Source organism: Sabethes cyaneus, chromosome 3 (assembly GCF_943734655.1).
Source record: "Sabethes cyaneus chromosome 3, idSabCyanKW18_F2, whole genome shotgun sequence".
Taxonomy (NCBI): Eukaryota; Metazoa; Arthropoda; class Insecta; order Diptera; family Culicidae; genus Sabethes; species Sabethes cyaneus.
The window spans coordinates 12920712-12992800 of record NC_071355.1 but is presented as its reverse complement, the minus strand read 5'-3'; the positions used below and the strand labels follow the sequence as shown (position 1 = coordinate 12992800).

The 72089-nt window shown below is 38.7% G+C and overlaps 6 protein-coding genes across 6 annotated transcripts; 1 reads left to right on the top strand and 5 right to left on the bottom strand.

Annotated features, from left to right (window-relative positions):
- Positions 1-9951: 9951 nt before the first annotated feature.
- On the bottom strand, positions 9952-10598 carry LOC128739285 (uncharacterized). The gene is made up of 3 exons (XM_053834764.1): positions 10536-10598; positions 10313-10468; positions 9952-10239 (listed from the first exon to the last, which is right to left on the bottom strand). Exons 1-3 carry the CDS (start codon positions 10596-10598, stop codon positions 9952-9954), a joined length of 507 nt encoding a protein of 168 aa, XP_053690739.1.
- A 30177-nt stretch (positions 10599-40775) lies between these two features.
- LOC128739284 (uncharacterized) lies at positions 40776-41435 on the bottom strand. The gene is made up of 3 exons (XM_053834762.1): positions 41361-41435; positions 41128-41283; positions 40776-41072 (listed from the first exon to the last, which is right to left on the bottom strand). Exons 1-3 carry the CDS (start codon positions 41433-41435, stop codon positions 40776-40778), a joined length of 528 nt encoding a protein of 175 aa, XP_053690737.1.
- Positions 41436-48481: 7046 nt separating this feature from the next.
- LOC128739282 (uncharacterized) lies at positions 48482-48917 on the top strand. Its single transcript, XM_053834761.1, has 2 exons — positions 48482-48565; positions 48621-48917. Exons 1-2 carry the CDS (start codon positions 48482-48484, stop codon positions 48915-48917), a joined length of 381 nt encoding a protein of 126 aa, XP_053690736.1.
- A 5514-nt stretch (positions 48918-54431) lies between these two features.
- On the bottom strand, positions 54432-54867 carry LOC128739281 (uncharacterized). The gene is made up of 2 exons (XM_053834760.1): positions 54784-54867; positions 54432-54728 (listed from the first exon to the last, which is right to left on the bottom strand). Exons 1-2 carry the CDS (start codon positions 54865-54867, stop codon positions 54432-54434), a joined length of 381 nt encoding a protein of 126 aa, XP_053690735.1.
- A 3594-nt stretch (positions 54868-58461) lies between these two features.
- On the bottom strand, positions 58462-58897 carry LOC128739280 (uncharacterized). The gene is made up of 2 exons (XM_053834759.1): positions 58814-58897; positions 58462-58758 (listed from the first exon to the last, which is right to left on the bottom strand). Exons 1-2 carry the CDS (start codon positions 58895-58897, stop codon positions 58462-58464), a joined length of 381 nt encoding a protein of 126 aa, XP_053690734.1.
- A 7435-nt stretch (positions 58898-66332) lies between these two features.
- Positions 66333-66769, bottom strand: LOC128739279 (uncharacterized). The gene is made up of 2 exons (XM_053834758.1): positions 66686-66769; positions 66333-66629 (listed from the first exon to the last, which is right to left on the bottom strand). The coding sequence occupies exons 1-2, from the start codon at positions 66767-66769 to the stop codon at positions 66333-66335; spliced, it is 381 nt and encodes a 126-aa protein (XP_053690733.1).
- Positions 66770-72089: the final 5320 nt, after the last annotated feature.

The following is a 72089-nucleotide window of genomic DNA, read 5'->3' as shown; positions in this document are numbered from 1 at the left end:
ATAAATTCGGTTTCAATTATTCAGTTTCAATTACTCTTACTTTTGAAGTCTCCTAAAGATGCCTGGTAGATATTATTTCTGAGTTCGATTTTTTCTACTGGCGATATTCTTGATTTGATCAACATACTAAATTGTCAATTTATTTGCGAAAGTCCAAAATATGGATATATCATACCAGGGAATCTTTATACCTATGCATCTAGAACAAAACGTGAAACGCGTTGCCTGTCTAAATGGCATTCGATGAATCCATCTCACGTTCCGTTGCGGAATTCCTCACGTTTCGCCGAGGAACATCTCAAGCAAAAAGATTTTATTCCTTTTTAACTACTCTCGTCGACTGTTGAAGCGGTCCACCGTGGGCAGCGTGGCATTGTAGTGGCTGTGCGCCCCGTAAAGTCAATTCTCACATGGGCAATTGTTGCTCCGACAGTGACTTTTACTCGTGCAGGTTCTCTGTGCATCATCCGCATCCCGAAGATCCGTTGTTGCAAAGTCGTAAAAGCACACGACTCCGGCCCGGGGACATTCTCCGCTGGCCGGGGCTCGCGTGTTACGAGGAGGGTGCTCAATTCCTGCGAACAAAACCGGTGGCACTAGTGTTGTTTTACGACCTTCTAACTACCGGTTTGCTTTCACTTAAGAACTTTACGCCCTTTCAATGGCTTTTTGGCGTGTGCATCGAAGCTGGAATCGACGAAACAGGCCGGCTAGTTTATGATGCTTGTTCAGACTGAAACCCGGTGGCAATTCGTCACGTCAGCTGGAAGATAAGTTCTAGTTCCATTTTTTTCCTTCTTATTGGCTACTCTCCGGAGAATTACTTGAGAAGTTCTAATTTGTTCATCTATTCTATTATCCGTGTGAACGACCGTGCTCTTAGGCTGTTCCTTCAATTATTTGGAATAAAAATTGGATCCCCCCAAAACAAAAATTTAGAATGAAAACAAAATCACCGGTGAATTTTCATTCACCGCACAGAAACAACACCAGCAAAACGATCAAAGTGAGCAATTTCCTCGCCGTGATTTTCCGCGAAGGTTGATTTAATTTCCCCATCACCTCCATCAGGAACCGCCCACATTAAAAAAAAAATCCCGGATGAATGACATCGCGCTGCAGTAATCGTCCTGACTGAAAAGGAAAGTCTCTTCCCCCACATGCCTGATATATAAGAATTTTTCCAGCATATTTTCAAAACATCAAAGATGAAACAGATTAAGCCCGGTTGATATCTCTAAGAAAATAAAGCAAAAAAAAGTTGAAAAGCAAAGAAATCGTTTCCATTCAGCTCCCTCGGGATCGGGACAGACCGCGGCGGCGGATGACGGCAGCGGCATTTTGCGCGATTATGCTTTGATGTGATTGAAAAGTGATGGACTCAAGCGGTGTCAACGAAACACACCGCGGGCGCCTACGGGCGGAAACCGAAATAAACAGAGCCCCAGAGTCACAGCGAGCGATAAGAAGAGGCCTTCGGTAGGATTTTCCCCGTTTTCCCCGGCGCGACAGGACGCTATTATTAACCGTTTAATTTCTGCGGCGATATCGGTTTGGTGTTATTTTTTTCTCTCCCCTGTACCTTCCTTCCTTGGCTTACGATGATGATCCGAACCGAAACCGAGGCAGACAGGCGGGGCCGGCAGGTTGTCAGGAAGCCAATTTGCGATTTTTCCGGTTTTGCGAGCCGAAGCGAAGGATGAGTCATAAAGCCAACGGAACGGAAGGCGGGATAAGTAATGATGATGCCAACCAACCAACCAACCAACCAACCAACCAACCAACCTACCTACATGGATGGCAGCCAGACAACCGCAGTGTCTATGGAGTTGCATGTCGGCGAATTGCTACATGTGGATGCCCCGAAAAATGGGGTTAATTTCCGTTCGGATAGATTTTTTTTTTGTTTTTGGGGAATGAAAAAGTTTGAACGATATTTTTTCCTGTTTGTTAAGTAAATTATGGCCCGTATGGAAAACTGCCGTCAATAAATAAAGTGCACACAGGTGCAAAGGCCGCAAATCGTCGGCTACTCTAGCTAATTTAATTAGTTGCTTCCTATTAAAATCTAGAACGAAGTGTTTTTACCCGCACATCACTTTTACATAAGAATAGTCCAAGACAGCCGAAAGTAATTTTCGTTGTCAACGAAGTTTTGACGATTTAATAATCAAAGTTTCTTACTTAGGAGTTTCATTTCATGAACAGAAAGAAAAATATCAATTCATTCTGCAATTATTTTTTGACAACCATAAAACATTTTGCAGGCTTTGCTAAACAATAAAAAAGTCAATCAATCAAAATCTAAACAAATTACCTTCGAGCGTGCGCTTTAGCTACTTGATTTTTCAATAAGAAAGAAGATGTCGTTGCAACCAAATCTTTTTTAGCAAAATTTAATAAATTTTATAACAGTAGTTTTTTACAATTGACGTAGAGGACGGTAAAAGTCACTCTTAACAGTCACTGGCGTGCTCAGGCTGGGACACGTGCCCCCTTTTATAATTTATTGTTAAATAAAATAATTTCTGTAACCCAGAAGTCCGCAGATGATAATTTGATCTACCACTGTTTTTGTGATTAATAAATTAATTCCGTAAAAATAGTTTTAGTTTCAAATTCAATTTCAAGTCCAATTATAGGTTCAATTTCAAGTCTAGTTTCAAGCCTAATTTAAACCTAATTCAAGTCTAATTTCATGCCCATATTCAACACTGACTTCTAGTCCAGTTAACTCCGAGGTACGATACTGGTCTAACATGTCAGTCACCGTATGTTCGATTCTTGGATGAGCATTGCTGCTAGAGTCAGTAGGATCATTGCACTAGTAATTGCACATTGTAATTGTCTTGTACTCCAATATCTGACTGCGAAGTCTATCAATATGGAAAGGTACAGTCTAGTGGTTTAAACCCAAGGATTTGCCTTTTCTAGTCCAATTTTGAGTCTGGTTTCAACTTAAATTTCCAATTGCAATTTGAATCCAATTTATATCCTATTTTAAATTCAATTTCTTCCAATCCAATTTAATCCCAATTTCCTTACTTTAAGCTTAATTTCAAGTCCAATTTCTACTTGGATTTTAAGCCCAACTTAAAAGACCCGAATAAGTGATTAAAGGGTCTATAATAAAACCAAAAAAAAGTCCAATTTCAAGTACAATTTCAAGCACGATTTCATGCCCAATTTTAAATATTTTCAAGTTCAACTTCAAGCCCGATTTGGAATCCTTGAAACTGGATTTTATTTAAAACCAATTTAGTTTCATTTTAAATTGAAGGTCCAATTTTTCGTTAAGTGATGGTGAAAAACTCCAAAGAAGAGTCGAAAAATTACATTCTGTCCCATGAAAAGCTTGGGATATGGTGAATGACCCTTTGGGTTAAAACCAGTCAAAAAAAAAAGGTTTGGGATATTTTTTTTTTGTTTCGCAATTTCTCATCTTGTAACGATAAAATTTTCTTGATAACACTTTTGATTGTTCCGGAGTTATAGCCGAAAAACTCGGTTTTCCGGACTGTCGCGACTAGACCCCTCGTATTTATACCGACTTACCTTAGCATAATTTTATCGCAACGGCTAGGCCGGTCTATCACAAATGGCCAACGAGATCAACAACGTCATCACCGACAACGACTATGATAAGGAGATTTGGCGGACAATGTTCGGCCATCATTGGCAGTTATAGGCAGTGAAAAGTTGCATATCAACTTATTACTAATTCTCGTAGCTAAAATTTGTACAATTTATTACCTAGAAACAACTTAAAATATTTATATTCGTTGCTGCGCCAGCATCTTTAACATTTGGCTAAAGCAATCAGTAAGTGCCATGTTATTATTAGCATCTTGTGATATTAACTAACGCTTTGTTCAGATAACCAAGTTGGGAACAAAAGACCCCACGTTTATGCTCATATACTTAATTGCACTTCGATGATAGGCATTAATTTCCATGCATTGTAACTAAGAGTAAGTAAAATTAATACTGAGCAACAGAGCATAATCTAACCTGAAATCAATTATTAGATTTGAGATACTGTGTCGAGGAAGTGAAACGATCCAAATCCATTCATAAAATTCAGCAAAATTGTAAGAAATAACCTCAATTAGTTAAACGATGATTACAATAAAATTTATATTTGCAGTGGGGCATTTCGTATTCGCCGGATATAGCAGATATATCATTTACAATATTCTCTTCTTTCTGGAGAAAGCGAACGAAAGCCTGCTTCCGGCTGCCAGTCGGTCCCCCACCAAGGAGGAAGGCGGACATGTCAAATACATAATCCTTTACTAAGTTCCCGCAGAAAGTGCTTCTTTGGCTGACGATCAGCGAGAACGCAATGACCAACACTGCTATTCTTTTCCACGGAGCTTGTGGTGAACGAAGAGCCTGCCGGATTTTGCCGTCTTCATCAAAAAGTATCACGGGTCATTTGGTAGAACCTGTCCTCGGTCCCTTGTACCAAGCGATCACTGGAGGGGATGGACCGGCTGAAGATAAACGTTGTACCAAAGACCACAAACCCTCCCAACGTCCCTCAGCTACGACCTATAGAAAATTTTTCAGCGAACCTCAAACGTAGGATCTATTCCATTTATTTCGTGGTCAAAATGAACAAAGCTACACACCAAGCCCACGAAAGAGCTGAACAACATCCATGTTTTCATCAGCTACTGCTAATGTTACGGGTAACTGCTGTAAGGCCGCCTGATAGGGCGTCGAATCATTCTAGTAGAAGGCTTAATAAACGTAGAATTTAAGCAAAATTGTTGCAAATGATTTATCTTTTGTAGTTATTTTCATCGCAATCCGAAATTAGTTAAAATTTTGAATGCATCAGTTAGAACTATGGTAAAGCAAAGCATTGGGCTTAAACGTCCTTTCTAAGACTTGACTCTTCTTTATCGACAGACTATTAGCGTACAGGACCGTTACGATGCTAGTGCAACAATCCTACTGACTCTATCTAGCAACACCATCTAGCCGAGATTCGAACATACGACTATATACTATATGTTATATGTTGTAAAATTGGGAAGATACTGTACTATCAATCATCGTCTATTGGCCATCAGCTAGGAATGATCAACACTCTTCCCGAGTAAACAAGGTAAGCATAGTCCTCTATGCTTCTTCAGCTTGTTTTCTAGAAAGAAACGTGGTTATCAAATTTTCCTTTACGTTTTGAACCAATCGTTCCCAGCTGCCGCCTATATGAGAAGCGAGTTGGGTTGATGCTCGAACTTGTCTCGGCCGTTACCAATGTAACCAAAAAAAAACCACCATATAAACCACCATGAACGCCACTGCATCTGACAGCTGTCGGCTATCAGAAAACGCGGTCATTGATGCCAAAACGAGTCTATAGCCACAGGGTTTTTGGAGGCAGAAATTTATTTTATGATGAGAGAAATTTTAGACTCTTCCATAAAACATTAGTCAATAACAAGACCAGTAACACTAGATGATTCATGGCGAAACGGTTGCAGGCCGCGACCCGCCGTCAGAAGCACCAGCCGTTGCGGGGGGGAGGGGATTAGCCCCCGTCTAAGTTTAATCATTTTCCTAGGTCTACTGACCGCTATTACTTTTCTTCAGTTGGGTCCGAACGAGCGACAGCGAGTAAGGAGAGGATCGCCCCTACAAAATGGTACTTTCCACGAAAAGATTTTCCGTGAAATGGTACATTCGGTGAAATGTTATACAATCACGGCGCTATTGCTATCTGCTTTATTTTATCTGGCTAAGCAATAAGGAGAGTTGTTTTCTACTTTACTGTGAGGAAAAATAGCATATTAAACTACCCATGCTTTCATAGTTAAGCAACCCAAATGAATCATCTAGGGTTGAACTCCTCAGAAACTTGCAAAACTCATGATTGTGACAAAGGTCATCCGAGATTCCCGATTTATGTACAACACAGTTCAAATTGTGGCAATACGAAGTTTGTGGGGTAAGCTAGTATCTCATAAACCTAACAGTACGCTGTTGGAGCAAACAGTTTGTTATGAAAATGCAAGTTAAAATTGTCTGTCTCTTGCTGCAACTGTAAACGAAAACGGCAAAGATCACGGGGGAATCGTGACAAAAACTGAACAAACGGGATAAAAGGGAAGAAAAACATGACAGAAAATGAAGAAAAACTGACATGAAAAACAGAAACACGAAAGAAAGTTATGACAGAATGGGAGGAAATCGGGCCGAAAAAAGAGAAAAATGTGGATTAGAAGAAAACGGTACCTGCCACCAGCTGCCATCACCCGGATATATTTTTGGTCCATATCGAAAGTTTCCAGTTCATCAATCATTCTTCGCATCAGACACTTCCTCACTTTCCCAAATAGTTTACGTCAGGGCCGCATATAGAAAAAACACACCCGGTAGTGGATTTAATCCGAGACTTGCCGTACGCCCGTCGGCAACGTATTGCTTTGCTTCTATCACACTGACCGACAGTGTATCTGCTCGGTGGTAGGAACAGAGAGGAATCCCACAAATAATATCCGGGATCTTTTTTTTTTTCATCGCACGTATCTTTTTCGGTCATGGAGATTTAATAATATTCATATTTTGTCCCAAAACTAGAAAAGAGAATGGAAATCCATCGAGAAACAACCGAGATATGGAAATGTTGCCAATAATGTCCTAGTTGTATGGCCATTTTAAAGTATGACCGAAATCATACCAATGTAGATGTCAAACTTCAAGAATTTAGGAATCTATTGATATGGTTTGCGTCATGTCCTAAAATGTCACTACTATCGATTACGAAGAAATGAACGTAACATGGTTGCTTCTCGACGAATTTCTGTTCTCTTTTAACCAATCGACTGGAAAAGAAGTCTAGTTTTGGAACAAAATGTGAATACTATTAAATTTCCATGACAGGAAAAGATACTAGCAACATACCCCGGGACAACCCGCAATATCTCCGGTGTCCACTAGCTACTGGGAATTTCAAAATATTTTGGTAAAATTAGTAAAACTTACGCGTCGAATGCAATAAATTTTACCGAATCGTTTAAGTGTGTAATTTTGGTCGTTTTGTTGTCGCGAGCAGCATATTTCCTGCCAATTCCAGAACTTCAGGAGCCAGATATTCCATCACGGCAGCGAGACGAGTGCTCTAGCTCCAACACGCTCAGCATACTTTCCTTTCCTCAGCAGCCGTAAGGCAAACAATGTTTCAAATATTTAAAAATATGCCAGGGATGTGACTCGAAAACTACCTGTCCGATCCGATGTGTCGCAAGCTAGCTGCTTGCCGATGTGTCACCAACGAAAGCCGCTGACCGACCGATGATGCGCAGTAAAAGGCATAGCAGCCAAAACCATATCGTTCACTCATCCGCCAGTCGATGGATTCTTCGGTTTGTTGGCGACTCGCTTGGTGAATTTGGATGTCTTCGTTGCCTTATCCGGGGAAGTAGCAACAGCTGAAGCTCAACAATTTTCGGTCGGATTCTATAGGGCGTAAATTAAATACAATCATAAGGAAGCTTAACCCATTGCTCATATCGTATATATTTCTGTCATCCGCGCTAGGGAAGCACTGACGAGGGAATGGAAAAGTATGAAAATAATTCAATTTTTCAATGACGCGCATTGAAAATCAATAGTTTTCTATATTTTCAATATTTTCCAAATCGTTTTTCCGATCAATTGGTGTAAATATCTTGGAAATCTATTGAAAATTGACTGAATTATAAGCCGAAGCGTGAAAACGCATTTCCACTTTGATGACGTCATTTCCAACAACCAATCACGAAGCGAGAATGCTGGTAAAACATAGGTTCATTATTTTCAATTTTTCAATAGTTCAACATCAAGAATCCATACTTTTCTTTATTTGGGCCAATTCTTAGAAGATTTTCCAATCGATTGGTGTAAGAATATTGAAAATCGATCGGGAAACCACTAAGCTATTAGCGTTCAAAAACCTGATCACTTTTCGAGAAAGATTTTTTGGAATTACCCCCTATATCAGCTACCTTCCTGAAAGTCGTAGTCCCACGTCAAATATAATGGCTCATCGTTTTCACTCAGCTTTTTTCAGATTTTCTACTTATTTTTTGTTCTAATTATTTTTATTATTATTATTTATCCATCTTAATTCCAACCGACCATAATGGTCTAAATAGAATATTGTTGCTGAGAAAAGCCACTTTGAGTAGGAATAACTATTCATCCTCAAAGCGGCATAAAAACCCAGCATCTTTTAACAGCACAAATTACAAAATATTTTTATAACTTATAAAAATAATTATAACGTAAATTACATAAACAAACTGTCAAAAATTAAAATCATGTCGACTATTGTAAGTAACAGCCATACGCCGGACTGGTTCATTCAGACCATAATTGGTACGCCGTGTTCCTACTCGTAGAAGCTCTTGGTGTCGTTGAGGTCGGAAAGGGCAATGCAACTGAAGCGAAGAAAGTATAGATGGACAGTCATACACTCCAGCTAGCTTTTCCGTCGTTGTTCCAGCGAAATTACACCGATCAACAAGCAAAGGTCCGCATAGGGTGGAAGATCGTCCGGATTTCTCCAATTAGCCTCCAGTTGCCGATTAGCTTTGTTGATTATCATATCATAGTGCTGTCGGAAAGTTAACTGATCATCTAGCTCGACGCCGAGATCAGTTACAGCATTACTACGAACCAGAAGCTAGCCGCAGATGTAGTAGTCATGAATCAGTGTTTGCTTTTTGCGAGAGAAACTAATAACTGAACATTTGGGGATGCTAATCGTCATATAGTTACAATCGCACCACTCCGCAAACATGTTGATCAGATCTTGCAATCTCAGGCAGTCCACTTGTGTACGAACGGTCGTGTAAATTTTAGTGTCGTCTGCATAAAACAATCGTGTGCAAGGTGGTAGCAGTCGGGATAAGTCATTTATAAACAACGAAAATAGTAAAGGTCCTAGAGTGCTACCCTGGGTACTCCTGAACCATTTCCGAACCAATCAGACAAACATGCACCTAATTTCACAGCCATTTTGCAGTTTTGTAGATAAGAGGCAAGCCATGTTACAAAAGTAGCTTGATAAAAGTAGCTCCCAGTTTATCAAGCTTAGCTAGTAGAATATCATGATCGACCCGATCAAATGCTGCTTTCAGGTCAGTGTAAACGGCGTTAACCTGATCTAGCTGGTCCATAGTCCGCAAGCACAAAGAAGTAAAATCGAGCAAATTTGTAGAAACCGATCTACCGGGAAAAAATCCATGCTGCGATGTGGATATATAGTTTTTCACGTGAAAGAAAAGATTGTAAACAATTGTTTCCAAAATCTTCGAGCAAGCACAAAGAGACGTAATTCCTCGATAGTTTTCCACGTTACGCTTATCACTTGAAAACTTGAAAACCGGAAACATGAAAGACAACTTCCAATGACTAGGAAATTGCTGGCTTTGCAGAGAGAGATTGAATATTGCAGCAATCGGTGATTTGAAGACATTGTTACATTTCTTCAGCAGTACAGCAGGAATACCATCCGGGCCAGGGCTGTAGGACTGTTTCAATTTACAAATAGCCACGGAAACATCATCTTCAGTCACCGTAAAAGTTGTGATCCCAATCTCATTGCTGGGTACCAACCTCAATGCTGTAGCGAAACTATTCCGTTTTTCTTCTTTGGCTTTAATTCATTCCTGTTTTCCATACGCCATAGAACTATTTTCCGTTTGAACTAATGTTAATTAGTCGAAAAGTGACTTTTGTAGCGACTCTAGCGACGCTGTACCAGTGATACACGGATCATATAATTAAGGTCTTCTGGATGACATCAACTCGCTGGGTGGCCAGTATAACCTTTGTTTGTGTAAAAGGGGTATGATAGAAAACTAACTCACTGAAATTTTTTACAAAAAAAAATATTCATAATTGAAAATTAAAGATAAAAATTTCCGTTATATTCCATTACCAAAATAACTAATTTTACTTAATAGTAACCCTAAATTTAAAAGCTATCACCCGGTGCCCGTCGGCGACAGCTGTCGCTTCCACGGAAATGGTGTAGGTATCCTTTAGTGCTACCAAGGGCAGATCAGTATCCTGTATCCTAAAGTTGTCCACCACGTACCGATTCTTCGGTAGTGGACAATAGTTACCGGGCGGAACGCCGGAAGCCTCTCGGAATCTCTTCATAAATACATATGGCGAGTTGAACAGATCGCAGAAAGGTTCACTTTTCGCATATATGAGCCTATCGAGAGAGTTTCTAACCTGGTAGGAAACCTAAAATAATTGCTGTTTTTTAAATAACAATTTGGTTTTCATGCGTATCAGACATACTGACCGTGTATTCGTTTCCAAAATTTTTAAGATACTCCACATCGCCGGTTACGACAAAATTATTTCGTGACATTCGAGTGAGGCGAATAGTCCCTAGTAAAATGGCTGTCTTGTCGTAATTGGACACGGGTTCAAAGGAATCGATTGTGACCTCATACAGCTTTCATGAAATAGAAAGCAGTAATTATAAGATTTGGTTTTCTGTGCAAAGAATCTGCTACACTTACTGCCCCTTTGACGGCAGAATTTTGTTCTAACAACTTAACCATCACCAGTAAAAGGAACAACATTTTTAACTGAGTGTATAGGATTAGTTTTGTAAATCTGCTTCTGACGACTGCTGTATTACGACTGAACGGGTTCTAACACATCAACTGCATGTCATGAAGCAATTCAAATTCACGAAATGCTATTCGAGATAACGAATATGTATTCGATTATTTATGAACCTGCTTGCAAGCGGCAACAGGGTGCACAAGTTAATTTGCTGGGAGTGAAAATATATCTCTATCCTAATGTCTATTTCTGACAATCTGAAAATCTATTCTGAACACATTTTTCATACAGTCGTTTCAAAACAAATTTCGTATATGGCTCTCTCTTTTCTCAATGTAATGAAAACTAGATTTAGGCAACATGTTGGTTGCTTTCGAATTTTGATATTTATTGAAGAACAAAAACTTAAAACGCTCCGAAAAATCATCGTTACCATTTTACTACTATCCGGGCTGTCTTATGCAATGGTAAAATGAATCTTATAAGCCAGCACCATATGCCCATCGGATGCCGTCATTTTTGCATGCGCGGTGTACGTATCCTTAACCGCCACCAGTGGTAGGTCGTTTTCCTCAACCTTGAAATTAACGATCTCATATTTACCCTTCGGCAGCGGACAATAGTTACCCGGGGGAATGGTCGAACACTCGCGTATTTTCGTAGCAAAATAGTTTTTCGAATTAAATATTTCGCAAAACGGTTGACTTCCACGGACGAGAACCACCCCCTTGGAGTTTGTAATCTCGTAGTTAACCTGAAAGAAGGGTTCGTTTAGTTTGTCATTGCTTTATTGAGTACATAAAAACTGACCAGATTATCGTTTCCCCAATTCTGAAGCAGATCGGCATCACCGGATATAACAAAGTTGTTACGACCTTTACGAGTAACACGGATGCTGTTTAAAACTATTGATGTTTTGTCGTAGTTCGGATCGGGTTCAAAGGAATCTATAGTCACTTCGTATGACTAATATTTCGCGGTGGAAAAAGAAAAAGAAAAATCAGGTTTAAATTATTGGATTAAGAGAACTATTCTACACCTACCGCTGCATTAGTTCCGGCTTTGATAATCCACGTTTGCTGTAAAGCAGAGCTCACCAGCAACCAAAGCAAAAGCATCTTGCACTGACTATCGCGTCGGGTTTGAACGACTGACTACGAATAGCGGATGCAGTTATTTTAATAGAATGAATCCAAACACATCTCTTGCATGTCGTTGGATCATTTTGAAATATGTAATAAACTCGATTCGTGATACAATACTTTTGATATAACTTATAGCAACTATGCTACAATGTTTCATGTTTTTAATTTATCAAACATTCTATAACGAAAATTTATATATAAATATAGGAAAATATTACTATGAATCAACACCAGCGTGCCCAGACTGGGGGACACTGGGGCACGTACCCAATCTTCTCTTTTAAATTTAATATAGAACAGAACAATTTCTGTAAGTCCGCAGTTTTAAATTTAATCTTTCGCGATAATGAAGGTAATTACGTAAAAATTGTCTCAGTTTCAAGTCCAATTTAAAACTAATTTCTGTTCACCTTGGGCGCTCTGCTGACTTTAAACAGAATGACAAACTAGTTCAATGCTTTGCGGACCCTGAAAGACCTCCGGTCAATATCTTCCGGGATTAAATTCCAGGTTCAGGGTATTTTTTTGACGTACGACTATGTCTTACGGCAAGGTTTGGGATAGGGTGTCATTCCAAAAAATCTTTCTCGAAAAGTGGTCAGGTTTTGAACGCTAATAGCTTACCAGTTTTCCGATCGATTTTCAATATTCTTACACCATTCGATCGGAAAGTCTTCTATGAATTGACCTAAATGAAGAAAAGTATGGATTCTTGATGTTGAATTGATGAAAAATTGAAAATAATGAACCTAAGTTTAACCAGAATTCTCGCTTCGTGATTGGTTGTTGGAAATGACGTCATCAAAGTGGTAACGCGTTTTCACGCTTCGGCTTATAATTCAGTCAATTTTCAATAGATTTCGAACATATTTACACCAATTGATCGGAAAATCGAATTGGAAAATATAGAAAACTATTGATTGATACAGCGCGTGTGTTGCCCGAAGCCCGGAGAAAATCCCTTCGGACAAACTAAAAGACGGTAATTTCTGTCACCTAAACATGTCAAAACGGTCACCTAAACGTGTCAAATTTCTGTTGACCGGCGTGTCAAAACGGAATCCAATTATTTATTCGACTTATTCTACTAGGTTATTTCTTACTTCCTAGAAAACGCTCTTCGCCCTAAGGAAACTCCTCCTTCCTGAGGTAGTTCCGTCCTATTCCGCCGGCAGACCTCACGCTGTCCGTCGAGCTTCCCTCTCACTAGGGTTGCCAAGTGGCCGGTTTTTGGCCGGCCCGACCGGTTTTTCACCTGCAAAGCCGGTGGCCGGTCAATCCTGCAAAAAGGCCGGTTTCCCGACATAGAAAGCCGGATTGGTACTTTTTTCCTGATTTGTTAAATTTTCTGATTTTATTAGCAATCCTGAGCAGTGGATCATTGAAGATAGCCAGTTTTGCAGTGACAATACTTTGCTTCTGGCGGTAATATACATTAAATTGTCCACCAGCACCAGAAGCAACTAGTTGTCTTCTAGTATCTTCAATAATCCATGCAATGTTTGTTGTGGTTTCGATTCCGACGAATACCTAAATAATAATTAACGCACATTACACATTCCAGGCAAATCCTCTAGCTGTTTTGTCAGCAAATGACATATTCATATGAGCGAGTCTGGAACGCTCCGAGCATATAGCCTCGCTGAGCGGCCAACCCTTTCATGCCCATACGCCAGCGCTTAAGTCACGTGGCTTTAGTACCTTGAACAGTTCAGCGCTCCATTGTTTACCTTAGTCGGCAAAATGCAACGACGCATTTGTTTTTGGAAACTGTTCGTTGCCGCAGGTTAAGAAACATGCGCGTTCGTTCACCTAGAATGTGGTGCAAATGCTACGTTTTTAATGTAAGTATTTCACCCTACCGGCGCCGTCGCTCGATCGAGTCACCGACCGGTGCGGGTAATCGAATTGAATGTTAAATTTATGTTCTGAGCCGACCGGGGTTGATTCATCCGGGTTCAGCCAGATAAAAATGCGTGCATGCAACGTTACGAGGAAATGAAGGTCGCTTCATGCGTTATTGAAAAATTGAAAATAACTCTAACTCGGTCGTACTAGAAATTGTCGCTTTGTGATTGGTTGGAATGATTTCCAATTATTATCAAACAAACCTCGGTACAATTCAGGAATCATCGAGAAAGTCGATAGAAAATTCCATTCCATAAAGTTACATGAAGACTAAATGAAATCCTACCATTTCTCCTTGATTGCTATTTGCCTTGATAAATCCTTATTGTGCTGTACCACCAACGGCAACGCGAACGGTGCCGCAGTTACCGTGAAAGCACTTAACTCCGATCACCTAAGGCATGATTCATCTTTGAGTCCCTACAGAAAAATATAGCTTTGATATTTATTAACACAGTATGTGTCTTTAGTAAGTATTTTCAGTTATGTTTCATGGAAAAATACTAAAATGCCTAAATTATTTACCAAAAGTTAAAAAAAATGCATTGTAGCATGATGCATCAGTGCACCTAATTCCGATCATCAAGTATAAGGGGTGATTCTAATTCCGATCACGTCATGATGAGCTGTTGAAGCAACAAACTTTTGTCAACTCGTACCAAATGGATCTGAAATGTATTGCTTTTATGTAGTTTGACGACAATCCCCCTACCAGTCATCTTCTGCTTGCGTTAATGATCATTATTATCATTAGCTTAATATTCATAAAATTTGTGTACTCAAAAGATCGACAAGCGGATTATAAAACTTTCCTCTTCTTTAATCTTTGTTCAACTGTTACAATCACAATAAAATTGGGTCACTTCGACGTTTTCATAAAGCTTTGATCATAAATAATAGTAAAAATCAAATCAGAAACGTTGTGTTTCAGACATGACCGCGTAGTTGGCGTAGAACTGCGTGAGCCTGGTTTTCGCGAAGAAAGCTCGAATATTGAAGAAAACTTTTATCACCATATTGGTATATGTGTAGCGTAAAATAGCGTAAAGTGAGAAAAAAACAAACAATATAATAATAATATTATCTTGCTGTACCGTATTTATGGTAGGTGTGCTATTTTGTGATATCAAAAACGAATATTTTTACCAGTGCCAAAGTCGGAGTATTTCAGTATAGGAATTTGCCTCACGCATCCAGCTATTAACAAAGTTCTAGGAGAAAACTTAAGTCCTCAAAATAATATGTTATTGTTATATTAAAAGAACACGCATTAATAAGATAGTTCATAACTGCGCTGTCGCTGTCGCTTGTTTGCAGCGTTAGAAAAGCAAAACGTCTGAGCCTTTCAGTTGGCTTGGAGGTACGGCACTGGTTTAATAACTCGATCAAATGAATATATCAAATTTATAACAGGATGAGTTATAGATAATAAGTATTTTATAACAAAGTCTCCTTTGCGTTTTGTTATAAACTTGGTCTCGTTAGCAGTTGAAATAACTAAAATTGTAACAAAATTTGCTCAAGGCATATCACAAATATATCAAATTATGATATAATTTTAACTAGTTTATATCCATATGAGTAATAAAAATCAGTATTCTGTCTTGCTGTATAACCAAATAACGATTTATAAGTAACAGAACGAGATAGAATCTTGGTAGAAACATTTATAACAAAGTTTGATAGAAATATCAACTTGAGCAACAATTTTGTAAGATTTTTGCCATAATCATCTGATCAGGAAGCTAGACGTCACATGTTCGAATATCGACTGAAAGAGTCAAAGGATTTGTAGCAAAATTGTCCCGTATTCTTACAGGCTAGGAAGTTTGTCGTATAAAAACAGGTCAAAATTCCAAATCGGAATGTAGCACCTAGGCTATACTGTGCACTGTAGTAAACAAAAACACGCAAGTTTATTTTGCTTCTTTGTCTTGAATCAGCAGCAGCCACAAGCTTAATGCTTTTGAAGATGCAAAGGATTCCTCGGTCTTTATTAGCAACAAGTATTGGACTAACATTCCTTCCCATCCCACCAGGACCCGCATTCGGACGCGGCCGGCGTCTGTATTGATCAACACGCTGGGATAAGGTTGCACGAAAAGGAACAGTGCGTTGTCCTAAGCATGCTTTTTCCAGCCATCATTTTGCAATTTTCATCGGTCCTGGTCAATAACGGAGTAGCAGCACACGGACGGAATCCTATGCTTGGGCCTATGCTTATGCTTGCTTATTGGCGCTGATTACCAGCCACAAGCTTGGTGTATTTAATGGTCGACCGTGCCTGGAAAGCAAGACTATTATACGGAAAATGTATGAAAAATTTTTAGCTTGAAAGCTTTCGTTAATTTTCACTATTTAGCGATTGCAAAAAATCTTTTCAAGAAAGCCATACAATTGCCGCATCGTTTATGATCAAAATCCGTTTTAAATTGGAAGAGCTATTAGCGTTCGAAGTCTTTCATTCTTTCGTGACGGTGACTTAACTCCAAATTTTGGTTGACACCCTGCCGTAAGACGTAGTCCTACGTCAAAAAAATTCGATAATCCTACCATTGTTCTACATAAGCTGTAGATATTCAACAAGACTGCTAAAATTAAAATACGACTCCACAAAGTTAACATAATGTATCTTCGCCACGTTCATATAATGCTTGACTTTCAACTCGCTTCATCGGTCATTCTCCGTCATTTTTCGAGAGACTCGATCATTTTTATTGATTGAATTGTAATTAGGTCCTGGCTGCTGATATATGGAAAATAAAACATCATTATACACATTGTTCATTTTGCCCTCATAGTGAAGTGTTCATTTTGCCCCCAAAACACAAATTGTTTTCTAGTGTTTATTATAAACAAACAGTTGATAAAAATATATGGAATTTTCGACAGATCCGCAGCACAGTGATAAGCAAACAACACTAAATGATACCAATAGTCGAAATTTAATTTGTTTCGCCAAAAAAGCTTATATACTATTAGTGGAAATTACCATCGGCGTCAGATTTCAACACATGTTTTTTACTTTTTCCATTTTTTTTACATTAGAAAGCTTATGATCAACACATATTGTCTCAAACAGCTTGAAATACTTCTAGGGGAAGATACCTATTGCTCTGGTACAGATTTTAATCGGTTTACTGGAAATTTGGCTACCTGTTCATTTTACCCCCCCTGTTCATTTTACCCACAGTTCCCTTATGTTTTCACGCTGCTATGATCTTAGCAAATTTGATCGTGCGCTAAGCACTTCGGCTAAGAAAATACATTTTGATGGCGTTTTTTGCTTCTGCCTGTCGAGTTTAATTTATTTTGAAGTGCATGGTGCCCCAAAGGCAGTCATTTTTCAACAACTGACACATAAACACATAGCACAATAACTAAGCGTGCTCATTTACTACAGATTTTGGCTCAATTTTCTAAAATTTGACCATTTAGGTTGAGTGATCGGAATTAGGAGCTGATCGCAATTATGTGCGGTCACGGTAGTTTAATTTCAATAATCGTCACATTGAAAAGTTGTCAGTCGTGACCAACTGAGAGCAATTAAAACCAAGTTAACAGCAAATTAATCACTATTAACTGCAACAAATACGTAGGAAAACGCATTAAAACTAAAGTGAATGTTTTGTTTTAATAATTTTTGCTGGCCTAATAAACTTTATTGTGATCTGCGGAGAACAACAATCTTTTATATCTTCTGTAACCTTCGAAGAAGTTACAGTTTGATTTACGATACTTTATGGATAGGTTTGCCTAATAAAACTAATAAAATACTGCGAGTAAATGTAAATTCTCACGCCTAAAATGAAAAATTTAATTATATAAATAAAATTTAAATTGATTAAAAACTATATGAAAGTAAACTTTTAATATAGGATAGGGGTGGCCTGTTGCTACGCTCAAAAAGCATACGACAAAAATATGCCATGTGTCGTTAAGTAGAACGGACTCCTGTACTGACCACCAGATGTCAGATAGGAGCAGCCAGGGTTTGCAAGTCGAGCAGTTGTCGCAACGAGAGAGGTGCTCACTGCTCACGAATGCGCTGACCATCGATTCGACTCACAAGACTGCTCGTTGCGATTGCGGCCACTTGGGGGAAAAGTGCACCCGATGAAAAGCAATTCCCGATCGGTTGCGCGATCGAGATGCAGCATGAAGACTCCCGCGTATGAAAGCTGCTGATGAAAGCATGGTCAGGTCTCTTAGAAAAATAACCCTTGTGCGAAAAAGGTTACTCGGAAGTCGCCAGAAAACTCCCGCGAAATTATACCGACCGCGTGGTCTCGAACAGTGTAGAATTCACAAGAGGATTTCGGATCGTTCATCAACATACCGCATGTGAGTTGGCGAAACTAAACGGGTCGTCCGTCAAAACACGATCCCGCCGTGAGTTCCACGAGCATTAATAACCGCCATCGACGTTTGTGGGACGGTTCCACCGTTAAGCACCGGCCAGTCAGGTAGTCGGCCTTAACGAGTGTGAATAGCTGAAGTTTACCGGCCCCTAGGCCACCGCTGCCTGTAGCATAGAATCTACGAACGATTTTCGGCTTACAAGGCAGCCGGAATCCGTAACCGAACTTCGACCTCCGTGCACCGGCTGACCAGGCAACCGGAATCCAAGGTGCAGAGCGCAGTGAGCAGCGAGTGAGTTAGCAGTTCGTGAGTTTTAGTAATAAATTTAGTTTTGGTTCCGTAAAATCTTTCTTTGCCTCATTTCTGGTGTGCATAAAAAAATCCGAAATCAAATTCGAAGTTATTTTGCGAAGGTAAGTCTTCCCTAGACGTTGATGCCGACCCTAAGGGTCTCAGGCGAAATAAACGGAGTAAGTTCGCTTATAGTTACACTTCATATAAGAAGTATTAGTATTAGCATTTTTAGTGGCACCTTCATATAAAAATTCGTTCTTAAAAGAACGGTTTTTGGTAATTAATGAAACTTAGGAAACTTGGAACTTAGGGCTTTTCACTCGGTTTTCTTTAGTAACAGAAATCTATCCATCACCAATGCTACAGTAATACGTAGTGTAATTTTTCTTTCGCAGCAAAACGGTGAACGGCTCACTGGTAACTTTGCTCTTTTGTTCAGACTGAAATTGAAATGTTGAACAAACAACGTAGACGGTGGAATGACGGACCATGAAAAATAGGACGGACCGATTCTTGTCGCTTGCTCTGGTATATAACACGAGGTAAGCCGGCGAACAGCATTATTCAAACGCTAACTGAGCTACCGCCAACATCTCATCGGCATGTCTGGACGCGGCAAAGGAGGAAGCATCAAGAGCAAGCGAAAGTCACGCTCGTGTCGTGCACGTCTGCAGTTCCCGGTCGGTCATGTTCATCGGATGCTGAGGAAAGGAAACTATGCTGAGCGTGTTGGAGCTGGAGCACTCTTCTATCTCGCTGCCGTGATGGAATATCTGGCTGCTGACGTTCTGGAATTGACAGGAAATATGCTGCTCGCGACAACAAAACGGCTAGAATTATCATCACTTGCAGCTGGCCATCCGCAACGACGAAGAGTTGAGCAATTGACTGTCCCGTGTCGCCATTGCTCAAAGAGGTGTCCTTCCGAACATCCAAGCTTTTTTGTTGCTGCCCAGGAAGACAGAAAACACAGCGAACACAGCGAATATATTTTCATGAACAGAATTTTAGTTTCAAACAAAAAAACTGCTTTTGAAATTTGACCTTACAGTTCCAACATATCACGTCGAAAAACCGTTCTTTTAAGGACGAAACATTTGTTCATGAAGATTTTAGGAATTTTCGCTTACTGATTTTAATCCAATTTAATTCGATTGATTCTATTTTTTGCTTTTATGGCAAATAATTTTCAGCTGAACACCTCTCGCGCTTCTGTTCGCTTATTGCTGCCGGTTGAGTTGGCCTTCTCGGAAGGTACCAAAGCAATCAGCTCCAAGTAAATGCGTTCGGTCAACCGTCAAAATGCATTGAAAACTATGAGTTTACAAAAATAAAATTGTTTTGGTGATATTTTTTCCATCTTCATATAAGAATGTGTTCGTTCTTAAAAGAACGGTTTTCGGTAATTGATGAAACTTAGGAAATTTGGAACTTAGAGCTTTCCCTTGGTTTCAGCAACATAAATCTATCCAAAAAGTGCAAAAAGTGAACGACTGACTGGGAACAAACAAATTAAAACGGACAACGTTACCTCCTGTTGCAACACGGCACTCCCCTGTTAAAGGAGGCTGGCTGACAGACCCCTGGCCTGACGTTTGGAAAGTGAGCAGGCTGACGGACCCTTGGTCTGACGTCTGTAGTGTGAGGGAAAGATTGGAAGAAAAAAATGTAAGCAAAGTGATAACTAGATTAAGATCAAAAAAGTGAAAAGTAAAGGTATTGCGAATAGAATCTAGTGGTTAAAGAGCATTAAATTGAGTGAGATATGGTTTGGGGTTTCCGGTAGAGAAAGATATAGACCTGTACGTAAAATAATGAAATGAACGGTGAAACGATTATGATTATTGTTAGAACGCGATTCCCGTGAAATTAGAAGCTAGCCAGAGGAAACTTACCTACAAAACCGATCTAATATAAGTCGCTGAAAAGAAGTATAAATTTAGAAAGATACTTATCTGAATACTTACCGTGTTTATCCGCAGAATCTGGAAATTGCACAAGTCAATTAATTAGTAATAGCGTAAGCGTAAAGCAATAGAGGAAAGCAAAGGAAGGTAGAGGAATATTAGAACCACTTCTTGTGAGTATAAAGAATTATAAAGAAGATTTAAATTAATTATGTTAAACTAATAAATAAATTATTGAAGTTTATTAACACAAAATAAAGGTCTGCTAAAAAAAAGGGTTTCTTTCGAAACAGCTTCTTTGCCCAGACTGAAATTGAAATCCACCAGTCTGTTCAACGTAGGTAATGGAATGACGGACCATGAAAAATAGACCGGACATTCATTTTTCAAATTATGCAATTACATTCTCTGCGTAGCACAGCCGATTCTTGTCGCTTGTTCGGATATATAGCACGGTGTAAGCCGGCGAATAGCATTATTCAAACGCTCACCCTTATTCTGCGAGTCACGACACTCAATACGACTATTGTCATTCGCCGTGACTCGCTACGGTGAGTCGAATGGCATGACTGACGCGGCGACTAGGGGCCTGGAGCAGGTGGTTGTGAAACTTCCTCGGGTGGTTGCCCCACACGTACCTTCGCTGCTCCTGGTGCAGAATCCCTTAATCGGCAGTTGGCCGCTCCTCGGCCAACCGGTGGCATGCGCGCCTTGCCGAACACATAGTTCAGCATGAAGCCCTGCTTGACAATCGGGTTAGCAGACAGAGGGTCTATCTCCAACGGCAAGTCGACGGTGTTCCCTGTCACGCTGCGACGAAGTACTCACCACGTTTATGTAGAGAAGCCATCGTTCTGATTTTGGAGCAGACGAAGGATCCTCTCGCTCGAAGTATCCGCACTGCTCGAAAAATAGCCCATGAACAGAAGGGGCTCCGGGAGCTCCTTCGGGGTGTATGTTCTCAGCAGCGCTTTATCTGATAGAATAGTAAGCGTTGACTTGTACTATGTTATAGTTAGTTCACAATATAATTTCCGTTCAACCTGATCAGTCGCACTTTTACTTTGCTATCAGGTTGAAGCATGGAACAGCTTGAAGACGGCATTTCAGGAGAGCGGCAGGTATCGTAAGATAAATTTACTACGAAAGCTGACTCGTTTGGAACTTGAAGATTGCTCGTCAGTGGAGGAGTACGTGGATGAAATAATGTCTACCAGTCATAAACTCGACGAAATCGGATTCAAGTTAGATGACGAATGGCTCTCAATAATTTTGTTAATGGGTCTACCAGAACGGTATGAACCCATGATCATGGGCATGGACGCATCAGGAGTTAATTTGACGGCAGATATAGTCAAGTCAAAAATATTGCAGGACGTGACGCTAGAACGCAGTGGTGGTGCTTCTGGAAATTCATCTGGGGCGTTACTAACAGGCAATAATAAGAGCCAATCGAAGAAGAAGGACAAATCGAACGTAAAATGCTTCAAGTGTGACAAACTTGATCATTATGCATCGGAGTGACGACAGAAATCTAAGGTGAACGGAAATTCTGGTCGGCATAAGCAGGCGGCTTTGCTGGCATGGCATGATGCAGCTCATCGAATGGAAGACTGGATTCTAGACTCAGCAGCTGGACGTCACATGTGTCGATCTAGAGGAGTATTAGAAGAAGCAGAGTCAACATCCGAATCGATATACGTGGCCAATGCAGTGGAAATCCCGGTGGAAGCAGTTGGAAACGTGAAACTGGTCGCCAACGTTGAAGGAGCGTTTACCGATTTAAACATTTCCAATGTTTTATGTGTTCCTGAGCTTGCTATCAATCTTCTGTCTGTCAGTGAAATATGCAGGAAAGGTTACCGGATTACGTTCAGTGACAAATCGTGTGAGGTGGTGAATGAATCCACAGGAGATATAATCGCCGTTGGACAAGTAGAGGATGGACTGTACAAATTGGATCTCAGTTCACGAAACGTGGTGTGTGCTACCAAATCAAGCAGTGATATTCAGCTATGGCATCGGCGATTAGGGCACCTCAACATTGCTAGCATCAAACGGTTGACTACGATGGTAACTGGTGTCAAAATTGTTCAATTTTCTATGCCTAGCTGTGAGTCTTGTGCAGCAGGCAAACATCGAAAACTTCCATTCAGTTTAAGCGGATTTCGAGCAAAGGATGCCTTGGAATTAATCCATTCGGACCTGTGTGGGCCTATGGAAAAGTCATCATTGGGTGGCAGCAGATATTGGATCACGTTCATCGATGATGCAACAAATATGACGTTTGCATATTTCCTCAAATCCAAGGCGGCTGCGTTCAGTGTTTTTCAAGAGTATAAGGCTTATGTTGAAAACCAAACGGAAAGAAGGATAAAATGTCTAAGGACAGACAATGGGACGGAATACGACTCGAAACAATTCCAGGATTTTCTGAAGAAAAGTGGAATACGACACGAGAGGACAGTACCGTATAACCCAGAGCAGAACGGGACATCGGAAAGGATGAACCGTACAATTGAGGAGAAGGCACGATGTTTACTGTACGATGCGGGACTCGATAAGCGTTTTTGGGCAGAGGCGGCATCTACAGCAGTTTATTTGATTAACCGGATTCCGAGCAAGGGACGTTCTACTACACCTTTGGAATTATTTTATGGCAAGAAACCAAATTTATCTCATCTTCGAGTGTTTGGGTCTAAGGTAATGGCTTACGTACCCAAGGCAAAAAGGAAGAAGTGGGACGTGAAGTCAATTCCGTGCATTCTGGTTGGATATGCGGAAAACTCCAAAGGCTACAGAGTGTTCAATTCGTCAAAAGGAGAAGTCTTCGTCAGCCGAGATGTCATAGTGCTAAGTGAAGAGGATTTAAATCTATGTTCGGAAACCGAAAATGTACCATACATCGTGGACGATGGTATGTATTCAAACAGTACTGAAGAAGATAAACTTAGAAACAATGAAAGTGTAGAGGTCAACGATGAGATTCAACCGGAAGAATGTGCTACTCAAGAGGATCCGTGTTCATCTCAACCGTCTGCGCTCCCTTCGCATCTAACTCGAGAAAGTTTGCAACCTACAACGAGGCGCAGCGAGAGGGAGCGACGTTTCAAAGGCAAGTATTCTGATTTTAAGGTCACATACAGTGTCCTCCCTCAGAATCTTGTCTCTTCACAGGATAGTTGCAGTCCAGTGCGGCGATGTCATCAGGTTACTACGAGCGCTGCGCTTCCGTCACACTTCAAAGAAGAAGATGTTGAACTGCAACAAATTTCTGGGCACAGTGACTGGGGGCGCTCAGTCAGAGGCAAGTTTGAATCAGCACACCTAAGCGATAACAATCTGTCGCAGTCATATTTTTCAGAGAATCAGACTGTACCAGAAACCGTTCAAGAAGTGCTAGAGCGACCCGATCGCAGTGAGTGGATCGAAGCAATGGAGAATGAATTCCATGCGCTGATGGATAACAAAACGTGGCGTCTAGTCGACCTACCCGCAGGACGGAAAGCTTTGAGGAATAAGTGGGTGTTTAAGGTGAAAACAAATCTAGATGGTTCTGTTGAACGATACAAGGCTCGGCTTTTGATTAAGGGTTATTCGCAAGTGAAAGGTGTGGACTTTCAAGAAACCTATTCGCCTGTCATTCGTTACGCAACCGTACGTTATCTTCTGGCATTAGCGGCCAAGCTCGATCTGGTTGTGCATCAGATGGATGCCGTAACTGCATTCTTGCAGGGCGATCTCAGTGAGGAAGAGATCTTCATGGAGCAACCAGAAGGATTCTGTGATGACCAAGCACCGACGAAAGTGTGCAAGTTGCAGAAGGCGCTTTGCGGTCTTAAGCAGGCCAGCAGAGTCTGGAATCAAAAATTGGATACGAAACTTAAGAGCATGAAATTCAAGAGATCACAATATGATACATGCGTCTATCATCAAGTTGTCGAAGGAAAACTAGTCATCGTTGCAATTTACGTCGACGATTTCTTGATTATTTCTGATGATCAGCAGTTGGTGAATCGGATTAAACAGCAGTTGTGCGTGGATTTCAAAATGAAAGACTTGGGACCAGCCAAGCAGGTACTCGGAATAATAGTTAGCAGATCAAATGGGGATATCACGATTGATCAAAAACAATACATCGAAGAATTGTTATCTAAATTTCACATGAGCGATTGTAACGTTGCGCAGACTCCACTGGAAGTGAACCAGCGTCTAACCAAGGAAATGTGTCCAGCGAATAAAGACGAACGAGAAAAGATGAGGAACATTCCGTACAAAGAGCTTGTTGGTGGACTTCAATTCATTGCTCAATGTACGAGGCCAGATGTTAGTCATGCGGTCAGCTTGGTCAGCAGCTACTGCAGCAACCCTGGACCAGCCCATTGGATTGCAGCTAAAAGAATTCTTCGGTATTTGAAGGGTACAAAACACGAAAAGCTGAAGTATTCACAAAACAAAAATAGCAATTTCTATGGCTAGAGCGATGCAGATTGGGGAAATAATGCAGACACACGACGATCTGTCAGTGGATATGTTTTCCTGCAGAGTGGTGGAGCAGTCAGTTGGAATTCGAAAAGGCAACCCACTGTTGCACTTTCTACTACCGAAGCTGAGTACATGGCTTTATCGTCAGCGACACAGGAAGCAATGTGGTGGAGAGGATTTCTTTTCGAGCTTCATGGGACTAATCAAGCAGTAGTAATCAAATGTGATAACAAAAGTGCAATTAGTTTGGCGGAGCGTGATGTAGGCTACTCGGCACGAAGTAAACACATCGATATTAGACATCATTACGTCCGTGAACAAGTCGAAAGGAAATTGATTAAACTAGAGTATGTTGCATCAAATCTTCAAGCGGCGGATATCCTTACCAAATCTTTACCTGGTCCGAAGCAAAATGAAGACAGAAAGATACTTTGGGTACCCTAGTTTAACGCTTAAGGGGGGATGATAGAATAGTAAGCGTTGACTTGTACTATGTTATAGTTAGTTCACAATATAATTGCCGTTCAACCTGATCAGTCGCACTTTTACTTTGCTATCATTATCCCATGGTTTGAAAGTTGGTACCGTAGTCTCCAGGCATCTCACTATCTCCACTTCGGCACACACGAGGAGCAGTTAGCCGTTCTTGAGCTGACAGCTCTTGAACTTTGTCCGTATGGCTGAAGAATCCTGTTCCGCAATGCAATAGGGGATTAAGGATTAGGGGTTTTATCCATTCGCGTTTTACGTTAAAGTCATGAATAACAGCTATTAAAACCATCCTCCTTTTAGGGGCTTTAGACCCTCTGCTTTGGTTCCCAGTATTTTTGACTTTATTCGAACCTATTCCTACCGGAATCCGTCATTTGCAGTCGGAGAGTTTACACTCAGCATTCGCATGAGTGCCTCCTTCCCTGTCCGCATACGACCCTAGTTTTTATCGGTTATCCGGTTTTAACGAAGGAAGTATCCCGGATGGTACCACGAGGACGTAGCGATAGCAGTTGCTGAATAAGAGGCTATGGACCTCCGTGGACTCTGTTTTATAACTGCATGTATAAAATAGACCGCGAGGTTCTGAAACGCATTTTTCAACCACTTAACATCCAAAGGTTCAGAGTATGTTAAAATACTACGCACAAGGTTGGAGCTCTACATCCTCCCCCCCTCCCCCTCCCCTCAAAGAGCTGCAACCACCGCGGCAATAGTCGTTTTCTTGACTGGATTTTTGTTGCTTTCTGCTAGATACACTTCTTTGTAAAACTTTGTATTATTACACTTTTTCATCGAACTTTATTGTTAGACTTCCCGTAGCAAGGTTCGTTACAAGACTTCAAAAAAAAATCAAACTTCAATGCAAATTCTACTACGGGTTTTATGTTTCGTTGTTTAGTAGTTAGACCTTCACTGAGCATGCCGTGAAATATTACTTTTATCACCTGAATAATTCAATATGACTTAGCCAATAGTAAAACTAATCTTATAGCCATACACCATATGCCCGTCGGGTGCCGTCATTTTTGCGTTCAGAATGTACGTATCCTTTACCGCTACCAATGGAAGATCTTCTTCTTGAACCTTGAAATTGTTGATCTCATATTTACCCTTAGGTAGCGGACAATAATTACCCGGTGGAATGGTACTTGACGCGCGCATCTTCAAAACAATCGGAGTTTGGCTATTAAATGCATCACAAAATGGGTTACTTCCTCGGATGAGCACCATTCCGCGGGAGTTTGATACCTCATAGAAACCCTTAAATAGAAAGCTTGTCTAGGTTGATGTTTCTTTTCAGTATACTTGTAAACTAACCACATTTTCATTTCCCCAGTTTTGGAGTAGTTCGAACTCACCGGATATGACAAAGTTGTTACGGCCTGTACGGGCAACACGGAGGCTTTTCGAAACGATTGACGTTCTGTCGTAGTTTGGATCGGACTCGAAACTGTTTATAGTAATCTCGTACATCTAGCATTCGACGGTGGAAAATGAAAAACAAAAACTAACTAAGTTTGAATAAGAGCAGTTGAGAGGTGTGATTTTCCGCTTACCGCTGCGTTTGTTCCGACTTCGTTAAGCCACATTTGTTGTAAGGCAAAGCTCATCAGCAGCCAAAGTAAGAGCATCTTCCGCTGACTAAAGCTAGAACGGTTAGAACGACTAACTACGAATAGGCGCTGCAGTTGTTTTAATGGAATGAAACTAAATACGTTTCTCGCATGTCACTGAGTCATTTTAGAACAGATTATAAACTCAATTCCTGATACAATACTTTTGATGTATTTTACAACAGATATGCTGCAATGTCTCATGTTACTAATTTATCTGAAAATTTTCAGAGAAAATTTAAATTTGAATTGGAAAATATTAAATAAAAGAGTCAAAATATAATATAATCAAAGAATACTTACAGGGTAAAGTAAATGATCACAAAAATGAGACGGTTGCAAAAAACTTTAATTTTGAGCGTATATCGTGTGAAGCATATTCATAACATTTGTCTTAAATTATTCTAATTCAAATCTTTCTCCCTTTGCTTTAACAATCGGCCGCAATCGTTGTTGAAAAGCGTTAGAGCTGACACGCACGATACCCTGGGACATTTCATTCCCAATCTTCTCCAAACGGGGCTTGCAACCATCCACAATCAGTCCTTTGATGCTCCCCACTTTGCCTAGCATCTTAGCACCGGAATTGAGAGAATTCAAATCAGGCGAAGAAGCAGGCCTCATACCAAGCCTGTGTAGCTTTCGCCTGGTGAGACGGTGTAGAATCTTGTTGGAAGGCAGTGACTTTTGACAATGGAAAGCAATTGGTTCTTAAAAACATAAATTTTATTACCAGAATAAACCAATAGATGTCTTAGATAACAGACAAATTAGACTTATAAGCAAATAACATACGCCCGTCGGGTGCTATTACTTGTGCACGCACAGTGTACGTATCCTTCATCACTACCAATGGTAGATCTTCTTCTTGAATGTTATAATTGACGACCTCATATTTACCCTTCACCACCGGGCAATAGTTACCCGGTGGAATGTTGGAACACTCGCGCACCTTCTGAATGATCGACCATTTCGAATTAAATATTTCGCAAAACGGTTTACGTCCTCGGAAGACCATCACTCCAAGGGAGTTTGTTACCGCAAAGTGAACCTACAAGAGAATGTAAGTCTGGTTTGGCATTTTCACTCAGTACTTGTAAACTAACCGTATTTTCATTTCCCCAATTTTGGAGTAGTTCGAAGTCACCGGATACGACAAAGTTGTTGCGGCTTTTACGGGTAACACGGATGCTGTTTAAAATTATTGATGTTTTATCGTAGTTCGGATCCGGTTCAAAAGAATCTATAATCACTTCGTAAAACTAGCATTCAACGGTGGAAAATGAAAATGAAAAAACTAGGTTACTTCACAGAATTTGTAGAATGATTCTACACCTACCGCTCCGTTAGTCCCGGCTTTTTCAAGCCACATTTGCTGTAAAGTACAGCTCACCAACAGCCAAAGCAAAAGCATCTTCCACTGGCTGCAACCAAATGAGTTTATACGACTAACTGCCAATAACAGCGGCGATTGTTATTATGGGATGAAACCGAACACATTTCTTGCATGGTATTGTGCCATTTTGTAATATATCAAAAACCTAATTCGTGATACAATATTTTTGATATCGCTCACTGCGCTCACAGATTTCAAATCTATCTGCTATTCGTTGAAAAAAATTCTGAGTGGAATTTAAGCCAATTCAAGTCTGATGGTACAAAGGTTAATTTTTGGGACCACCCTAAGCCAAATTAGAAAGTACGAGTCTAAAATTTTCAGAAAAGTAACTAGATTGGCACAACGCAAGAAGACTTCTTCATTCACTAATTACGATTTCTCAATTTTATTTTATTTTATTATGAAATTTTTTATTAATTACACCACACCTGCTCCCCCTCTTATTTTCCCTCATCCTCTTATGGAATATTCATTTTACGGGGTAGAAATTCCATCTGTCTCAGGAAATAGAAAAGTGAAACTTATAAGCAAGCACCACATGCCCGTCGGGTGCCACCAGTTTGCCGTGCAAAGTATAAGTATCCTTTATCGCTACCATTGGCAGGTCTTCTTCTTGAACCTTCAAATCGACGATCTCATATTTACCCTTCGGTAGCGGACAATAATTACCCGGTGGCATGGTCGAGTACTCGCGAACCTTCCTAACGGCCGGTAATGGATAGTTAAACGCTTCGCAAAACGGTTTACTTCCTCGGATTAGGGACATTCCGCGGGAGTTTTTTATGTCATAGTGAAACTAAAATAAAAAGTTAGTCCAGCTTGATAATTCTCTCCAGTACTTGAAAACTAACCATATTTTCGTTTCCCCAATTCTGGAGTAGTTCGAATTCACCGGATAAGACAAATTTGTTACGGCCCTTACGGGCAACACGGACGCTCTTTAGAAGGATTGAAGTTCTGTCGTAGTTCGGATCTGGATCAATAGAATCTATTGTGACCTCGTAAAACTAACATTGAAAAAGTAAAACCTGCTTTGAGTTATAGGAGCGGAAGGATTATTTCACACCTACCGCAGCATTAGTTCCGGCTTTTTCCAGCCAAATACGCTGTAAAGCAAAGCTCACCAGCAGCCAATGCAAAGTCATTTTTCACTGAAAGCTGAATGGGTTTGCGCGACTGGCTATGAGCCTAATAGCTGCGGTTATTTTTATGACATAAAACCGAACACATCTGTTGCATGTCAATAGACCATAAACTCAATTGCTGATACAACAAGTTTGACGCAGATTGTAGCACCTATACCGTAATGCGTCATGTGCCTAATCAATGTGCAATTCTACCGAAAAGCGGTGGTTAACCCCCTAAAATCCATTCAATGCATAGTCAAAATTAACCCTAGTAGTAGCACTACACTGCTTATTGGCGGTAACTGAGAAGGCGTTCAATGTTCAAGAGACGGCACTTTGTACTTTTCTTGATATTGAAGGCGCTTTCGATAACACGTCCTTCGCATCAATTAATACGGCTCTCGGTGACAAGGGAATCAACCACACTACAATGAGTAGGATTCAAGCAAATGCTTTCGAGCAAAGAAATCACAGCATCATTGGGAGATACGTCGGTCACCGACCGCCCTGAGCCGCGATCGTGCTCTCAAGGTCTGCTCTGACAATGTAGAGCTGATCAAGTTGTTCGGATATGCGGGGGGGGGGGGGAGGGGGTCTAGCTAGAAAATACCTATTTAAACAATTTATTCTTATCCTATAAACTCACGCTCACTAATGATTGTTATCACTGCTTCTATGGATTCTAGAAACGACGTTACTCTGGTCAATTTTACTCCAATGTAAGCTGCTTGACAAACTGGCACACAACGCTGGATTGCGAGGTTCATGTAACGTCTACTTGGCTTTCGCTTTAAACTCTACGAGCTCCGCTCGTTGAGAATGAATGGCTGATGACTTCGCTAACCTTCGAGATCTAGACACGTGTTACTCAGTCGGGTTAGGATACGATCCTCCGACGGCTGGAGCTAACCACGTTGGTTTCGAGGCTATTGCCGATACCAAATCCACGGCACTTTGGATCTTAAACCGCGTGGGTCCTATTTGTTCGAAACCAGGGGTTAGAACTACTGGGTCGCACAATTATTGCATTTTATCGTTAATTAAAGCATACCTGATTCAATGCTTCACGTTTTGGGTACAATTTTAGCTTCCTATTCGCCTTATTTTAAATTCACTGCCTCAGTACCTTTTCATTTTTTTGCCTTTTCATGGTAATTCTAATAAATTGGCCTTTTAGCTCTGGCGATTTTTATGCGATCATTGCACAAATAGGAAAGACCTTTTAGATTGACTCTTCCCAGTAGGTACCCAAATATCCCTTTTTGAACTCAAAATATCCCTCCTTAACGATAAATCTTTAATCCTCATCCGGCAACTCTCTTTGAGTCTATATGGCTTATTTTTATTTATTTAATTTTATTTAATTTATCGTTCATTTCAATTGTTTAACCTACATCCTCATTTTGAATCTATAATAAATGTACATTATAATGTAATCAGACATATCTTAAGACTATAATAAATACATTTACATTTATTCATTTACATCATCGGACAACAGAGTCTACATGATAATACTAAAACATTACATACGATCAGTCAAAATTAATAAAATTATAGATGCGATTTCTAAAACAGTTACACGTAATACAAAAATCAAACAAATGATACACATTATTGAATATAGCACACATTGCTCGAATTGGTTCATTTAGACCATAAGCCGTCCGCTGAAAAGTCAGGCGTATAAAGTTACTGAATCGTAGAGGTCTCGCAGCTGCATTTATATCCACTTGCGCCAAAATGTTGGGTGCGTCTATTTCACCATAAAGTAATTTAGCGATAAATATAGCACGCGTGCAATTTCTTCTATTAGCCAAGGTATCCATGCTTAATAATCTACAACGACTTTCGTATGGGGGGAGCTCAAACGGGTTAGTCCATGGAAGGAATCGCAATGCTAATCTAATGAACCTTCTTTGTACAGCCTCAATCCTTGTAGACTACGTTGTAGTATAAGGACTCCAAACTACTGCAGCTGTTTCGAGGGTAGACCGAACTAACGAGTAGTAAAGTGATCTCAAACAATAGGGGTCACGGAAATCCTTCCCAATTCTCATGATGAATCCCAAGTTTTTGTTTGCTTTCGCGACAATGTAGCTATAGTATAGAGTTCGACAACCAACTGGAAGCGCCAGGCAGACGTCATTGAAAAAAAGCGAGAATAACAGCGGTCCCAAATTACTGCCTTGCAGTACTCCCGACTTAATCTGGAACTCCTGAGACTTGAAGTCTCCAAGCTTTACTGATAGAGAGCGGTTGGAGAGGAACGATGTTAGCCAGCGTACGAATGAATCAGACGCTCCCAGGCTTCTTAGCTTTGCTAAAAGCAGACGATGGTTGACACGATCAAAAGCGGCTTTAATATCAGTGTAAACAGTATCCACTTGAGCTCCTTTTTCAATATTCCGGATGCAGAATGAAGTGAATTCGACCAAATTTGTGTTAATTGAACGGCCAGGATAGAACCCGTGCTGATCAGCCGAGAGGTAACAAGTAACATTACGCTGTAACACATCAGATATCAGTATTTCAAATACTTTAGAACCAGCGCAAAGTGAGGTGATTCCTCGGTAATTTGAAACATCATTGTTGTTTCCTTTCTTATACACGGGGAAAACGAATGACTTCTTCCAAACTGCAGGAAACGTTTCCTCACAAAAAGATCGATTGATTATTTTGCGTAGTGGATACACGAGTGGAATGGCACATTTTTTCAACATGAGAGCGGGAATGCCATCCGGCCCAGGAGTTGCAGACGGCTTCAACTTATTTGAAGCATTCATGACTTCGTTCTCGGAGAAACTAACAATGTTGATACAGCATAGGTTCTCTGGGACAAGCTTGATAGCATCTTCAATCTCCTCAGTTGATACGTCACTGTCAGTAAAAACACTTGAGAACTGTTGAGCAAATAAACCGCAAGTATCTTCGAGACCGCTAGATGATTGCTCACCAAGAAACATCTTAGCTGGAAGACCACTCTCCTTACGTTTCTCGTTTACGAATGACCCGAACTTTTTAGGGATTTGCCTTAAGTCGTTTTGCTTTCGCTTAACGTACACTGAGTACAGATGACGGTTATAGTTTCTGTACCGCGAACTTGCGCTAGTAAAGTCTAGCTTAGTGCTTAGTGCTTACGACAGCGAGAGTACCTTTTTAATGCATTGGCTCTTTTGCGTTTGAGAACACCGAGGCGGTAGTCGGACCATGGAGGTTTATGCTTCACTTTAGGCTTGTTAACATACGCATTAAACAGAGAAGTCACAGTTTGGTTGAACAAATTCACTGCTTCATTAACGTCTGTCCCATCAAGAAATGACCAGTCAATTCCTTGCAGGGCAAGATTCAGCCCTCGAAAATCAGCGCGATGAAAAATCAAATTCTCTCCCATCTGCCAGTTCGCTGAATCTTGCAAGAGAAGGACACCGCATATTAGCAAGCAACGGAGGATGATGTTCGTCGGCGTTTGTAATAAATACGGATCCAATAAGCTTCGTGCCTCAATGGTTACACACGTAAGGCTACGAACGCACGTTCATTTCGAAAAAGCATGACATTTTGCAGATGTTTGTTACGCAAATTTTTAGCACACTGTATTGTAATAAATGCTCTGAAATATTCCTATAAACTAGTTGAGCACGAATGTTACGATCCAGAAAATATAAATGTCTGTTAAGAATTTAAAAAAAGGGATACACTTCATTGGCATCCAAGAATTTCTGACTTTCTGATTCTGAGAAAAACGCATTCAAAGTTTGTTGCATTCAAAATCATCTTCTAACTCTGGCTGTTTGCAACATTTATGTAGTCTGATTAAAGTAAAATGCTGCTTAGAAAATTCTTGATCGTTTGCTATCATTAACTCATTTTTTTTAAATTTTGCGACTTGGTCCGGTCTGATTTAACACCGACCATATGATATCGCGACAAGCAATCGAGTTGAGCAGGCGAGTCAAACAGTTGGGTCGAACAGTCGAGTCGAACAGTCAAGTCGAGCAGTCAAATCGAGCAGTCTAGTCGAGTCAAACTGTTCAGTCAAGCAGTCCGGTCGAGTAGTTGAGTCGAGCAGTTGAGTCGAGTATTCCAGTGTCTCGAGTTCTAGCTAAGTCGAGCGGTAAACTCGAGCAGTCAAGTCGAGTAGTCCAGCCGAGCAGTAGAGTCGAGCAGTCGAGTTAGGCAGTTGAACCGAGCAATAGAATCAAGCAGTTTCATCGAGCAGTCCGTTCGAACAGTTGAATCGAGTAGTCTAGTCGAGCAGCTGAGTCGAGCACTCGAATCGAACAGTCAAGCAGTCTAGCCGAGCAGTCGAGTCAAGCGGATCATTCGAGCAGTTAGGTTGAACTGTTGAGTCGAGCAGTTCAGTCGAGTAGTCCAGTCGAGCAGTTGAATCGAACAGCTGAGTCGAGCTGTCGAATCAAACAGTTAAGTCAAGCAGTTGAATCGAGAAGTCGGGTTGAGTGGCTAAGTCGAGCTGTTGAATCAAACTGACAGTTGAGTCGAGCAATCAAATCGAGTAGTTTAGTCGAGCAGTTGAATCGAGCAATCGGGTAGAGGAGTTGAGTCGAGCAGCCGATTTGAATAGTCCAATCGAGTAGTTGAGTCAAGTATTTCATTCGAGCAGTCGAGTCGAGTAGTCTAGTCGAGCAATGGAATCAAGCAGTTGAACCGAGCAGTTGAGTCGAGCGTCGAATCGAACAGTTGAGTTGAGCAGATGAATCATGCTGTCCAGTCCACTAAGGCCAGAAATTAAAATTTCGGAACAAAAATATTTGCGGTTAAACAGCATGTCTCAGCTCAATGTGGTCTTCGGCAACTTTTTGAATAAAAAATTGATGCATATTTTGAAGGGGTCGTCCAATATTTAAGCGTTACTTAAACAACAATTTAAGTAATAATTTTCAGAGTAAACTTTTTTTTCACCTTTTTGGTTTCAAAATTTTAAAGATAAACCAATTTCAAGTAATTTTTCTGAAGATATGAAACTTCTACCTTTTACCCATTTTCAGCAATAGACCTTTGTTTATAACTCAAATCACATTTCTTCTTGTAACATGTTTATTTCAACAGACAGCTCAATGTGATGTTCTAGAAAATATTTTGCACATAAAAGAGGAATATTTTTTGCTGAAGATTGTTTTGCTTTATAGGCATTAATTAATAAGATATAACTGATTTTAGGTTAAAAACCGTCTGATGAAAAATCCGAATATCTTATGCAGAATGCAGAATGGCAGATGGCAAGTATCTGCAATTAGTTTTCATACCAATTTGTAGGAAATTATTAAAGCTATCTGCCCAAATGTGTATTTCAGAGAATACCTGGGAATACCATGGCTAGGAATACCTGGGAATAGTACGGATTTTTTTTCATACATTTTATAACTTGAGATAAATGCGTCCTAGCGTCAACAAATCTTCACAGAAAATATGTATTTCAACATACTAAATAACTTTGTAGAACATTTGAAAGCAATAAAATAATCGTGTGCAAAGTTATTGAGTGTAATTTATTTTTAAGTGCTCTTTTTCAACACATAATTATATTTCGTAACCGGTAAGAGATAGATAGTTACTTCATTCAGCAAAGTTGCTTATTTTAGTATTTTCTACAACTTTTGGAGAAAAAACTTTTTTTTAAATTATATTTAAGAAAACAAAAGTTTGTGTCCCCCTTATAGGTGAACTGGTGGTCACCCTAATAGTGCAGGAAGATGCACTATATTTTATTATTTTACTTCTCCGAAGACTCCACCCTTGAAAAAATACACATTTTTCATCAAGCGGTTTTTAGCCTAAAAACAGTTATATCTTATTATATTAATGCAGAAAAAGTAAAACAGTCTTTAGCAAAAATATTCCTCTTTTATGTGGAAAATGTTGTCTAGAACATCACATTGAGCTGTCTGTTGAAATAAACATCTTACAAGAAGAAATATGATTTGAGGGGTCGTTTATAAACAAAGGTCTATTGCTGAAAATGGGTAAAAAGTAGAAATTTGATATCTTCAGAAAAAATACTTGAAATTGGTTTATCTTTAATATTTTGAAACCAAAAAGATGAAAAAAAATTTATTCAAAATGTTATTACTTAAATTGTTGTTAAAGTAACACGTAAATATTGGACGACCCCTTCAAAAGATGCATCATTTTTTATTCAAAAAGTTGCCGAAGACCACATTGAGCTGAGACATGCTGTTTAACCGCAAATATATTTGTCCCGAAATTTTAATTTCTGGCCCATAGTGCAGTCGAGCAATCAAATCGAGCAGTCTAATCGACCAGTCCAGTCTAGTCAACCAGTTGAGCAATCGAGAATACAACCTGAACCATGACTGAGAATACAACCCATTGCTACGAAAGCATGACTTCCTCTCAGGGACCTGTTTTTAGTTACCGATAAGCCTCTTAAGACGTCCTGTCAGAGACCTGGTTTTCGGTACACACATAAGCCTCTTATATAAATAGATTCGAATCTAACTTTTCTGTCAAGCCCCGTGATTCGCTGTTATAGGCGGCTGTACACGTTAACTAAACTTGCTTTTTGCAGCTGAAGTATTTTTTATGCAAAAGTTTGACTTTGAAATGAAAATGTCCATAACGCCTGTTGAAAATAGATGAATCACCCTATTTCGTTTTTTAAATTCAGAGAATCAGGGTTGACGATTTCTTTTGTATCAAATTCCCATTCGACTCCGATTTTGTCACGTCGAATGTCACTTTGCTCGACTGGTCTACTGTTGGTATTATGTAAGTCACATTCGACACGATTTTGTTGCGCAACTCAGCTCAGTCAACCGCTAAAAAGCGAGTGACTCAACCATCAGCAAATGACGAGCGAGATGTTTTATTTTGGTGGTGCATTGAGCCGCTATGCCACCCGTTCTTTTCGTACTCGACACTCGACAGTGACTGAGTCGAGTCGAGTTGCTCGACATGACTTACATAGTAGGGACCTATTTTTGAGTTGATATTTCATGTTCAATTAAGATTACAGAGCTTTGACTGTGAAGAGAATACAATATAAATATGACGCACACAATTAAAACAAATATCGCGCAACTTACCAAGGTCCAATCCAGCAATAAGAGATTCGTTTCAATAGGTCGTATGAATAAAACAGTTTACTTTGCTTTTCCCCGTTTAAATCGTATGGGAGCATTTGCTCTAACTCTTTTATTCATACGGCCTAATGTCTCTCTCTTCTGATTATCACAGCGCATAAACGCATTTGAACGCAAGATTTCTTAAGGATTAATTAGCTAATGATGCCAGCAACCGAATGATGCAATGCAGATGCATTCAAGTGCATTTGTTTCTCCGTAATAAGCTGAAGAGAGCGAAGGTGAAGAGGATCTCTCATGGTTATATTGGGCCTTTTGATAAGTTGCTTGAGAAATCTTGCAAACTGTTATAATTCCATTATCTAGAATTCGGTTCGAATTTTGGCAAAATCTCGCAAATGACGAAATTTAAAATTCGGTTTCGCGAAATTTCGAATGAAATTTGACGAAATTCAATGAAATATTTTTAAGATTTCGCAAACTAGAATTTCGCGAAATTTTGCGAACACTCGAGTTAGGCGAAATTGTACGAAATTATTCGAAATCTCGCACAGGCCTAATCTGTTGTCGGTTGTTTTCGAGCAGTGAAAAAATTCTAAACAATTTATCGACTAATATAACGTTGCAGAGAGTTTTTTAAGTGGTCAGCATTGTGTGACACAACGAGCAAAATATTAACTAATTTCCCAGCTAGTTAAATAAACAACCACTTAAACAACCTTTCCGGAGAAAGCAACTTTTTATATTACCAAGACTATGCGTTATGGGCTTATGGGGAATACAAAAAAGTCACATATACACTAGCGCCGCTCGTAAAGTGAATTCTTAACTATTTTCCATACCATCTTGAAGGTGGCAGTCATTTGAGTAACCTCCCCGAAGATTGCAACCTTCTAGATAGTCACCAGCACAATATACAGCCTATACAAAGAATTACATGTACGCTAGCGCCACATAGTGAGAACATTCCGAAGTACTGCAATCCAATGAAAACCCTTGACCTACTGACGAACATTGTTGAAGACACCAACGTTCTACACGATCAGGATCACGAGTTATTCCATGTTAAGTCAATTCCGATATGCTAAGTAGACTCCATTAACATGGTTCCCATTAAGGCGGTCCCCACTAACCTTCTAATTGGGGGGATTGAGGCTCGACTCGACTGCACTTACGCGACAGAAATGTCGCAGAAGCTGTTTGGCAAAATGTAAGAAGACTTCTTCACTCACTAATTACAATTTTTCTTAATTTTGTTTTCAATTGCTATGAAATGATTTATTAATTACACCACTGAGCACAACTACCAGCACAGGATCACTGCCCGTACCCGAAAAGTCATGCACGCAAATTTCTACTCTTTGATTCAGAAACGTATGAAATGTCAGTCTACTCATCCCGCACTCGCCCTCCTTCTATAATCCTTTTTCTTTACCCTTAACTTTAACGTCACTGAGCATACGGAAGAATATTCATTTTACAGAGTAGGAATTCCACCTGTCTTAGGAAATAGAAAACTGCACCTTATAAGAAATCACCACATGCCCGTCGCCTGCCGTCATTTTTATGTGCAGAGTGTATGTGCCCTTTACCGCTACCAATGGTAGATCTTCTTCTTGAACCCGGAAATTGACGATCTCATATTTGCCCTTCGGTACCGGACAATAATTACCCGGTGGAGCCGTTGAGCACTGGCGCACTTTCATCGCAACCGGTTGTTGCCAATTATATGCCTCGCAAAACGGTTTACTTCCTCGGAATAGAAACATTCCGTAGGAGTTTTTTATTTCATAGTAGAGCTACAATGAAAAGTTAGTCCAGCTTGATAATTCTATTTAGTACTTGAAAACTAACCGTATTTTCGTTTCCCCAATTCTGGAGTAGTTCGAACTCACCGGATATGGCGTAGTTGTTACGGCCTTTACGGGCCACGCGGATGCTTTTCATAACGACTGACGTTCTGTCGTAATTCGGATCTAGTTCGAAAGAATCTATGGTGACCTCGTAAAACTAACATTCGACGGTGGAAAATGGAAAAGAATATCCAGGTTTGAATTACGGGAACGGAAGAATTATTTCACACCTACCGCTGCGTTAGTTCCGATTTTTTCCAGCCAAATATGCTGCAAAGCAAAGCTCATCAGCAACCAAAGCAAAACCATCTTCCACTGACTGACTACGAGTAATAGCTGCGGTTATTTTTATGACATGAAACCGAACACATCTGTTGCATGTCATTAAGCCATAAACTCAATTGCTGATACAACAATTTTTAAACAATAATCAATCTGAAATTCTACCGAAAAGCGGCCCGAAAAACAATTTTATAGGTTACGAAGGGAACGGTAGAAGAAAGTAATGAAACAAAGAGTCGATACGATCTAGCAGATTGAGATCAGAAAACGCCCCTTCCCTCTGTATATCGTAAAGCTACCGTTATAAAAACTTAATTATATACCTGCCCCCATTTCAAGGTCAAGACAGCTACAGCGAAACAGTTGTAAATTAAAGTAAATTAAATGAATGGGGTCGATCATTATTGATAAAGTGTATGGTTCGGTACGGCCATAGATGAACTAATTGATTCGGTACGATCATTGTTGAATGAAGTATATTGTTAGGTACGACCATACAAGAATTAAATGATTCGGTACGGTCGTTTTAGAATGTAGTACAGTATATGGTTCGGTACTAACATAGTTAAATGAGAAGATATGTCGACCAACATTAGAAAAGGGCCAATAAGCCAAACGTCAAACAGACCGAGTGAGAGTTATTTTTTGCAAGAGCAGCATAGGAAAATGAAACTGGCAAAAATTTGTCTTTATGAATCGATATAAGGTTCAAAATGAGTTACATCTAGTGATTTTACGCTCAAGCATGTGAGAAGGTACCCTAAATTAAATCAGACGCTCAATAGTAGTGATTAAACTCACGTTGAGCGCCCCGTGTTCGAAATAACAGAAGTTGGTAGAGTGAAATTTGTTTACTAACATGGATGACGGTCTTAATGCATCTTGCGAGGCACGGTAGTTCGTCAGGGACAGGAGCTTCGGCATCAATTTCGCTATTCAGCACGAGTAATACCTATTGTAGCTTACGACGCCGTTCAAACGTGTCCAAGCTGATGACAGCAATCCGGATCAGAAGGAAGGTTATTGGGATCTCGCCAGGGAGAATTCCTTAATGCCAAACGTAGAAACCTTTCCTGCACGCGCTTGAGTCGCAAGTTCCATGTAAGCTGGTATGGAGTCCAAACCAGGCAAGATTTTTTAAAGAATGGGATATACAAGCGAGCAGTGCAACGTTTTTTAAACAATGAGGATCCGTTCAATTTTTGCGGTGAATCCAAGTTTAGAAACGTTTTCCGTGCGGTGCCTGTCAAACATCAGCTTACGGTCCAGAATAATATAAAGATCTTCATATGTTACCCAAGTAACATTTCGAGTTTTATTACACTCTTATAATGGTCTTTAAGACCAATTTCAGTCATGAAAACCGTTATAAGAGTATAATAAAACCTTCACTATCACTTGGGTAACGTAATCGACTCTGTTAAGCGCTTGCCTAGCATACTATACTCAAAATAATTGGCGTTGGAATTCGGTGGAACGTAATCACTTGGAACTTATCACTGCTTGTTTATTATTAAAGAATTTAGCTTACACCACGAAATGAATTTATCTAACAAAATCTGGTGTCGATAGTAATCCTCGGTGCAATGAAACGTCAAATAGATCTTTAAGTCGTCGGCGTAAACAAGTCAGTAACCATTTCCTATGGCATTTGCTGCTTTATTAAAAAAAAGTTCAAAAGGAGAGGGCCAAGCGTGCTACCTTGCGGTACACATGATTTATTCGTAGCTGTAGGTGGATTGTATGTAATAAATTCGGTCCAAGTTTAACCTGCAAAACTGTATCACACAACAATTTAATCAGGATGTGATGATCAATTCAGTTGAATGTAAAATGTTTGACGTAAAATCGAGGAGGTAGTAATGAATTACCAGCCTACAGATTACTGTATTCAATATGATTTTGTGTAGCTTATTTTTTTCAATAATCTTACTTTAACTCGTTTGTGGCCTTTAAAAGGGCCATTGGTTACAATTAACATAAAAGCCAAAGCACATTCATCGCAAATATGACGTGCCATTCGAATGTTCTTCTCTTTTGAAATGATGGTCCGACTAAGAAGCCGAATATTTTTACACATCTGTGATGGGGATAGCGAACAAAATGTAACGAGAACCTTTGAATACAAGTGTAGAAACATTTATTTCACACCTACCGGCCCCGCCCCCTCCTTATACATAACCCATAACTTTAACGTCACTGAGCATACTGAAAATTCATCCATTCATATTCATTTTACGGAGCAATTCAATCTGACTTAGGAAATAGAAAACTGCGCCTTAAAAGCCAGCATCATATGCCCGTCAGGAGCCGCCACTTTTCCATACACAGTATAACTATCCTTTACCGCTACCAATGGCAGGTCTCGTTCTTGAACCCGGAAATTGACGATCTCATATTTACCCTTCGGCAGCGGACAACAATTACCCGGTGGCATGGTCGAGTACTCGCGCAGCTTCCTAACAATCGCTTGTTTCGAATTAAGTGCCTCGCAAAACGGTTTACTTCCTCGGATCAGGGACATTCCGCGGGAGTTTTTTAACTCATAGTAAAACTAAAATGAAAAGTTAGTCCAGCTTGATAATTCTATTTAGTACTAAGAAACTAACCGTATTTTCGTTTCCGTAATTCCGGAGTAGTGCGTACTCACCGGATATGACAAAGTCGTTACGGCCTTTACGGGCAACACGGACGCTCTTCATAACGAATGACGTTCGGTCGTAGTTCGGATCTAGTTCGAAAGAATCTATAGTGACTTCGTAAAACTAACATTCGACGGTGGAAATTGGAAAAGAAAACCAAGGTTTGAGTTATAGGAACGGAAGGACTATTTCACACCTACCGCAGCGTTAGTTCCGGTTTTTTCCAGCCAAATGTGCTGCAAAGCAAAGCTCATCAGCAACCAAAGCAAAACCATCTTCCACTGGTAGCTGAATGGGTTTGAACGACTGACTACGAGTTCTGGCTGCCGTTATTTTTATGACATGAAACCGAACACATGTCATTAGATCATAAACTCAATTGCTGATACAACAATTTTGACACAGATTATAGCACGTATGCTGCAATGCCTCATGTTTCTAACTTTCTCACTTAAATAAATTGCCCATTCCCTCTGTTGCAATCGTGAAGATCTATTACGGCCAGAATTTTTCTCCCGGAAGCCTCCAAACTCCGAACACTCGTAGGTCCTTCCCGTTGAACAGCAAACATTAGAGACCAACACCTTGATGACGAAGCCCTGTGTGTGATTTGAATAATTTTAACAATTCAACTGAAATCCAAACACAGTACTGGATGTATACCATCCATCGTAGATTGCATCAGTTTGATCCGCTTGCTGGGGAAGCCCTTATCGTTCATGTTTTTCCATAGCTCTTTTCGCTCGACGGTATCATATACAGCGTTGAAGTCAGCGAACAAATTTTGGTGATGATTTGGTGACCTCCAGGTGCACTTGTGTAGGAGTCTATACAGTAAAATAGGAGTAAAAAAACAGTGCTAAAATCTGAGCAATAAGTTGAAAAAGCTGATAGCATGTTTATCAATATCAAAAACGATAGATACAACTCATCATGATTGGAGTAAGAGTTTAAAAACATTAAAATAAGGGTGAAATACAGGATGACAACAATTAAAAGAACTTGAATGTTCAACGGAATCAAAAATAATCAATTAAACGACAAAAATGTGCCAAAACAGAATCAACAACAGAGAAAAATAGGAACTTAAAATAAAAGAAAAAGTGTCGAAGAAGTGTATCTTCATTAACCACGTTGCTGAGCAACTTTTAGATTTATTATCCAAATAATCCCAGATGTCTTAGGCAATAGAAAATGTAACCTTGAAAGCAAACCACATGCGTCCGTCGGGTGCCGTCATTCTAACTTGCAGAGTGTAAGTATCCTTTAGCGCTACCAATGGTAGATCTTCTTCTTGAACTTTGAAATTGACGATCTCATATTTACCCTTCGGCATCGGACAATAATTACCCGGTGGAATGGTCGAGTACTCGCGCATCTTCACCACAATCGGATGTTGCCAATTGAACGCTTCACATAACGGTTTCTGTCCACGGTAGAGCAGCATTCCGTGGGAGTTGGTTATCTGGTAGTGAACCTACAATAGAAAGTTTTGTCCAGGTTGGTGTTTCTATTCAGTATTTGGAAACTAACCGTATTTTCGTTTCCCGAATTCCGGAATTCCCGAACTCGCCGGATATAACATAGTTGTTACGACTCTTACGGGTAACACGCATGCTTTTTACAATGGCTAATCTTCTGTCGTAGTTTGGATCTGGTTCATAAGAATTAATAATGACTTCGTACAGCTGACATTTTACGGTGGAATATGCAAATGAAAGGCTAAGCTTGAATCATAGTTGTTAAAGGGTGATTTTAAACCTACCGCTCCGTCAGCTCCGGCCTCTTTAAGCCACATATGTTGTAAAGTACAGCTCACCAACAGCCAAAGCAAAAACATATTCCACTGACTATAGCTGAATGGGTTTGAACGACTGATGGCGAATTCCATGCGCGGTTATTTTTGTGGAATGAAACCGAACACATTTCTTGCATGTCAATGGACCATTCTAGAACATAGAATACTCTCAATTCCCGGTATAAAATTTCTGATGTAGCTTACGGTACCTGTGTTGCCATGTCATATGTTTCTGATTTATCTGAAATCTCCACCAATCATGAGAATGGGCTAAGCTTGAGACAGGTCAAATTGGATTCAATTATGGAAAATGTTTTACTGATTTGGAAAACGAGCAGGGAAGATGAAAATAGTCTATTTCAAATGAGCGTTTGCCCATGACACGATGGAAGAGCAGTTTAGACGATGTGATTTCTGCTTCCCAGATTCCGCCAAAATGCGGAGAGTGAAAAAAAAATAACTAAACATCGATTTCCCGAAATAGACCATCTCAGAAATCGATGAAATTTTTTCTGAAGATAGATAATTATTTGTTATTTATTTGTTCACCATCTTCGACTACGTCGTACAGATTCTTTACTTAGTACCGTGAACGTACCGTATTCTGCGCAGTTAAAACATTTTTATGATTCTTCCGCTATTCTAAGTATACTAGATTTAAATTAACAACGTGGATAGCAGCAACGTGAAGTGGTACGGTCTATAATATCTGGTAAAAAATATGGGAATTATTAATCGATCAACAATCGAGTACATTTTTCGTTTTGTAAACTTATCCACGGTGCTTAATTCTGCGCACTTTATTGCCCATGTTCCTAATTCTGCGCATGTTTGCTCCTAATTCTGCGCACCCAAAAAGTAACAATAAATACTCCTGCCATGCTGTTTATGTCTTTATACGCTGAAAGCACACCAAAAAATCCATGATTAGCTGGTTGCCTTTTTTTTTCTTCTTCGCTGGTTGCCCTTTTCGGAGGCAAACTAGTTCAACGATTGGCAATAAATGCTCCTATGAATTAATACTTCATGAAGAAAATCAATTATATTTTCTAATGATAATGTACAAAAAGAATAGAACAGTAATTGTGATTCATCACAATCATAAAAATTACTTGTTATGGTAATTTTCACGACATTCCCAATTATTAATGCCGATTGCAATGAAAATTGTAATTGTGAAATTAAACTATGAACGGCTTTCCAGTATCGAAAGTGCCAAATTTACGGGTTGAAAATAAGAATTACAACGAAAAAGAACGTGCTTATGGCTACTAGCGTGCTCAGACATATTTAAAGAAAAGTTGGGGCACCCGACCTTTCAGAAGAATGTTTTGACTTGACCCGAAAAAAACGAAGTAATCGAAGGATGACACACCAGTTACTACTTATCACAAAAATACACGCCGACCTTCGGAACTCTGCATCGCATTAACGGGCCACATTCGTTCAGAGGATGCGCTGGTGTTTCAGTGTCATATCACGCATGCATACCTATCTTCATGGGCTGGTATTTGCTCGGGTAGTGTCCTGCTTATAAGCAATTTCAACGATGCCTAGTTCTTTCTGTTGTTTAAGCTAACCAGCTCCAGGCTGTTCTCACCACTAGGATATAAGACTTCTTTGTACTTAAAATGTCTCGTCTTATTCTCTCACGCGTTTTACCCTTTTTCGGTTTCGTTTTTGCCCTTTTTGTTCGATTTTTCACCTCTCCTCTACTGTTATCTTGGTTATTGCTCTCACTTTCCTTCCATTTTTCTCTCGTTTTTCTTCGTTTTCAATCCCATTTCGTTCTATTTTTAGTCCTGTTTTTACTCATGTTTTGCATTCGATTTTCTTTCTTATTTTTCGTCGTTTCTCTTCTCTTTTCCGTTTCTCCGTTTTAAATTTTTGAGGTTTTCTATCTTTTTTCGTCTCCTTTCCTACATCTTTTCATCACGTTTATTCTGTTTTCGACAATTTTATTTTGTTTTTTCTGTTCTATTTTCCCGTTTTTTGTGCCATCCCGTTATATCCCGTTTAACCTCTTTTTCATTGTCTCTTTTTTATCTTTTCCTGACACTTTTTTCGCTCTTTCCTGAGTCCATATTATACTATGTTACATTTTTCATCGTTTTACCGCGGTTCCAGATCAAGACCAAGCATCCCAAATAACAATTCTAAAACCACTTGGTCTTACTTGAATTTTACATATAATGGTTTTATTGCGGTATTAACCTTTACCTCTGGTTATATTGTGGTATTACGCAATACCAAAAGGACCATAGTAAAACAGTTAATAAAGCAAATTTATTGTGGTTGCTTGTGTCACCACGATAAAACCAGTTGGCTGCATCACGTCTTTTATAAACTTGCCATAAGTGTGGCACAGTAATACAATATGACCACCAATCAAAATGGATCTTTTTACGGTTGCTTTTCAAACCGCAATAAATCTGTTAGTTTTGAAGAGCTATTAAAACGGTAACAGCCTGACTCAACAGATTTATTGCTGCTATTATGAAGAATATTAGAGTTCAACACCAAAATCATTTTTTATGCGAGGCCATGTTACCATATTCTAGTATCAGTTTTAGCTTTCAAACAAAAATTCATCAAAGCAAAGTGTTTTGCAGAATGAAAACTATTATCAAACGGTTTCCTGTCACAGAAAGCAACTGAAATGATTTTGCTAGAAATTGAGATTGACTAACTGAGTATATTAATTTTGTTCCATTGAGTTGATCGCCGCAATTCAAATTGTTTGCTTCTTGTGATCGGCGGTTTTCGGCGAAATATTAATTTTGTTTAAAACTAGTTTTCAAAAATTGCAAAATTTCGATGGCGCGTTGGTTTTATCCACCTATCATATCAATATGCACGATAAAATTTAATGCGCATATGCTGCAAACCAACAGAGACTGCCGAAAATTTATTACTTATACTATGGAATATATCAGTGATGGTAAAAACTCAAAATCTCAAAACTCATCAAAAATTAAAATCAACTGTGAAGCATGCCAGTGTGATCCTATGCAGAAAAAAAATCACGCGTGAGTTTTTCTGTTTTTATAGCAAGAAGCACAAAACTCACTCATATTTTTTCCCACTTAAACACATTCTGGTTTGCTTCAACTGCTACCCGGAGCTCTGCACATATACGTACAAATTCTCTGTTGAATAGCATAGGCATTCTCTAAATAAATCATAAAGTTAAACTAAACCGCACATTTAAATTACATGTTTATCTAATTCTTATTAGGCTTGTTACTTTCTAGTTAAGAAAATGTCGATTCCTGCGAAGGAAAAATGTAAATTCCGCCAATATGTTAGTGCCACCTTAATTCATGAATGTATGCTGCATTTTTCGCTGCTGATGTTTTCTCTGACGGTCGATTCTCTTTTGCTCTCTGGTTCGTTGTATGAAATGCCAGCTGTGGAAGAATTAGGCAAAATCCTGACAGCTGAATTTGGTTCAACTTGTGATCAAGGTTGAAATCTCATTGAATTTTTCGCTGCTATGAATTTTTCAACACTGCTCGCTATAAAGCAGATCGATCAGGATGATCTGAAAGTGAAACTTTAACTTTTCTGCTCACGGATGTCTTCAAGTTAGCAAAGCTTTTTGCCAGAGTAAGCTGTATGATTTACAGCTATGTAGCGAAAAGCTTGATTAAATTTTGGCGGTAGATGTCAAGCAGCAAAAAACATGATCGGTTTTATTGCTGCTTTCTGCAGAGTGTTTTACGACTACTTAGACTTATAGCCTGATTCCTAGAGAGGTTATAAAAACCTTCTGAACAGTTATATAGCGGTCATTAGAAAGTTCTGGTGGAGATCATAGTTTAATTAGCGGTTTTATGAAATTGGTCATGAAAACCACCAGAGGAACGTAATAAAACTTAGAATTGTTACCAGAGATGTTGTGTCGTTTTCATCTCTTATTCGGGTTTTCTGCATACTGAACATTACACTTTAGACTAATACTAAAAGTTGTGTTTTCATATAGAAACCACTTCCCCACTCTCTGACAGCCCCATGAGGTTAAAAAACTAGAAGACATGGTTTCATGAATTGGCTCTCGTAGGTTCGGACCCCGAGACACAGCACAGGATGCCAATCAATGCAAGTTAAATATTCTACTTGAATTTTTATGCCTCTATACCTCAGCTATTTGGGTGAGGTTGCGTCTTCTTTCGCAATTTCTTTGTAGGATACATTACTGCGTAGAATTTGGAACATGAATAAAAAATCTGTGCCTGAATCTGCGCATTATTGCATCGCAGTTTTCTAAGGAAAGCAACGCATGCAGTCGCTCTTTTTGTCTAAAACATGACTAAAACTAATTATTCTTTCTAATTATGCTGGGTAATTTGATCATTGCAAAGAATTTCGATCATAAATTTGTTAATTTTCTAGAAGGACAATCTTAGCGTTAGTGCTAACGACGATGTTTTCTGCCATATAAAGTACTTTCAGTTTCACGTTAAATTTTTCCGCTCTCAATTATTATGGCCCGTTTGTGAATAATTGTGCAATGATCATAGTTATGCACAGTGTTAAAAAATACTTATATAAAGAAAAATGCGCAGAATTAGGAGCGGTCATGGTAACTAATTTAAGCATCGCATTCTATTACTAAACACATTTCTAGACAGAGTAAAATAGAACACATTACAAACAACGTTGAAGGAACGTAAATAAACAGTAGAACAATTATTTACACTATAAATTGTTCTGTGGAATGGCCAATAACGGTGGATTCCGAAGCCAACAACAAGGTACATTCCATGGTATCTGGTACAGGAGTTCAGGGTAGTCGTTTTCGGTTATTAAAATGCTTTTTTTTCACTCTCCGCATTTTGGTAGAATTTGGGAAGCCGTATTCAAGTCGTCTAAATTGCTCTTCCGTTGTATCATGGGCAAATGCTCATTCGAAATGGACCAACTTTAAACAGTCATCATCTAAATTAAGGCGGTCTGTCCTAAATTTTCATCTGCCCGGCTCGTTTTCCGGCTCAACAGAAATATTTTCCAGCTTTAACTCTCGACAAACCGCTCGTCGCCATAATTGAATCCAATTTGATCAGTCTCAAGCTTAACCCATTCTAATGATTACTGGAGATTTTGGATAAATCAGCAACATATGACATAGCAACACGAGTACCGTAAGCTACATGAGAAATTGTGTATCGAGAATTGAGAGTATTCCATGTTCTAGAATGGTCCAATGACATGCAAGAAATGTGTTCGGTTTCATTCTATAAAAATAACCGCGCTTGTAGTAAGTCGTTCAAACCCATTCAGGTATAGTCAGTGAAAGATGCTTTTGCTTCGGCTGTTGGTGAGCTGTACTTTACAGCATATGTGGCTTGAAAAGGCCGGAGCTAAAGGAGCGGTAGGTTTAAAATTACCCTTTAACTGCCATGATTCAAGCTTAGCCTTTCTTTTGCATTTTTCACCGTGAAATGTTAGTTGTACGAAGTCACTATCAATTCTTTTGAACCAGATCCGAACACCGACAGAAGGTCAATCGTTTCAAAAAGCATGCGTGTTACCCGTAAAGGCCGTAACAACTATGCCATATCTGGTGAGTTCGAAACATTCCAGAATTGGGGAAACGAAAATACGGTTAGTTTACAAGTATAGAATAGAAACATCAAGCGGGACAAACATTATATTTTAGATGCACTACCAGCTAACAAACTCCCACGGAATGCTGCTCTACCGTGGAAGTAAACCGTTTTGTGAAGCGTTTAATTGGCAGCATCCGATTGTTATGAAGATGCGCGCGTCAACTACCATTCCACCGGGTAATTATTGTCCGATGCCGAAGGGTAATTATGTGGTCGTCGATCTCCGGCTTCAAGAAGAAGATCTGCCATTGGTTGCGGTAAAGGATACTTACACTGCACACGTAAAAATGACGGCACCCGACGGGCACATGATGCAGGCTTATAAGGTGCAGTTTTCTATTTCCTAAGACATATTGAATTGTTCGGACAATAAAACTGCAGTCGTCAGTATGTACAGCAACGTGCTTGATGGAGAAAGTCTTCTTCGACCTTTGTCCTTTTATTTTGTATTCCTCCTTTTCCCTGCTTAGTGAGCGGATTATGTCGTTGAAATATAGAACAAACACTAGTGGACCCAGATGACTGCCTTGCGCAATCCCGAAAGTAGCGGGGAACGAATCAAAGATCTCGTCACCAATTTTTACGCTCAGGGTTCGTCCAGTTAAGTAAGAATCTAGCCAGCTTAACAGATTGCCACAAAAACCGCACCGATCCAATTTAGCGACTGCAATGCGGTGATTAACCTTGTCGAAGGCAACGGACAGGTCTGTATATACCGCATCTGTTTAGGATCGTCCAATAAAGCGGTCCGTACGCAGGACCGCTTAGGGATAAAACCATGTTGCTCGTCTGCAATGGCTTGTTGGCAATGCGAAAAAATTGGTTTAATGACAACCAGCTCTGCCCTTTTTGTGACCCGGAAATAAAAATGCCCATTTCCTGGAAGCTACTGGAAATCTTCCGGTGGAAAGAGATAGGCGAAATGAAATCATGAACCGATTTGATTGTCCGAAATATCTTGAGATCATCTGCGAACAGTAACTTTTCCGATTTCAAGCAATCACAAATGTCATTTACAAACAGAATAAAAATTAATGGGCCCAATATACTGCCCTGAGGCACTCCACTTGGTAGCGGTACAAAAGGAGTGATGCATTATCTTTTCAAACACATTTGACAAACATCTCAGAACTGAAATGCCTCTGTAGTTTTCCACATTGTGCCGATATCCAGTTTTATGTATAGGAGTAATAGACGCCAGCTTCCATGCTGTTGGGTAACTCTGGTTGATAATGGACCGGTTGAAGATAATTGAAAGTGGAAGAACGAGAGTTGTCGCGCATTGTTTGACGATCTATTTGGAAATCGTGAGTGATTTTTCGTCCGTCGCGTGCATAAATGCGGTAAAACGATTCGTCGCGCCGCGGTCGATTAATTAATCTCTATTGCGATAACTCTACGGCATTTGTCGGTGCAGATCGAGAACTGGAGCAACTTCGTCGCCAATACATCGATCAGTTCGACACCGATAAATGGAATAACTATTGTCTGGAGGAAGGAATATCTTCCCATTTCATACCTCCGAGGTCTCCCCACCACGGTGGATTATGGGAGGCTGGGGTCAAATCCTTCAAATACCATCTTCGACGAATCCTGGGAAGTAGAGCCTTTACTCTTGAAGAAATGTCTACAGCGGTTGCTCAAATTGAACGCATATTGCACTCCCGCCCACTGTATCCTCTGTCGAACCATCCTCAAGATCTTTTGAGTTTAACTCCAGGGCACTTTTTGGTTGGGGAACCGCTGTATTCCATCCCTAAACCCGATTACACCGAACAGCACACTAACAGGCTCAAACGTTTCCAGGAAATGACGCGTGGCATCCAAGACTTTTGGAAGCGCTGGTCGCGCGAATATACTAATGAACTTCATCAACGCTCTAAGTGGCAAGTCGTCCGTGATGAGGTGAAATTGGGATCCCTGGTCCTACTAAAGCAAGAAAACTTGCCACCACTATCATGGAACCTCGGTCGCATAGTGGCAGTATTTCCCGGTGCAAATCAACATGTACGTGTCGTCGAGGTACGCACAGCGAAGGGGCTGGTTAAGCGATATTTTGAAAACAAAATACAGTGGTATTCCGATTATATCTACACCTGGTTTAATCTACACCCGATTTTAGGTACCCCCGATTTCGTCTACCATTTAGACCCGGTTTTATCTACCTTTTTTTTAAATGGTCATTTCAACCATGCGGCATAAAAATATAGAAGATTTCATGCATTTATGCATAACAGAGAATATTTCTTTGTATTTTATAGTTTGTTATATGGCAATTATACACAGAATGGGTATAATAATGCTGAAGTCAAATACTAAAAGTAACTTCCATTTATTTTGTAACGCATATTTTTAACATTTCATAATAATCCTTTGTGAGATTTTTCTATACCGTTTTCTAACAGACACACCCCGTCTCCGCTAGGAACTATGGTTATCACCTTTCTTTCCTTAAAAATTCTAATCTTTTGAACCATTGAACCGATTTTAATAATTTTATTACCAAATAAAAGGTATTTTAATGAGCTTTTCAGAAAAAAAAACAATAAACTGACGTTCGAAGTTTTTTATGATTGCAAAAACATTTTTTGTAGGAGCCTCTTAAAATTACTTAAAACATTTAATATATTCGTTTTTCATTTTTTCATTATACTTTCAATGGCAAGCTAGTTGTTTACATACGATATCAAAAAACAGACCTGTGACATTTTCAGCTTTTGCTTTTTTTTAAGAAATAAAGATGCGTTCATGCAATGGACTCGCATAGCTTTTTATTTTAGAGGCGTATTTCTTTGTCAAAAATCCCTTTTATTACAAGTAAAAACAAAAATCATGCGTCTCCATTGTATTCTCGACACTTTACGAAAACTTAGAGTTTCTTTGGTCAACACAGCATGGAAACATAAAAAATGAATGTGTTCAATGTTTTTGCAAAAATTAAAAAAAAAGGTTGAGCTTCAGTCCAATATTTTTTCTGAAAAGCTCTTATAAATACTTTCCATTTGGTATTAACGTCATTTCAATCGGTTCAATGGATCAAAAGTTATGAATTTTTAAAGAAAGAAAGGTGGGAAAATGGTAGGGGACGATTCAAAAATGACGTCCGATAAATTTCTGCTTTTTTAGACCCCACCTCTCCCCTCTATCCGATTGTGTCACAAAACTCAACCCCCCCCCCCCCCCCCCCCTTTGGACGTCACACAAACCTAAAATAGAAATAAAAAGCGTGTTAAAAGTAAAAAGTGTTTTATAAAAATAGCTTAATCTTTTAAGAAGTAGTGTAAGATTAAAAAACCATAGAAAATAACAGTCGCGTATTTTCTCAAAAAAAAAAAAATTAATTTCTAAATTTTTCCGGATAAACTGATCTCAAAGTTATCTTTTTAACGAAATTATAAAAAGATTCCACGTTTTGCTAACTTTCTCCACCCAGCGAGTAGACTTTTACTGATTTTTTTACCGAATTGCTGTATGTAATTTTATTAGTAAAAAACATTTTTATGGACACGATTTATGAACTGTGAACAAAGGCTCTAACAACTTTCAATTGCAAATCGCCACAAATCAATGAAGAAATGAAGTTTTGGTTTCAATTGAAGAGCACCGCTCCGCTTTAAAACAGCTTCAATCTGCAGGTTTCACTACATCGTGACGATAGCTTTTAAAGTTTATTTTGTACTTATCTATCAAATATTTAGTAAAAGGCTAGAAACTTTGATTGCAAATGAACTGAAAATGATTTACATATACCCTTTAATGTAACGCATGGTATAATTAACATAGGTTGTAACATAGGTAAATCGTGCCCGACTTTCGGCGCCGTCAGCTGAAATAATTACCAGCACCAATTGAAGCTTGCTTGAAAGATTCTGTTCAACAAATGAAACAAGTTGCTTTTTGAGTGAAGAGAAGATAGGAGAGAATCAGCTTTATTTATTTGTTTCGACGATGTCGGGTCCTCTTGCGATCTTCTGAAGTAAGATAAATTCGAAAATCGAAATAAATCGATGAGTTTTTGTAGCCTTTTTCTGATAATAAATTTTCTTCGGCGGATGTCACATTTGCCTAGACCCCCTCCCCCCCTCTGTCACAACCTGTCACAAAATTGACACCCCCTCCCCCCCATAAGCAGTAGACGTCATTATTGAATGATCCCTAACTTTTGGGACCACATTGACTCAGATAAGAGAACCCTAAGTACCAAATAAAAATACGGATGTAAAATTTACTGCAAAGGAATAAGTACACAAAATCTGAATAAAATCGGAGCAATTTTGAATTTCGATATGTCTCTTTTCATAATATTGTTGAGTTGACATGCATTATGGCTAATGGTTGATATGAATAAAATGAGGCCTATGCATAAAATTACGCTGAAATATTTCATAATTGAAAAAATGATTAATAATAACAATATTTTTTGTTCATTTTAATTGTTTTGGAGCAATTTATTTTTCCCCAAATTTGTCTACTTTCCAAATATATCTACCTAAAATTTTCGGATGGGTAGATAAAATCGGTAAACCACTGTATTAAACAAATTTCTACTTGCAAAATTATATTAAATATTACAATCCTGAAATAATTATACTTACGTTACTTACCGTTGAATTATACTTACCTATTTGATACTTACTCAATAACGTCTATCTTGAAAATGTTAAATTATATGCAAACGAAAATGTTGTAACGCTAAAAGTACTAAGAAAGCTCAGAATCAAGAGCTAAAACCAGTTAACAATAAATTCTCGAACACACATTTTTTTTATTTTGTCGAGTGAAATCGTCCACATTCAGTATAATACCGTACGGTCTTCGTCACGAGTACTGTCCGCTCAAGGATTTCCGTCGTCCACCAGATAACTGGCTATTCACCCGGAATCGCACTTGGGCGGTCCAACATTCGTTTTTGAACCTCCCCTTTGTTAATGGCCACCCTATACTCCCTTTCAAAAATCCAGCAACTTGTACAACTGTTATCGTTCCAAATGCACGAGGAACGCACCCCTTTACCCATTTGATCCTTTCTCTGCCCTTGTAAGAGACCAGCTCCCTCTTTTGTCAACTCCCCCTACGCTAATTTATTTATGCGAAAAGATATGTGTTTGACAAACGACGTTTAATGAAGAACAGTCCAGAAGTTCCGGAACTATGGCGCATCACACATTTTGCAACCTCCCAGTGCTGATTCTCTTATATTAAGGAATATGTGTGCCAAGTTTGGTGGAGAACGGTCAAGGCGTTCCGGGGTTATGATGGAACATACAAACATACAAACATACGAACTTACTCACGCTCGTAGATATACATAGATTATCAGATGAAATCTATTGCATTCGACGGCAAAATTATTTTATTTTATTTTTTTAAATATTACGAGATTTATCTAACTAGCGAACACCGAAGATGTGAGATGTATGCCAAAAACTTCTTGCCTTTCTATTATATAAATATACAGTATAAAGGAATAGCAATCACTTGGCAAACCGAAATTCAATAGAAGTCCCAGCGGGACGAGTGTCAGATGATAGGGTAGACGCACGCATATAACGCAAAAAAAAACAATTGAAATATGGTTGACGTGTCTACAATGCATAATAAACTTGCCAAATGTCACAAAAATCAGTCTGAATGAAGATCTTAAACTAACAATAAACCATAAAAACGAGTCAAAAAAGCAATGCCATAGTAATAGCTTGTTTATAAATATTAAAAACAGCGAATAATGCTAATAAATCGAGGGTGAATTTCAACAACAGAGAAAAAGAGATAAATGCCGAAGAAGTCTTTCTCCATTAACCACGTTGCATACTGACATACTGACGACTTTCTGTTTTATTGTCCGAACAATCCAATATGTCTTAGGAAATAGAAAGCTGCACCTTATAAGCCAGCACCAAGTGCTCTTCTGGTCCCGTCATTTTTATCTGCACAGTGTAAGTATCCTTTACCGCCACCAATGGCAGATCTTCTTCTTGAAGCCGGAAATCGACCAACTCATAATTACCCTTCGCCAGCGGACAATAATTACCCGGTGGTATGGTCGAGTACTTTCGTATTTTCATAACAATCGGATGTTGCCAATTAAACGCTGCACAAAACGGTTTCTGTCCACGGTAGAGCAGCATTCCGTGGGAGTTTGTTATCTGGTAGTGAACCTAAAATAGAATGTTTGTCCCGTTTGATGTTTCTATTCAATACTTGTAAACTAACCGTATTTTCGTTTCCCCAATTTTGGAATGTTTCGAACTCACCAGATATAGCATAATTGTTACGGCCTTTACGGGTAACACGCATGCTTTTTGAAACGTGTAACCTTCTGTCGGTGTTCGGATCTGGTTCATAAGAATCGATAATGACTTCGTACAACTAACGTTTCACGGTGAAAAATTGAAATGAAAGACTAAGCTAGCAATTAAAGGATGATTCTAAACTTACGGCTCCATCAGCTCCGGCCTCTTCAAGCCACATATGCTGTAAAGTACAGCTCACCAACAGCCAAAGCAACAACATCTTCCACTGACTATAGTTGAATAGGTTTGAAAGACTGACGGCGAGTTACGAGCGCGGTTATTTTTATAGAATGAAACCGAACACATTTCTTGCATGTCATTGGACCATTCTAGAACATGGAATACTCTCAATTACTGATACAAAATTTCTCATGTAGCTTACGGTACCGGTGGCGATGTTGCCATGTCATATGTTGCTGATTTATTTGAAATCTCCAGCAATCATGAGAATGGGCTAAGCTTCAGACTGGTCAAATTGGATTCAATTAAGGCAACGAGCAGTTTATCGGAAGTCAAAGCTGGAAAATATTCTGCTGAATTAGAAAACGAGCAGGGAAAATGAAAATTTAGTCCATTTAGCAGTTTAGACGATGTGATTTCCGCTTCCCAGATTCCGCCAAAATGCGGAGAGTGAAAAAAAATTTTAATAACTAAACATCGATTTGCCGAAATAGACCATCTCAAAAATCGATGAAATTTTTGCTGAAGATAGATAATTATTTATTATTTATTTGTTCACCATCTTCGACTGCGCCGTACAGATAGTTTACTTAGTAAGCAATTTAAGCCTCGCATTCTATTACTAAACACATTTTCGCCCATTGTACTGCTCATTGGTAAGATCATTCTCGAATTCGCGTCAATTGTATGGTTGCCTTATGAAGAAGTGTGGATTTCCCGAATCGAATCAGTGCAGCATAAGTTTGTTCGATACGCTCTACGTAATCTTCCATGGACGCACCCGCAAGACTTGCCTGCTTATGAAGACCGGTGTGCATTGATTGTCATCGAAACACTTGAAGACCGACGGAACATTTAACGATCCGAGATTGACAGTTCCGCACTGCTTGGTCAACTACATATCTACGCACCACAACGTATTCTAAGACCGAGACGATGGTTACAACAACCTCCTAGAAACACTGTTTACGGTAACAATGACCCTATGGTTAGTGTAAGCGGACGATTTCAAGAGACATTCGATTTCAATGTGTCCACAAAAACCTTTCGGCAACGTATTTCCAGTAGCTTGTGATATTTTATATATGTAACTTTATGTGCTACAGCGACTGTATGAAAAAAATTTACATTTTTTGCTGTTAACACGCATGCCGTTATCACTGCACCAAACTAGCAAATGATTAATATCTGCTAGCAGACGTAGAGCAACACAATCGGCAGAAGTAGTAATCACTCAAAAATTTTTTAGATCGTCGGCAAAAGACAGTTTAGATGATGAAAGCAGCTCAACCAGGTCATTGTTGTAAATTATAAAGCACAGTGGTTCAAACAGCGAAATACGTGATCGTGTGATATTGCGCCAAAACGTGAAGTTTTTCGCATGTAGTGTCTTTAAGAACATTTCTTGGTATAATAAGCCCCTTCTTGTGAGAGAAATCTTTGGGTGATTGATTCCCTTAGAAGTGAGATACGAAATTTATTTTCTCATATATTCGAGATACAAGTGTGGTACTTTGGGCAAAGTTGTTGTAAATAATAATACAAACAACTTTGTCAAAAACACCATACTTGTATCTCTTCATGGAAATTATCTATTAAGCGTTATTCGTGGACAAACCCTTTAACACAGTTTTTAAACCCTGACTTATTCTGGTCAATTTTGACGTGTTCATAGTGTTCTAGAAAGTTGTTTATCTTGCTAAAACCAACGTTTCTGTAGAACATTATTATATGTTATTTTTCTAAAGTTTCGGAGATTTTGAGCTTTTTTGGTGAAAAATAGTACTTCTTAGAGCTTAAATATTTCCCAAGGTGGCAAATGGTGGCAGATCAAACAACTCGTACCTAAAAGTACAACAAAAACCCTGTAAAAGCAAGTGTCAATTGACTGTATCCGTTTGTATCCTCAAAAGTTATAGTTGTTTTAAAAATCCATCTCAGTCATGTTTACAGAACAATTAAACTGTACTTCGGATGCAATAAACGCCATTTTGTTTACGTTGACAATCGCTTTCTAACAAGTTAAGGTAACAACATTTTTTTCGCCTATTTCTGATTCGAAAATGAATGTAAACTTAAAATGGACGCAATTAATAAGAGAAAAGCTTCCAAATAACTAACTTAAGTCTATTTTGGTCAATTTTGCATTGGTCTCTCCTTCCGCATTTTTTCAAAACAACATTTGATGATGAGTCGTTTCACCTACACCTTTATTTAACATAATTAACTATATATGACGTACTGCTTACTTAGTCATTCCGAGAAAATTCGGTCTTTCATGACTCGGCCTTTTGTGACTGTTGTTGAAATTCGGCCATTTGGATTTCGGCCATTCGGGATTCGACCATTTGTGTTTCGGCCATTCGGTACCAGCCAGAGTGTGTTCTTTTGAAAAGACATCAATCGAAGGAATTGAACAAAATAGGCATAGGTAAGTTATTTGGAAGCTTTCCTCTTATTAATTGCGTCAGATAATTTTAAGTCTACATTCATTTTCGACTCGAAAATAGGCGAAAAATTGCTGGTAACTTAACTTGTTAGAAAGAGATTGTCAACGTAAACAAAATGGCGCTTATTGCATCCGAAGTACAGTTTAATTGTTCTGTAAACATGACTGAGATGGATTTTTAAAACAAATATAACTATTGAGGATACAAACGGATACAGTCAATTGACTCTTGCTTTTACAGGGTTTTTGTTGTACTTTTAGGTAGGAGTTGTTTGATCTGCCACCATTTGCCACCTTGGGAAATATTTAAGCTCAAAGAAGTACTATTTTTCACCAAAAAAGCTCAAAATCTCCGAAATTTTGAAAAATAACATATAATAATGTTCTACAGAAACGTTGATTTTAGCAAGATAAACAACTTTCTAGAACACTATGAACACGTCAAAATTGACCAGAATAAGTCAGGGTTTAAAAACTGTTTTAAAGAGTTTGTCCACGAATAACGCTTAATAGATAATTTCCATGAAGAGATACAAGTATGGTGTTTTTGACAAAGTTGTTTGTATTAATATTTACAACAACTTTGCCGAAAGTACCACACCTGTATCTCGAATATATGAGAAAATAAATTTCGTATCTCACTTCTAAGAAAATCAATCACCCAAATATTTCTCTCACAAGAAGAGGCTTATTATACCAAGAAATGTTCCTAAAGACACTACATGCGAAAAGCTTCACGTTTCGGCGCAATATCACACGATCACGTATTTCGCCTTTTGAACCACTGTGCAAAGATGAGAGGTCCAAGCACACTGCCTTGAGGTACACCGGACGATATCTCCATTATTTTAGAGCGTACGGAGTTTACTGTAATGAAGGCTTTGCGGTCGGATAATAGATATGAATAAAGCCTTTCGGTAAACCATGAGCGACGAATGCAGTTTTATTGTCCGAACAATCCAATATGTCTTAGGAAATAGAAAACTGCACCTTATAAGCAAACACCATGTGTCCGTCGGCTGCGGTCATTTTTATTTGCACAGTGTATGTATCCTTAATCGCTACCAATGGCAGATCATCTTCTTGAACCCGGAAATCGACGATCTCATAATTACCCTTCGGCAGTGGACAATAATTACCCGGTGGCATGGTCGAGTACTCGCGCATCTTCATAACAACCGGATGTTGCCAATTGAACGCTTCACAAAACGGTTTACTTCCGCGGTAGAGCAGCATTCCGTGGGAGTTTGTTAGCTGGTAGTGCATCTAAAATTGAATGTTTGTCCAGCTTGGTGTTTCTATTCAATATTTATAAACTAACCGTATTTTCGTTTCCCCAATTCTGGAATGTTTCGAACTCACCAGATATGGCATAGTTGTTACGGCCTTTACGGGTAACACGCATGCTTTTTGAAATGATTAACTTGTCGTCGCAGTTTGGATCTGGCTCATAAGAAATGATATTGACTTCGTACATCTAATATTTCATGGTGGAAAATGCAAATGAAAGGCTAAGCTTGAATCATAGCAGTTAAAGGGTAATTTTAAACCTACCGCTTCTTTAGCTCCAACCTTTTCAAGCCACATATGCTGTAAAATACAGCTCACCAACAGCCAAAGCAAAAGCATCTTCCACTGACTATATCTGGATGGGTTTGAACGACTGATGGCGGATTACAAGCGAGGTTATTTTTATAGAATGAAACCTAACACTTTTCTTGCATGTCATTGGACCATTCTATAATATAGAATACTCTCAATTACTGATACAAAATATCAGATGTAGCTTACGGTACCTGTGTTGCCATGTCATATGTTGTTGATTTACCTGAAATCTCCAGCAATCATGAAAATGAACTAAGCTCGAGTCTGGTCAAATCGGATTCATTTATGGCAACGAGAAGTTTGTCGAGAGTTAAAACTGGAAAATATTCCTGTAGAGCCGGAAAACGAGCCGGGTAGATGAAAATTTAAGACAGACCGCCATAATTTAGAAGATGACTGTTTGAAGTTGGTCATTTAGAATGAGCATTTGCCCATGATACAACGAAAGAGTAATTTAGACGACTTGAGTACAGCTTCCCAAATTCCGCCAAAATGCGGAGAGTGAGAAAAAAGCATTTTATTAACCAAAAACGGCCATCTCAGAAATCAATAAAAAAATTCTTGAGATAGATCATTATGTGGCTTACAAATCTTCCACACATTGCAAGTTGCACATATTTAATAAAAAAGAAAAAATTTTCTAACGCTTCCTTACTGAAAAACAGGGTAACTTTATTTTCAGTCAGTAATATCAATGCGAAAGCGAAAGTTTGCTGATCTGAAACGGACGTCAAAATAACAACAACGAGATGACAAAAAGACGAAACCACCAAACGAAAGATGAAAGACAGAAAAACGAGAACGAACAAGGCAGATGACGAAAGATTAAGAATGAAAATCGAAAGTAATTTAGGACGAATGCCAATGAGAACAGAATTGATTCTAAAAAGTATTACCGTGAGTGTGCCTAATTCTGCGCACCGCATATTTTAGTTACAAATTGAAACATTCTGAAATTGGGAACATGTAATGCTTGACACATGTTTTGCCATATGCGTAATTAAAATAATAATTTGTAGGAAATGGAATGGTTTGTGGGGAACGCAGAACTAGACGCTAGCTTGCGGTAATTTCCTCCAAATAAAAAACTAACGTACGCAATAAAAAATGAACTTTTTTCATGCATATTTTTAAAACGAACTTGTAATCCTTTTTTCGGTGATAAAAACAGATTATAAAAGCACGGATTTTTCCTCAGCGAAGTATGGCATCACTGATAAGTTCATAAGTAAATTATTTGCATAAAAATAGTGCCTGTTTCTAGATCAATTTCAAGTCCATTTATATATAAATTAAGTTTTAAGTTAAGTTTGAAGCCTAATTTAAACTCTATTTCAAGTGCAATTCTAATTTCATGCCCAATTTCAACACCGATTTCAAATCCAATTTTAGTTTTAAGTCCCTTTCCGAATACCCGAATAATCCGAATAATTTAAATCCAATTCATATCCAATTTTAAATTTCTTTAATTTTAAGTTCAACTTTAAGTTTAATCTAAAATCCAATTGATAGTCAATTCATTGCCATTTGCAACTCAAGTTTAAGGCTAAGTGATAGTGGAAACTCCAAAGAAAAGTTCTGTTCTATCACGTAGAAATTTTTTGAATTAAAATTAGTTTCTCTATAAAATGTTAGCAAATTTTAGCATATTCACAGATGGACTACCGATGGATCTAAAGGGACTGTTGCTCGTTGCTCTCCAAAAGTAGTAGTAGTAGTAGTAGTAGTAGTAGTAGTAGTAGTAGAGGTAGTAGTAGTAGTAGTAGTAGTAGTAGTAGTAGTAGTAGTAGTAGTAGTAGTAGTAGTAGTAGTAGTAGTAGTAGTAGTAGTAGTAGTAGTAGTAGTAGTAGTAGTAGTAGTAGTAGTAGTAGTAGTAGTAGTAGTAGTAGTAGTAGTAGTAGTAGTAGTAGTAGTAGTAGTAGTAGTAGTAGTAGTAGTAGTAGTAGTAGTAGTAGTAGTAGTAGTAGTAGTAGTAGTAGTAGTAGTAGTAGTAGTAGTAGTAGTAGTAGTAGTAGTAGTAGTAGTAGTAGTAGTAGTAGTAGTAGTAGTAGTAGTAGTAGTAGTAGTAGTAGTAGTAGTAGTAGTAGTAGTAGTAGTAGTAGTAGTAGTAGTAGTAGTAGTAGTAGTAGTAGTAGTAGTAGTAGTAGTAGTAGTAGTAGTAGTAGTAGTAGTAGTAGTAGTAGTAGTAGTAGTAGTAGTAGTAGTAGTAGTAGTAGTAGTAGTAGTAGTAGTAGTAGTAGTAGTAGTAGTAGTAGTAGTAGTAGTAGTAGTAGTAGTAGTAGTAGTAGTAGTAGTAGTAGTAGTAGTAGTAGTAGTAGTAGTAGTAGTAGTAGTAGTAGTAGTAGTAGTAGTAGTAGTAGTAGTAGTAGTAGTAGTAGTAGTAGTAGTAGTAGTAGTAGTAGTAGTAGTAGTAGTAGTAGTAGTAGTAGTAGTAGTAGTAGTAGTAGTAGTAGTAGTAGTAGTAGTAGTAGTAGTAGTAGTAGTAGTAGTAGTAGTAGTATGAAGGAAATGAAGGAAAAATGAGACAAAAGGAGAAAAAACGAAAAAAGCCGAAAGGAAAACGTTACAAAAACTGAACAAAATGGATAGAAAAAGAGGAAAAATGCGAGGGAAAAAGAATCAAATCGGGCATGAAAAAAAGATAAAAGAGAGCAAAAACATGACAGAAAAAAAAGACAAAATTGAAAAATAAAAAACACTGGAAAGAAAAAGAGTAGTAGGCAAAAAACAAGGACACTATAGTGTAAATGATGAAGAACGGAAGAGAAAATTAGAGAATAGATAGTAATAAGGCCATTGCAAATAATTCTGAAAGATTTTGTCACCCTTAGAAATTGGCTTGAAAAATCGAGGGGCAAAAAATAATTTGTAGGATATGAGTTAATTTTTATTCATAAAATCAATTGTCTGTGGGTTCTTCGGCCTGAAAAACTCGAAAAATGAGTGTACGAGTTGAGAAGTACAGGAATGGAAATTCGAACAATGGAATTTCCGAAAATCGACCGAAAAATTTTTCTTTCGTTTTTGTCTTTTTTCGTAGATTTTTGCATGATGGAAACTTTTTCGGCTTCGCAGTCGCAGTAAATAAGCAGAAAAAACGGTGTTTTTCTCTTCTACCAACGTTTCGAATAATATGTATTCTTTATCAAGGCATGCATGGATTTTTGCATGGAAATAATAACGTATATATTAAAAGCAAGAATAGATTTGGTTTTCACGTTTAAACTTTAAGTAAAAATGCCTAAAATCAATATTTTTTTTACTCAATTAAAAAAATTTCTTTGTTTTTTTTCGCCCTCCCCCCTTCAGTGACCCAACACTGGAAGGACAAAAACTTTATGAAATATCTGTAATGGCCTAACATAAAGAGAACGGGTAACGAGAATGAGGATAAGCTGGGCAGAAAACAGTAAAAAATTAGAAAACAAAATGAAACGAGAACATCAAAAAAGAAAAAACGGGACAAAACAGAGAAAAATGAAGAAAACATAAAGCCATTGCAAATTATTTTTAAAGTTTTTGTCAACCTTTGCTTGAAAAATCGGGCGGCAAAAAAATTATTTGCAGGATATACGTTAAATTTTTTAGAAAATCAATTGCCTATAGGCTCTACAGCCTAAACAACCAAAAAATGAGTGTACGAGTGGAGTTAACACTTCTAACGCGAACCAGAAATGGAATTTCTAAAAATCGCCAAGAGAAAACTTTTTCATTTTTGTCTCTCTTTTCGCAGGTTTTTGCAAGGAAAATAACAAAGTCTATCTAAAAAGCAAAAATGGATTTGCTTCTCACATTTAAACTTTAAGTAAAAATGCTAAAAACGCATATTGTTTCGGGTCGAATAAAAAATTATTTTTATAAAATATTGGTAAAGGCCTAACCGAAAATGGAAAACATACCGGTCAAAACGAACAAAAAACGAAATGTGACAGAGAAGAGCGAAAAGCAGGGCATAAATGGGAAAGCAGAAAGAGAACGAAAGAGCAGGATAGAATAGGATTTAAATAGCGAAAAGAGACAAAAACCGGGATCGGAGAAAATCGTAAAAAGTTGAAACGGAATGGAAAATGGAAAAAAACGAGATAGGAAAAACGGCATAAAAGAGACAAAAAAAGAAATGCCACAATAAAAAGATAAAATTGGAAAAGAAAAAAAGGGATAAATCTAACAAGAAAAGAAATGCGACAGAGAAGGACGAAGAGCAGAGCATAAGCGAAAAAGTAGAACGAAAACGAAAAAGCGGGATAGAGAAGAATTTGAATAGCGAGAAGAGACAAAAACCGGAAAAAGAAAAGCAAAATGAAAAAAATGAGACAGGAAAAACGGAAGAAAAGAGGAAATTCAAAAAAAAGGGGCGAAATGAAGAATAAAAAGGAATACAGAAAATGGAAACAGAGAAAAAACGAAAAGAAAAAGACAAGGGAAAACGAGACAAAAAAGGGAATACAGAGAACAAGAGAAATTAACAGGGAAAAGAAGAAAAAGAAGTTAAATGGGACGTAAAAGTAGAAAGGACAAAAAAGTAGTAGAAGACAGAAAATGAGACAGAAAAAAATAAAGAAAACCAAGAATATTAAAACTAATTGGACAGAAAAGGAAAAAAACAGAATTGAAAAAGGTGGAAGAGAGAACAAGAATATACAGGAGTAAAGGATAAACGAGAACAGAAAAACAAGTAAAACGAAGAAAATAAGTCGAAAAGGGACAGAAAATACAAAAAGTGAAACAAGAAGAGAGGAAATAGGAGCCTAAAAACGAATAAAAAGAAAAAACCGGAACAGAGCAAAATCAGGACGTAGAAAAGGGGTAAAAAATGGGACAGGAAATGAAGAGTAAACAGCAGAAATAGAGAGAAAAAGGAGAAAACGCAGAAAAGAAGAAAACAGATGGAGGAAAATGGAAAACAAGATTAAGCTGGATACAAAAGGAGAAATATGATACAGATGAAACAGAGAGAAAAACAGGAAAAACGAATTAAAGAAAATGATAAAACGGAAGAAATTCGTCTTCTTATTCTCCTTCATTTTACGGAAAGTAAAATGAGAAAGAAGGTGTGTATGTATGCGGGTAGCTACCATCACCTCAAGGGGAAACCTGTATGCAACTATAATTACTGCAGAATCGAATTTATCTACTGCTAGCGAATTACTGAAAGCTGCTAGTTTCATGTCAATGCTGTTCGTGAAAGACCAAATGGGGTCGGGTGGATCTATAAACAATGTCGCTTACATGATTCCACGGGAATATAAGACACTCCTTCCAGCATAGACTTCCGGTTTTTAGATACATAACTTCGCCATGCAAATTTATCTTGCGTGATTATTTGTGTGCCAGAAGGGCGCGTCAAAATCCTCTCCGACCTTATATGACTTGGGCTGGTTACCACATCCCTCATCCACTCTTCCATTCATTCAATACCCTGATGCTCCTTCCCCCTTACCGTAATGATGGTATATGGCAATGTCATAGAATATGTGTTATATGAATATACATTATATGAAGATATATGGACAAAAATAGAACAATCTCACCAGCAGTCTTTCGAATGGAATAGAGTTGCATCATTTGAGTTTACATGAGTGCTTCCATTATTTTTTTTTGTATCCATGACCGTTATTTAAACTTTCCTCGGCCCTAGTACTGTACAGTAGGAAATGCTTGCTTCATGAGCTAAAACGAGACAAATTATTAAATCAACTTATGTTAAGCTTACCTACTAACAAGGTCGTGTGGCTCACCCGTCATCCAAACCCGCAGTTTTGATATCAGGCAACCGGGAACCACCCATCATCGCACCTCCTAGCTTGGCTACTAAATAGAGCATTACCGGGTAAGGCCACGGGGAGGCGCCAGGTAGGGGCTTGGGATGGCTGAAGCTATGTTGGACGCTTCCTCATTTGCCTTCTCCATTTCATACCAAATGAAATGAGAAAGAAGGTAGCCAAAAACTTCCACCAAAATGAGTGAAGAACGTTAGAAAGAACAGCACGAAAATTAGGTAAAATCGGATAGAAAACGAAGAAAAATGGAACAAAAAACATGAACCACCTGGACAGAAGAAAAGAGGAAAACCGAAGGAAAGTAGGACCAAAAACCAACAAAACGGTACAGAGAAGGAAAAAAACGAAACAAAAAGTGTAGGAACGGAACTGAAAAAGAAGAAAAAAACAGATTAGAAAAGTGGTAAAATTTGTGAGAGAATAAGATGAAAAATGCCAATTGTAATTTCAAGTAAAATTTCGTGTCTAGTATCGAGTACAAGTTCCAATTAGTCCCAATTCAAGTCTAATTCAACTTCCTACGTCAATCCTAATTTCTAGTCCAATTTCAAATTCGATTTTAAATCCAATTGCCCAATTTGATTTTAAATTTTATTTATTATAATCAAAATAATTACAAATTCACAGCAACAAACTTTTAATTTCGCATTGATATCATATACAGATACAATTATCTATTTTCTTACAGTACCTATAGACTTGAAAAGAAATTTGGCAGAAAACCCTTTTCTCTTAAATACGTACATCTTGTAATGTAGGAGAGACTTGTAGGCCCCATAATTATCATCAATTCGTGAGACAGCGTATTTTGGCAAATCGATTTGAGGTTTTTAAAATGCTTTTTTTTATTGTAGAAATTTAGTTTTATTTTTTATTTTTTCAATATTTTTTTTTTAATTCAGGATATTTTCTAGAAGTCACCCATAGATCAGTTTTTGAAGGTCCAATAATTTTTGAGTTATATTTTTTATGAGAAAAAGGGGAAAAATTGAGCTCTTTCCAAAAGTTAGTCTGGACCAATTTTCGAAAAACTAAATATGCAAAGTTGCTTATTCATATGAACATTTACACATACAAATTGAATTCTGAGAGGGTCATGCCAGCAAGTGGTCGAGTTGGCGCAAAATTCGTGTTTTTATAATTTTCGGGAATTTGACAAATTTTAGAAAAAACAACATTCAGATATAGGTAAAATAAGGCTAGACTAGACTGCACATACGATGGATGTCCAGAAGCTGTTTGGCAAAACGCAAGAAGACTTCTTCACTCACTAAATACGATTTCTTAATTTTGTTCTCGTTTTCTATAAATTGATTTTTTAATCATTGAAATTAATCAGAAAACTACACAATGTTAGTCTACTCAATCCCCGCCCCTGTTCCCGTCCTTCTCTAATCCTCCTTCACTGAGCATACTAAAGAATATTCATTTTACGGAGTAGAAATTCCATCTGTCTTAGGATATGGAAAACTGCAACTTATAAGAGAACACCATGTGCCCATCGGGTGCCGTCATTTTTATCTGCACAGTGTATGTATCCTTAACCGCTACCAATGGCAGCTCATCTTCTTGAACCCGGAAATCGACGACCTCATAATTACCCTTCGGCAGCGGACAATAATTACCCGGTGGAATGGTCGAATGCTCACGTGCCTTCATAACAATCGGTTGTTGCCAATTAAACGCCTCGCAAAACGGTTTACTTCCACGGTAGAGCAGCATTCCGCGAGAGTTTACTAGCTGGTAGTGAATCTAAAATAGAAAGCTTTGTCCAGCTTGGTGTTTCTATTCTTCACTTGAAAACTAACCGTATTTTCGTTTCCCCAATTCTGGAGTGTTTCGAAATCACCAGATATGGCGTAGTTATTCCGGCCTTTACGGGTAACACGCATGCTTTTTGAAAGGACTGACGTTTTGTCGCAGTTTGAATCTGGTTCATAAGAAATGATGGTGACTTCGTACATCTAACATTTCACGGTGGAAAATGAAAATGAAAAGCTAAGCTTCAATCAAGGGGGATTTTAAACCTACCGCTCCGTTAGTTCCGATCTTGCCAAGCCACATATGCTGTAAAGCACAGCTCACCAGCAGCCAAAGCAAAAGCATCTTCCACTGACTATAGCTGAATGGGTTTGAACAACTGACGACGAATTACAAGCGCGGTTATTTTTATAGAATGAAACCGTACACATTTCTTGCATGTCATTGGACCATTCTAGAACATGGAATACTCTCAATTAGCAAGGATTCATTTTCCACTAAACATAATTTTTCGCAAAAGTAACCTTCCAGAAGGGCATATTTACTCATTACTCTTTTAACCAAATGACGTCAATAGAAAAGTTGTAGCTATGTCAGAAGTATTGTATCAGAAATTGATCTTACTATATGTTTCAAAATGGTCCAATGACATGCAAGAGATGTGTTCGGTTTCTTTCCATAAACATAACGGCCGCTGTTATTCATAGCCAGTCGTTCAAAATCATGCTTTTGCTTTGGCTGCTGCTGGTGAGCTCTGCCTCACAGCATATGTGGTTTAAAAAAGTCGGAACTAACGCACTGGTAGGTGTGGTAAAATAATCCTTCAACTGCTACAACTCAAACCTGGTCTTTCACTTTCATTTTCCACCGTCGAACGTTAGTTTTACGAAGTCAATATAGATTCTTTCGAACCAGATCCGAACTACGATAGAACAGCGATCTTTTTAAAAAGCCTTCGTGTTACCCGTAAAAGCCGTAACAACTATGTCCTATCCGGTGAGGTCGAACTGCTCCAGAACTGGGGAAATGAAAATGTGGTTAGTTTCCAAATACCAAAAAAGGAACAACAATCTAGACAAACTTTTTTTTTTCTTCTTAGGTTCACTGGGAGCTAACCAACTCTCGGGGAATGCGTATCATGCAGCAAAGCCAACCGTTTTGCGAAATGTTTAATTCGAATAGTTGGTATATTGTTAAAGCGCGCAAGTCTTCGACGGCTCCGCCGGGTAATTATTGTCCGGTGCCGAAGGGCAAATATGATATCGTCAATTTCAAGGTACAAGAAGAAGACTTACCACTGATAATGCTAAAGGATACCTACACTTCTCATGTCAGAATGACAGCGGGCGACGGGCATATGGTGATGGCTTACAAGCTTCAGGTGTCTCTTATATAAAGAATATTTTGTTAGTGTGGCAGTAGTTAAAGGAGAGGACGGTGAGGGAATTTTCATGTTAGTTGATAAAAGTTTTCATAATAAACGAAAAGAAAATTAAGAAATCGCAACTATCGTCAACAAGTGTTGGCGTTGACCCATGAGGAATACCCAAATTGAATAATAGCTGGCTCGTTTAGAGTTTGAGGCAAATCTCCTGAAATCCGTAGTTTTATCACCGAAGAAATGGCTAATCACTCTTTATCATATTTATAGGTGATTGGTCCTTGATTGTATTTAAAGGAAATTGGTAGTTTTTGAATTAAACCATCAATCCGTTAGTTGGTACACCAAATGTTCACCATACGCCAGATCTACGATAAATCCCGGGAATTCAACTTGCAGGCTCACCATTTGTTTATACACTTTAAGGCGACGTACGATTCAGTTAAATGAAATGAGCTGTAGCGAAAAATCAAGCGTCAGACGGTTTGAAGCAAGGTGACGAAGTATCGCATTTGCTGTGCAACATGCGGATATTGTGAAGTGACTAAAACACGGCAGGCTAGAATGGGCCGGCCACAAGGATGCCTAATGAGAGACCTGCGAAAACAATATTTAGAGAGCCCGATAGAGGCCGACGACTTTGAGGCGGACCCCGTACCCGTTGGATGAGCGCTGTTGACGTGGATGCTAGAGCAGCGGGTATTAGGAGCGACTGGAGAGCGGCAGTCCAAGCCCGAGAAATGTGGAGACGACTCCTGAATTCGGCATGAAGTCGATAAGCGGACTGTCGCCGAAAAATGAAGTAAGTATTTACTCATACCTTCTCATTATAATCTATCCTATTCTTTCAGATACTTAATTCGATATACCGTCAAACGGGGTAACTTGCAACAGTTCTCAACTATTAGTGCAAGTAAAAACTTATCTGTAGTACATTTGAGGACATTTAATTAATACAAAGTTATTAGGTCTAGGATAGAACAATTTCACATATTGAGAAAAAATATGCGATCAATATTGGCAGTTGTAGAATTTTTTAACTAGTTTGTTACTAGTAACCCCTTAAACGGGGTAACTTGCAACAAGCAATAGTTTTTCTAAATTGAACGAATTTAATGATTTGTATGAGTTTCTTTTGACTTGAATATGCAAATGATAATCCGACTTGCGATTTTGAATGCTTTTGCTATGAATATACGCATTAACCTCCTATGTCACGTTGGTGAAAATAATTTATGAGCCCCGTAACGGAAAATTACGAATTAAACTTTTTATATTATTCACGCAGTTGATATTCCTTGTCTGGGTCCGATAGAACTGCCTTCTTTAGGGACCATTCACATATTACGTAACGCACTTAGGGGAGCGGGAGTTGCGTAACTCATTACACGTCGTATATCCACTATGCAAAATCACGCATGAAGTGGAGTGGGGGAGTTGAAAATCATCGATATCTTGGTTACGTAATGTATGAATGTTCATTACGTAACGAGTGATCGTAATTAGACACTGTGATATTGCTGGTTGATTTCTCTCAGTGAGGATATTTTCTTTTTAGCCTCTTCTATAGCCATTTTCGGTATATCCAGAGAAAAACTGGCATATTTCCGACTTACCGAAAGTATCTTACACTCTTCGTTGTACTTTAGTATTGCTTGATGCAAAATTAAATGATAACTTGCCTCGTGAAGTTAACGGAGCACAGCTTTTTATATCCACCAGCTGTTGCAAGTTACCCCGTTTAAGCGCTTGTTTTACGAATAATGTGGTAACAAGCAGGATAAACAAAATTAGTCATCATAAATCAATTATTTTGTTCCCTTATTATTCATTTTACTATAAAAAATGTATGTTAAGCTTCTTTTATTTGAAGTGCTTGTGGGCGAAACAAACGTTTTACAAACGAAAAATTGACGATGAATTTGACATCATCTTGTGCGATTTTTTACAAATCACAGAAACAGCAAAAAATCACCATAACATTATCCAAGACTTCTTAAATATGTGAACAACAAGTTTCAGTGACTGATATAGATTAAAAATTGAAGTAAGAGATCAAAAAGTACAATAAATTGGATCGATATAGCGTTGTTGCATGTTACCCCGCTGTTGCAAGTTACCCCGTTTGACGGTATAACGTTAACAAATACGTTGAATAAACACTTCGATTCTTGGGAAAGTTGAAAAAATCATAAAAATTTAGAAAAAGCTTGAGCACCAGAGGGTTATTATAAGCAATTTGCTTTATAATAAATAAATTTTCCTTACTAACAGGCTCTACTGAATCGTCGACGAATTTGTTTGCCTTGGTACGCACTGGTGGCATGTGACAACGATAGCCTGCAACTCCGTAAGGAATTCGCGCTCTATTAGACGCTAATTCTTTCCGTGTTCTAGAGTACAACCACGAAGCGTGGATGTTGAAAAAGAGCAACCGACGAGCTCTTGGTGTTTTTGATCATACAATCATGCGATCAATTTTTGGCGGCATATTAGACGAAAGAGTTGGCGCATGAATCATGAAATATACCATACCAAGTATATAAAGATGCGGATATTGTGAAGTGACTGAAACACGGCAGGCTAGAATGGGCCGGCCACAAGGATGCCTAATGAGAGACCTGCGAAAACAATATTTAGAGAGCCCGATAGAGGCCGACGACTTTGAGGCGGACCCCGTACCCGTTGGATCTTTCTCAAGTCACTCAAGTCGCTTTTTACGCGAAATGCGTTCCGCGTAAATCAAAACCATGTCAGTTCAGAAATTCGCGTAAAAAAAACTGCATAAGTTCCCAAATTTGCTTAAAAATAGTCGCGTAAAAAATACCGCGTAAGAAGCGATGTACGAAAATAAGCAACTTTGCTGACTTTAGGTGATAGTCTTATATTTTGTTCCTTTTATCGATTCTAAGCCAAAAATCCAAAATAAGATCAACTGAAAATATTGATCTTAGACTAAAAATATCGACTATGCGAGGGTGAGGGTCGAACTCACAGCTCTCAATCTCTAGTTGAGCGTGTTGTTTAACCAATTACACCACCAGATCGTCCGGTATATTACTATAGGGTAACGACACCAGTTTTCACCAGGGCACCCTTTATCGCCACCCTAAGAGTTCAAAAGTGTTTTATTGATATTTGGAATGCCGTAATTAGCATAGCATATTCCATATAACCAATATAATATGACTCCATAGCCTTAATGGTTATATAACTCCAATTGGCATTATTTTTTAGTTGATTTCGTCATATTGAAATGATTTAAACATGATCCACGTTTCGCCATTGGCAAATTACAATGGACCGTTCCTAAGCACAAGGCGGGACCCACTGATGCGTTTGTTTCTCAACGGAAATCCATTCTATTTTCACTATTCAGCTGAAAATTAATTCCATTTTTCGGAAAAAATATAAATATTAATGAATTTTTAGACTAGAACAAGATACAAACGATGCATATGGGGGTGGCGAAAACTGAAGCACAGAAATGGCGAAAACTGGGTCTTGGGGGTCGAAAACTGGTGCTGCACATGCGTTACAAATTTAATATTTATAACGACTTTTTCAAATGTTCGGCCTTAAGTTTTTTGCTGAAAGCGGCGCAAAAATGTCTCTGTTTAATGTAAAGGCAAAGAATCTCGGTTTTCTTGTTTGCTGTTTGAAAAAGTTGCGATTTCTGGTGTCGTTATCCTATGTTGTCAATAAAATAATATATTTCTATCAGGAGATCTCCAAAGGAATCTCAACAAAAATCAATCGAAAAATTTGTTATTTTTTGATAGAATTTTTTGTAGCTCGTTAAAGGAAAGAGATAAAGAGTTACTGTATTTAACAAAGTTGCTTAAAAGGTGTTCTACAACTTTGCTAAAGACACCATACTTCTTTGAACGCATTTCAATAAAGTTTAGTTTTCCCAAATAAGTTCAAAACATAATTTTTTCTTCAGTAAAGTTGTAAAACATACTAAAATAAGCAACTTTGTTCAATATGGTAACTATCTATCTCCTAATCTATCCTAGCGAAATATAATGATTTATTGTAGAACAGCACTTCAAAACCAATTATGCTCA

Coding starts and splice junctions, on each gene's coding strand:
- LOC128739280 (XM_053834759.1), bottom strand. CDS start 58,897: ATGCGTGTTACCCGTAAAGGCCGTAACAACTATGCCATATCTGGTGAG. Junction 58,759..58,813: donor ATTGGGGAAACGAAAATACG/GTTAGTTTATAA, acceptor ATTCAATTTTAG/ATGCACTACCAGCTAACAAA.
- LOC128739279 (XM_053834758.1), bottom strand. CDS start 66,769: ATGCGTGTTACCCGTAAAGGCCGGAATAACTACGCCATATCTGGTGAT. Junction 66,630..66,685: donor ATTGGGGAAACGAAAATACG/GTTAGTTTTCAA, acceptor TTTCTATTTTAG/ATTCACTACCAGCTAGTAAA.
- LOC128739284 (XM_053834762.1), bottom strand. CDS start 41,435: ATGGTTTTGCTTTGGTTGCTGATGAGCTTTGCTTTGCAGCACATTTGG. Junction 41,284..41,360: donor AAACCGGAACTAACGCTGCG/GTAGGTGTGAAA, acceptor GTCGAATGTTAG/TTTTACGAAGTCACTATAGA. Junction 41,073..41,127: donor ATTACGGAAACGAAAATACG/GTTAGTTTCTTA, acceptor TTTTCATTTTAG/TTTTACTATGAGTTAAAAAA.
- LOC128739285 (XM_053834764.1), bottom strand. CDS start 10,598: ATGTTGTTCCTTTTACTGGTGATGGTTAAGTTGTTAGAACAAAATTCT. Junction 10,469..10,535: donor ATTCTGCCGTCAAAGGGGCA/GTAAGTGTAGCA, acceptor ATTTCATGAAAG/CTGTATGAGGTCACAATCGA. Junction 10,240..10,312: donor ATTTTGGAAACGAATACACG/GTCAGTATGTCT, acceptor GTTTCCTACCAG/GTTAGAAACTCTCTCGATAG.
- LOC128739281 (XM_053834760.1), bottom strand. CDS start 54,867: ATGCGTGTTACCCGTAAAGGCCGTAACAATTATGCTATATCTGGTGAG. Junction 54,729..54,783: donor ATTGGGGAAACGAAAATACG/GTTAGTTTACAA, acceptor ATTCTATTTTAG/GTTCACTACCAGATAACAAA.
- LOC128739282 (XM_053834761.1), top strand. CDS start 48,482: ATGCGTGTTACCCGTAAAGGCCGTAACAACTATGCCATATCTGGTGAG. Junction 48,566..48,620: donor ATTGGGGAAACGAAAATACG/GTTAGTTTACAA, acceptor ATTATATTTTAG/ATGCACTACCAGCTAACAAA.